Raw genomic sequence first — 72,089 nt, 5'->3', positions numbered from 1 at the left:
GTAATAAAAATTGGTGTGTCTATATACTACATCCATCTTGGTTACCATCATATGAATCGACACATAATAATTTATATCTGCAAGCAAATTTATAACCTAGTCCCTCCATTATGATGTTATGCACTACATCACATCACCTTCCTATGCCATGATCCTCTGGTTTTCAAAAGAACTCTAAATATATCACACATTGATTTTTTTTTTGAAATATATTTGAATAATTTCTGAAAATTGTATTTCAAGATATCCAAAACTAAATAGTATAATATGTAATATGTACACTGTGCTTAAAAAACTTTCAATTATAGGACAAAAACATCACAGATTCAAAATTAGAAGAATTTCGAAGTAGGTGGTCCGTTTTTTAAAGTTGACATAAATATCTTGACATCTTGTCAACATAAAGAATTAAGGACAGAAATCTAGAAACTAGTTCAAGTTCCAAACTATATTTGTCAGAAAAAAGAAGTCGGTAAAATGATACAGTATATAATTTGAAACCGTAAATTGATGGTCATATAAACAAATTGCAAGAAAGATTATCAAATCCATGTCATCTTAAACTTACCTCACAAAGTATAATCTGTAACAAACTAACATCACATTCACCAATCGAAAATTTGAAATTACATGACATACGAAAAACATTTCAGTGCTCATCGATACAATTAATATGTAATAAAGTCCCTAATCTCTATTAATTACAGTTTAAAAGTTAAATATCTACATTTTATCTGAAAATAAATCAAGAAAACACAAGTCTCTAAGTAGTAAGTACATAAGTATTGGAAATGTCAATTGGCACAGACCATCTAAGGAAAAGTTGAAAATTAGGAATAAACAAAACTTATTTATGCTTACTCTTGTCCCTACAAACACCTATCTGTCCATATATTATTTTAAGAAAGAAGATTATAATTTTATATTGTAATTGAAGGCAAGATTCGCCCAACAATAACAAATAACAATCCTTTTATCCATACTTGATTTGATAAAACTATAAAAGATGCATTTGTCCGTAAAAAAAACTATCTATCTAAACATTTTTTTACAAAATAATAATAATAATAATAGTTTATAATGATATAATTATGATAATTTGAGGCAAAGAATTTACCCAAAAATTGAAAATAATGATCTTTTTAACTAAAACTCTTTGCAAGTATAATCTAACGTTTAGTCGTTTTTAAATAGGTAGCAGATAAATTAAACAGCAATGTGGCTGTAGTTTAGTGGTAAGAATTCCACGTTGTGGCCGTGGAGACCTGGGCTCGAATCCCAGCAGCCACACTTTATTTTTTGATTAATTTCAGGTTTATTTTTTCTATTACAAATCATTTTATGACGTCTAAATGGTATTTTTAAACTCTTTTTAACTCATAGCCAATGTTTTGTTAGATATCTAATATTACTATTTTATTAGAAAATTATACATTGTTTATTTATAGTTTTATAAAAAAATTAAAATTCTTTCAAATCTGAGTCTTTATTTTTTATTTTTTTATTTATTTTATTTTTTATGATAATGTTTTCTTACTTGATGTAAAGTTTGATTGGTTTATAACATAAATTATTGGTAAAATCACTAACTAGGATTTAATATTTTCACATACTAAACGATCAAAACTGATCCAAAGGACTTTGATTTGTTTAACTTTTATTATCTATTATAAAAAAGTCATAAATTTGCAAATTGGTCCCTTAAGAGGAAAATGCACCTTTTGTGGGTACGTTGGGCGTACACTTATATACGTAGGGCGTACGTGGCTGATGCCCAAACCCTAATTTTTAGGGTTTGAGTCCTATTTTAACATCATTATCTCATTAAGACCCAATCATTCATCAACCTTCAACGCCATTTTCGTCCCTAGCAAACCCTAATTCCTCGTGTGAGCCCTTGTGTGTTTAAGAGTATATTTGTGGTGTTCTTGAAGGAAGGAGAAATAAAGGAAACCATCTTGGAAGCTTAAGGAACTTTGGATCTAGAGGTGTTTCACCCTCAAGCATCAGCTCATGTCTGGCTTGCTCAGAGCCCACAACATAAGTCTGGCTTGGCGTTCCCGCCATCAGCTTATGTTTGGCTTGCTCCCGAGCCCTCAGCATAAGTCTAGCTTGTGTTTCCGGCCCACAGCTTATGTCCAAATTATTCCTGGGTATGTTGGCTTTCCGCATAGAGCAGTATTGCATCAACCTAATCGCACTATGTCGACATATGCAATAGATAAACATATAACTAGCAAACAGATAATCATATAAATTTAGCAAATCACTACAACATATCAACATCCTATATACCAGGATACATAACCGAATGGGCCAACATTGATGCCTTCGACCCACAAGTACAGTGAGGAAACCCATCTCACAGTCTGAAAAATAGCCAAAAGGAACGTTGCTCCAAAAGTTAACTCTACAGGTCACCTATACAAAAAATACTGACCTAAACTCAAACTACATCTCAAAATACCCAAAATGCCCCTAAGTCAAACTTGGTTAAAGGTTAAAAGTCAAAAGTTAACAGTGTCAACTTAGATTGAGTATGCTCGGCGTACTCAGCCACTACACCTAGCATAGTGCACTCTCTTGGTCAGATTACAGGATCTCGACTAGGTATGCGCAACGTACCATCAGGTACGCCCAACGTACTCGACTGGTACCTTTTCTTTCTATTAAGTGCTTAATTTATTAAGACACCACGTCCAAAACTCATATCTAGTTCCAAATAATGTTCTAAGTCATAAAGTTTCCAACTTTATGACTTTCCAAGGCTATAAAAGGTTCTACAACTAAACCATAACTTAATACACAAACCAAAACCTCATATATCATACATGAAGAAAGGAAAAAGGACCAAGATCACATTTTTATGGTCCTATGCACCTAAAAACGTCTAGAATGAAAACCCTTATGGATTAGAGTAAGCCATACTCATGAACACCAAGCTTATGGGACCAAAATGAATACAAACACCAAGCTAACAAGATCTAACCAAATACTCATCAAGTTTCAGACTTTGTACCTCCAAATGATGCTTGAGGGTGAAATACTTCTGGATCCAAAGTGCTTAAGCTTCCAAGATGGTTTCATTTCCTTCTCCTTCCTTCAAGAACACCACAAATGCACTCTTAAACTCACAAGGTCTCACATAAGGAATTAGGGTTTGCTAGGGACAAAATAAGGATGGAGGTTGATGAATGAAGGGGTCTCAATGACATAATGATGCTTAAATATGGATCAAACCCTAAAAATTAGGGTTTGGGCATCAGATACGTACGCCTAGCGTACATAATTATAAGCCCAACGCACCCACAAAAGGCGTGTTTTCCTCTTAAGGAGCTAAGGGACTAATTTGCAAACAAATTTCATATTAAGAGTTAAGAACAGAAAATACTTGGATCAAGGGTGTTACACGAGGCGGTGTATGTAGAAATAGAATGTGAGTTTTAGAATATGTGTTTTCCATAATATGGATATTCTACTCTCAACCGGTTATACTACATACCTACTGATAAAACCGACAGACCAAAAGTAATCTTATGTATTTCAATAATCAAATCGGATTACAAGGAAGCTATATATATATATATATATATATATATATATATATATATACACACACACACACGCACACACACACACACACACACACACATATATATATATAGCCAAACGAAAAGGTTAAATAAACATAAATGGATAAAAATAAGGATAGATATTAGAACATAGATATGGGGAATGTTTTATTCCAATACCTCCCCCCCCCCCCCCAACTGAAGTTGGAGCATATGGTCTTTAGCGCCCAACTTGCCAAGTATGAATTAAATTTGTTGAGCCCCTAATCATTTCATGAGGAGGTCTGTTATTTGCATTTTGGTATCGATGTGGCGAGGTTGTATTTTTTTTGTGAGTCCACTCTTTCTCGAACAAAATAACAAATAATCTCCAAATGTTTTCATCGTTCATGAAAACTGGATCGTTGGCAATATGACGAGCAACTTGATTGTCACAAAATAATGGAGTTGGTTCAGTGACGAGCACATTTAATTCCTCTATGTAACACCTGTTTTCCAGAAAGTATTAGGTAAAGACTTAAAGGGATCAAAATAGGTTTTTCTACAAAAACCCTTGTGTCACGACGTGGTGCATGGATGCCCACGACATGACATGAGTCATATGAAATGAGTTTCTCCTGGTGAGCTCCACGACGTGGCATGAGGATGGCAAGGACGTGATAGCTGTTGCAGCCCAAGCCCATGATTTTAGGGTGTCTCCCATATTTAAGGACCTTTACTTTAGATTTAGGTCATCCTCTTCAGCCTCTACCCTTTTATCTCGAAACCCTAGCCCCCATTTCATGTTTATGAGCTTGTTTGGTTGATTGGAGGCCTTTTTCTTGGTTTTTAGTGAAACTTGACGAAGAAGGAAGTTCATTGTGGTGCAAGGAAGCAAGGAGCTAGCTTGGATCCATCCTTCTCTACAAATTTTTGAGATATTGGAGGTATAAAGTTCACATCTTTAACCTTGTTCTTGTTTCAATTTGAGCTCATTTTAGATGGTGTTGGTCCCTTCCATGAATGCTCTTGGAGTTTGAGGAACTCCAGTGCTTGATGTGGCTCTCAAATGGTTTGTAGGTTTTTTAAAATGAGAAAAGAGTCATGTTGTAACATCCATAAAATTCAAGCCAATTTAAAACTTTTTAAATCAATCAAAAACCAATAATTATTACAAATTTCTTTTCAAAATGGTTTCATGTCAGAGTATCTCAGAATTAAATCATAAAATGTACGGAGGTGCACGATCATGCCTTCGCCTTCCTGTGATCATAAGAAGTACCTGGAACATAATCAACAACTGTAAGCCCGAAGCTTAGTGAGTTCCCCCAAAATACCAACGTCATAAAATCATAGCCATATTATAACAAGTAAACAAACAACATGCATAATGAGCCATCAACCTGACTGGACTGCCTCGCAGGGCCATCGACACATCTGGATCGCCTCTCAGGGCCTTTAGCCTATATGAACCGCTTGTTGTACATTCAGCCTTACTAGTACGCCCTAGTCGGGTCTGCAGTCTATCTCATCCACCCTAGGTATGTTGGACTAGAGCATAAAGCATGATCGCCTCAATCCAACGCCCAATCAAACAATCATGTGAACATAAATATCATACGCTAGCATATATATAACAGTCAAACCAATCTAATGGATCACTAATCATAACATCATCCTATATACCATGATACCGACCTAACAAGTCACTAACATAACATCATCTTATATATCAGGATACCGACCTAACAGGTCATTAGCATAGCATCATCTTATATACCATGATGCTGACCTAACATGTCAGCAACATATTATATCACACCCCTGAACCAGACGGCGGAAACATCCGAGGGCTCATGTGACTAAATTTGAATATCATCACAATGAATATACATGAATCATAACATAAACATCACCATGCATCAATATATTACAACTGACATTGCTCACATCAAGTACATTGTTTTAACATTACAATCCATAACATGAAATGTTTGATAGTTTTCAAAAGTACAACACCCTAACATACTTGGTACTACTCCTCAGCTTACCTGCTACCTGAGAATACAAGCTATTTTGAAAACGGTCAACATCTAGAATGTTGGTGAGTTCATAAGCAGGTTTGATATGAAAATGTTTTGTGTAGTTTGTAAGAAAACAACCCAGAAAATACAATATTTTCTGAAAAGACCATTGTTTATATAAAAGTGTGAAGATCCGTAAATATGTGCATGATGATCTCAAAACGTGTATAGTTGAAAAACTTCGTATTAAAAGTACCAGTGAAAAATGTTGAACTTCCCCGGAAAACCCGATGTTTTCCAAAAAATAAAAATATCATATAACTGTTCGAATTGTTATCCCATCCTGTGAATGATTTTGATTTACCTTGATTACTTGATTAATATTGGATTTATTTATGTGAGTCGTTATGACCATGCATGATAATGACTAGTTCGTCTGTCTTGTCACTCTGATGAATGTCGAAATTGATCTTAAGATTTTGTCACCCTAGAATGGCCGAGTCTAACTGTAGCGAACAGCTGAGGTGTGGGGAAGTCACCCCCGTATAGATCTATACACAAACTCTCGCTCTCCCTCCATGAGACTTTGATTATAACTACAGACTACGACCGAAACACGTTGGTGCCACCCATTATTACTCACTAAATCCCAATTGAATTTGATTACTATTGATTATCGACCCATATTTGTTTACTTGGATTAATGATACGCCTAATAAACGAGGAGAAGAGGATTACAAGATCCTACTATTCTCGCGTATTATTTATGGTTATTGGTTATACGAAGGACATGCTAACCCATTTCACATTTGATTTACTTGGACCTTACTAGCAATGCTAATGGGTCACTAAGGCCCAATAGCATTTTAAAGCTATTGAGGGTCCCTTAAATATGAAATTGGGTCATAGAAGGCCCAATAACATTTATTATTATCCCTTGGGCCCAAAATTCATGTTAATGGGTCACAAAGACCCAACAAGCATGATTGAAACTTTCAAGCCCAAAGATTTGAATGTTTAATTGTTTTAGTTATAATTTAGTTGTCGGAATGTTTAATTGAACCATTATTAAATTTGTATCAGTACGAGATCGGTTGATCGTTTATAACGATATTTGGAAATTTATGTATATTCATCTTTTCATTTTTCATAAGTTGTGGTTTGGTAATTTTGACCCAAATATCTTAATAATAAAATAATTGACTCAGAATATTGGTTTGACCCTTTTCAGCCCTTCTTTAATAAAAATAACAATTTTAGTCCCTTAAATAAAAAAAAATATATTTTAGGCCCTAAAACCATTTTCTTGTCATTTTTTACCCATAGACTTTGTTTAAATGATGATTTTATCTAAAAATTTACTTTTACCAGTTTTAGCCCTTCCAGAAAAGTGTTTTTCGGTTAAAGTCCAAACTTTTTGCAACTTTTACAATTTTGGCCCAAAATCCAAAAAGTTTACATTTTTTATCCTTGTTTAGAAAATACATCATTTTAACCCCTAAAATAGTTTTATTTACCCTTTTTTTACCCCTTGTTTTGAGAAGTTTATCATTTCACCCCCTTGAAAGTTGAGATTTTCGCAAGTTATGGCTTATTGGGCCGAAAAGCCCAAATTTGGCTCATTTGCTACAATTTACACTTCTAGCCTTTAAAAGAGTATGATATTCATAAAAACACTTATTTTTACTGTTTTGACTCTTTTAACCCCTGAGAAAATCGTTAGTAGCAATTTTTCAACCCAACTTTTGTTTGTTTGACAATTTTAGCCCACAAATGGGTTTTATGTTGAAATATGTATATTTTAATCTTATATGGTAATTTTTCTTGACTTGTTTTAGTGTAATACATCTTAGATCAGTTTTATCTTCCTCTTAGAGTCATAGATCTCGAATTTCTATTCTTTTTGTTACACATTTACCACAAAAACACATGAAATCACACATAACATACACATACACATAGATCTACACATTTTACTTGTATTCTTCCCCATAAAACATATGAGAACCGAAAATAGAGGGGTATGAACTCACCTTGAGATTTGGATTTGGTTTTGATGAAGATTTGAGAGAAGATTTCGGCCCTAGCAACTTCTTGAGGAAGTTTTCGAACTTAGATGGCTCTAGGGAGTTAGATCATGAATTTGCATGAGTTAAGATGAGATGTTTGATGAAATATAGAAGTTAAGACATGGATTCAAGTAAAGACTTACCTAGAATGATGATTTTTGTGGAATAACCTCTTTGAAAAGCTCTTAATCTTGAAAACTTTGAAGGAGAAGTGAAGAGTGTTATTTGAGAGTGTTTGGAGAGAATTTGTGAGGTGTGTGTGTTTTTCCTTTGTGTTCTCAGCCGAAGAAGAAAATAGAGGGGAGAAGAGAGATATAAGGATGTAATGGATGCATGAAAACATGAGATAGTTGAATGGAAGACCAAAATATAATAAGGAGGTGGCTAACCCTCCTCATTTCATTAATTTCCATTTTTTTTTGTTTTCCCACTTTGGCCAAGAATTAGAGAAAAGAGAAGAGAGTTTTGGGCCTTTTTGCTTAAATCCATATTGTGGGTCCAATTTGATGATTTTTCGGCCCATTTGGCTCCCATGATGGTTTACGCTCCAATTTGTCAAAAATAATGGGCTTCATAGTCCATTAAAGCTAATTAGGTTAATTATGGCCCAATAAGGTCCATTAGGGTATTTTATTTCATTCTAGGCCCAATATGGCCCAAAAAGTTAAAATAAATGTAAGTGGGTCCAATTAGAGCCCTTTTAAGAGTTCTAAGCCCAAAATAGTGAAATTGGAAGCTTATTGGCCCATTAGGCCCAATAAGGAAATCCTAGTCCATAATGGACTTAAACCGGGATTTCTAGGGTTTCCAATTCTTTGTTGACTATTTGAAGTGCTTGCATAGAGCATTTGATGGACAATTTGTCGTTATTGAATAAGCATCATGCGTGCTTTCACATTTTTGGTTCACAAATGTTATCATTGTTGTTGTTACATGTTACAGAATTCCTAGTTGTGACATATTAACATGCAATAAACCTGGATACAAATCCGAAAAGGGCCAACATTGGTGCCTTCGACCCTGTTAGTATAGTGAGGAAAATTTACCTCACAATATCGATAGGAACTGAAATGTCAAACTACAACCACCAATGATCCACTTCCATAAATACCCAATTTACCAAAATACCCTCAAAAGTCAAGTGGTCAACCTCTGGTCAAAGTCAAAGTCAACGGTCAAGGTCAACAGTTCATGTTGATCCAACTCGTCGAGTGTAGCCTACTGACTTGTTACGTTCTTCAAGAACTCGAGAAATCGTGAATACCCTAGTTGACTCACCGAGTTTCCAGACAAATCGTTGAGTCCATGCGGTGTCCAAATGTCGTGAAAAACCCTAACTAACTCATCGAGTCATCTTGCTAACTCGTCGAGTCCATGCAGAAACCAAAACGGCCGATCTTCATCTGAATCGTCGAGTTGATCATGCAACTCATCAAGTTCCTTTAGTCCATTTCTCATTCATATATTTTAATGTTATCCCAAAGCTTCAAATTGTAGATCTAGCTTCCCAAGGCATAGTTACCAAGTAAAGTTGCAAACTTTAAGTGCATGCAAGGTCTTAAAGGCCAAAAACAAGCTAAAGAAGGAGTTTTAGGTAAGGAGAAGGCCATAACTTGCTAAAGACTATAACTTTATGACTATAACTTTATGACTATAACTTTATGACTATAAGGGGCTATAGGAGTCCAGATCTAAAGTTACAACTTCATATCATGCCCAAAACCAGAAATAACTCCACAACAAACTAGAAATAGCCCTAAACCTTTGCATGAAGAGATCTAAATAGAGAGAAGCCAAGGTAACGACTTGTTACCTTCTAGAAATAGCTCCAAGCTCCTTATACTTCAAGCTCTCTTCATAAATCCACCTTCCAAAAATGGAGAGTAGACGCGATTAGGGTTTTCTGAACTGAAGGGGGACAGTAAGGGATGCATAGGGAGGCTAATGACCTTTTAAATAGGGTGTAAAACCCTGGAAATTAAGTTTTCATTTTTTCTAGCTCTTACTCGTCGAGTTGGGGTCCTCCAACTCGTCGAGTAGAAGTCATAAATCACGCGGGCTAACCAGGTTCGACACGACGAGTTAGGGCCTCCAACTCACTGAGTTCCCTTAATAAAATGAATACAAAGTTTTGAAAATTATACCTAGGAGTCGGGATGTTACACATTTTTGGAGCTATATTGGGTACATGAGCAAGATAAGGTCATATTAAGGACTTAATGGACTTAGAGCTTACGATTTTATCTTATGTTGAGGTCATAATGGATAAATTTGGAAATTTTATCCATTAAGTCATTGAGAAGGATTAGATATAAAGTTTTTGAGCCTTGATCTGTGTAACACCCCAGATTCCCAGGTATTATTTTTATTCTTTTATTTTTGGGTGATTGTGAGGAGACTCAGCGAGTTGGAGTCTAAACTCGCCGAGTAGGATCGCGGTTTTGTGCGCGGGTTCGCGTCTGGACTCGGCGAGTCCACGCTGTTTAATGAAACCCTAATTTCCAGGGTTTGAGACCTATTTAAAGGGGCTTATGGCCGTCATTTGCGGCCACCAACCCCAGAGAGAAACCCTAAAGAGCTTTTGAGCGTTTTGGGAGAGAGAAGAGGCCATTGTTGACTTTTGAAGCTTGGTTTGGCAAGGCAAAGGAGATTCTAGCTGAGAGGAGGCAAGGGAGGTGGACACCCTTCGATTCTGGAGCTCAGAGCATCATTTTGGAGGTATATTTTGGCTCCCTTTTCTGTTGTTATGATGAACATGGGGGTTTAGGGTTTCTTAACCCCTTTGTTGGTTAGATTTGATGTCCATTTCGTCCCTATTTTTGATGAGGCTTGAGATGGGATCCATAGAGGTCCATAGAAGCTTTATTCCTTAAGCTTTATGAGGATTCATGGGAGTTTTGACCTAGAGTTATGAGATATGGGGCTAAAACATCATCTAGGAGCAAATAGTTGTTGTTTGAGCACCAAGGTTTGGACTTTACGTGATTATCATGCTTGGGGAGACCAGATCTATGATTGTATGGAATAGATCTGACCTCAGAAGTGAGTTTGAGTTTATGCATGGCATGGACTCGTCGAGTCTGAAGAACAGACTCGGCGAGTAGCATGAAGTTTTCCTGTAACCACTCAGCGAGTGGTCTTGTCGAGTTGAGGGTTCGACTCAGTGAGTCAAGGAGAGTCAGGGGGGACTGAGTCAAGCCGAAACTCACCGAGTTGTTCTTGAGACTCGGCGAGTTGATTCGTGGTGGCCCCGCGATTTATGCCAGCTGAAACTCATCGAGTCAGAGAAGTACTCGGCGTGTCAAGAGAGGATCCAAGGGAGTCAGTGGACACGTATAGACTCGCCGAGTCGCCCTAGTGCACTCATCGAGTCCGGTCAAAGTTGACCGTTGACCTTGTTGACCTTTAGGGTTGAGTAAAGTTGTATTTATGAGTGTATTACTTTGTGTGATTAGGCGGAGGCTAGATCACATTTATTCCGAGACAAATTTTTACTGAGATACGCGAGGTGAGTCTTCTCACTATACTTTACCTTGAGTTGGTAAATAGAGTTATGTGATACAGTGTTTTATATATATTGTTTGTTGCACTGCATTCTTCTATGTGATTTATGTTGTGCATGCTTGCAGAGTTAGAACCTGAGGGTTCACAGAGTTTTGGGTGCACGGACCCATAGAGTTATAGCCTCGATTGGCTAATATGTGTTATATGTGGTATTTTGGGGAACTCACTAAGCTTCGTGCTTACAGTGTTTTGTGTTATGTGTTTCAGGTTTCTCTCAGGATCACGGGACGGCACCGGCCTGATTGTACACACCAGCGAAAAAGTCATGTTTTGAGGATCCTGGTTTATTATGCAAGTGAAAATGGAGTTATGTTTTGTAATTTGATTATGAATGAGATTTTAAGAAAAGTGTTTTTAAGAAATGTATGTCAGTGGATTGAAGAATTCAAGCTCGAAGACAAAGAGAAGCGGGCTTTTTTTCCGTCCCAAAGGGAGTTGTTTCCGACCATCCTAAAGAGAATCAAGATATCCCAGGAACTTAAACCATTATATTTAAATGAAAAATTGTTTTGAAATTTACGGTGTTACAAATTGGTATCAGAGCCTTGGTTTGAGGGATTCGGATGCACCTTCGGGTAAATCTGGACTCAAACTGAGGAAGTATGAAAATTTTTCAAAGAAATAATTTTCTAAAGTGAATAAGAGTTCAAAGAGAAAGCAAGAAAGAGCAGTGTGTACAATCAGCCAGAGCCCAAACGGTGATTTCCCAAAATACCATTGCTTTTGTGTTATGAGATATTTATGACGCACATTATGAGATATTATTGCATGCTAGAGATAGGCTAGGTATTTCATATCTTAGGACTAGAGTGGCCTGATTTGTGATGCCTTAGCCTAGGAATTGCTGTTATATGCAATGTGCTTTTGAGTATGTGATGAGTGAGAATATTTAGTTGGAATCCTTTAGGGGGATTTGAGTAGAGGAGTAATCTAGGGGAGATACCTAGATGAGTACCGTGGTACTTAGCGAAAGAATAGTTATAACCTGCGAGGGGAAGAGTTGCAGAGTTCAGTGGTACTTTCGAGGATGAGCAGAGCAAGCGGAGTTATCACCCAGAGTGAGTCCTATGTATTCTTCGATGCTTGAATGCTGCTTGCTTCGTGCTTTGTGGAACTCTCGATGATGGGAGTCAGCTACCAAGAGAATATGATGATATTCAGGAGGTAGATGGCTGGCATCATTAGGAGCTCTTCAGCAGCTGATGCAGAGAAGCGTGGGAATCTAGGAAGAGCCTAGGGAGTAACCTTAGCCAGGTGAGTGAGCTGGTAGAGTAGAGAATTTCGTTGGGGAGCGAGCACGCACGACGGAATTGGTGAACGAGAAGGTCGAGCAGCTACTTAGGAGCTCCGGGATAGTCCGTGTGGAAAGTATGGGTAGATGTGGCAGGTAGTATGGGCCCGTACTACTGAAAGCAGAGGACCCATACTTGATACAGGGAGTATTCTGAAGGTTCTAATGAGCGGAATGAGGAGTGATGTTATGGTTCGAGTACCATACATCGGAGCAGATGGAGGAGTGATGTTATGGTTCGAGTACCATACATCGGAGCAGATGGAGGAGTGATGTTATGGTTCGAGTACCATACATCGGAGCAGATGGAGGAGTGATGTTATGGTTCGAGTAGCATACATCAGAGCAGATGGAGGAGTGATGTTATGGTTCGAGTACCATGCATCGGAGCGGATTGAGGAGTGATGTTATGGTTCGAGTACCATGCATCGGAGCGGATTGAGGAGTGATGTTATGGTTCCAGTACCATACATCGGAGCGGATTGAGGAGTGATGTTATGGTTCGAGTACCATACATCAGAGCGGATCGAGGAGTGAAGTTATGGTTCAAGTACCATACATTGGAGCGTATGGAGGAGTGATGTTATGGTTCGAGTACCATACGTCAGAGTAGATGGAGGAGTGATGCTATGGTTTGTGTACCATACACCGGAGCATATTGAGAAGCGATGTCATGGGATGAGTACCATGGTTCGTAGTGAATGATGTTCGTGGTTCTTCGGTTATCCGGTCATGATTGATGAGGTAGAGATCGGATGCTATGGGCTTTAGGCCAGTGGGCCATGATTGAGTTCGAAGAGACATCCCTTGAGAGGGAGGTCGAGATCCTTTCAGAGTATTTTGGTAAGGAGTCAGAGGGAAGGGAGAATTTCGGTCTGAGTTGACCAATCAGTCGATAGAGGAGATTTCACCTTCTATGACCTGGGTGGTTCTATTTATGTTCGTGTACGAAACATGAGAGGCATGATGTTTAAGTTTTGGGTTTAGGGGTAAACCCTGCAGGTTGTCTTTGAGGAATATTTTCCATCAGAGTATCAGGTAGCATGTGTGCCGCGAGGCAGTAATTTACCATGAGCAGATAGTCAGTTGGGACTGAGATAGTCGAGGACCACGTTACACCTATTTGAGTATAGTAGGACGTATTGTAGAGGTATCAGTGGGGAGTCCAGTCGAGTTTATCAATGCAGTGGTTTTTCTATCTATGTTGAGTATTGAATATGGGAGTGGGTCCCTGTTCTTGGGAAAATCCATGTGATGGAATGTCGGTTGATGAGTCGAGGTGGGGGAGTATGATGATTTCGTGGTCCAGTCTATGAGTCAATGATGTTATTGGACACTTGAGTTGTTTGGTTTTGGATTGGTACAAGACTTGGAACGACTAGAGGCAGTCGTGACGAGAAGTTCTTGAGGATTTCATATGAGGTTCAGAGTATATGAGATCGATTGATTTCCTTAAAGGGGATTATCGGGCGTTGCGTAGCACTTTCCAGGGGCAGGTGCATTATTGCTGGTGAAAAAAGTTTGTGAGATTGTTGATGTGTCAGATAGTGATGGTTCGAACCCTAAGTGGGGGAGAACCGGGTGGTTTATCGAGAGAACCAGAGATTTGTGCAAGAGCGGTTAGAGGTTGGATACAGAAACCTACGGCTTGAATTCATGAGATCAGGGTCATTGGTGATCAAGGAAAGGTGCAGGGCTAGATAATGCATGTGGTATATGTCTGAGAGAAGGATGGGTGTCTCCATGGCGGGTGGTCAATGGTCAGGAATCTAGTGGTGGTCAGAGTCGTTTCAAGTGGAAGACTCATAATGATGGTATGGGCAGTTGAGAACTTCTAGGTTGAAATATGGGTAGAAGATTATTGAGTAGCCAACTCCCGGGCTGGGATGTGTATTCTTGCTTGGATTTTGAGTAGTAGTGGAAAGGGTTTTCGTAGGATCATCAGTGTGTTCTAAAGAGTTAGCGCCTTCCTTGTATTCCAATTGAGTGTTTGGATGCACTGAAGTTGCGCATTGAGTGAAATAGGAAATTATTATGGGATTCAGAGGAAATGTATTTATGTATGTGTATGGTGCTGGGAGTGAGGGAATCAGTGGTAGAGGCAGGACATTGTGATGCTCTGTTATGGTGTTCCATGATTTCCACGTATAGCGTCCCGATTTCGGAGTTATTTAGAGTATTGGGTTTAAGACGACTAGTGATGTATCATTTATCTACAGTTCCAGTAGGAGCCCTTCATGTATTGTCATCAAGAGGGATTATTTAAGGAAGTGGATCTCCGTAGAGGTAGGTTCTGTGTTATGGCGGTTGCCGCTAGAGTCTGTAATGCATATCGGGGCAAGTGTGTGTGTATCTATCTATGATAGTCTTCGGTGCAGGAGTAGTGAACATAGTGTGGCGTTGTAATGAGAATGAGAGTATAGGGTGAAGCTACGGGGAGCTGTAGTATTCACCAGTCAGAGGGAGTTGTGATGCTACGAGGAGCCGTAGTACTCACAAATCAGAGAGAGAGAGAGAAAGAGTCGTGATGCTACGGGGAGCCGTAGTATTCACCAGTCAGAGGGTGTTGTGATGCTACGGGGAGCCGTAGGACTCACAAGTCAGAGAGAGAGAGAGAGTCGTGATGCTACGGGGAGCCGTAGTATTCGCCGGTCAGAGGGTGTTGTGATGCTACGGGGAGCCGTAGTATTCACAAGCTAGAGGGAGGAAGTCATGGTACTACGGGGAGCCGTAGTACTCACTAGTTAGTTGGCGTTGTGATACTACGGGAAGCCATATTATCACTAGTCAGAGGCTATCGTAATGTTGCGGGAAGCCATAGTACCCACTAGATGGCAAGAGAGTATGATGATGGAGTGTTCTCCGATAAGTGCATGATGCAGAAGAGTTTTAGGCTTGAGTAGCCCTAGTGTTGAGTTTATGGAGCCTAGTGGTTAAACCGGGGCGAGACTGGGGTCTCCGTCTCTGTCGGGAGGGTCAGCGAGGCACGCGGGAGAATATGCGCAGCAGACGCCGGAGGTTAGAGCTGAGTCGATCTTCGATTGGATTGTATTTTTTTATGAGGGAAAGAGAATTTCGTGAATTGCGTGTCACTGGGCCGTGATATTGGTCACGGGGAGGAAATTAGTGAGATATTTTGGATCATGTTATGTGTGACCTTTGGGGGTCCAGCTGTGGGGCCAAAAGCTGACCTGGTGTTTGGTATCGAAGATGAATATGAGAAATGAGCTAGAGTTTGCCATAGGTGATGTATGTGGACACTTCGGAGTGAGCGAACAATTCAGACGCTCGAGGATATGCTTCAGGCATGTGTATTAGATTTCGGGGGGGGGGGGGGGGGGATTGTGGCCCGTATTTGCCCTTGGTAGAGTTTTTCTACAACAACAACCATCATTAGTGCATCAGTATGCCATCCTTTGAGCTGTTGTAGGGAAGGAGGTATCGGACCCCATTTGCTGGGGAGAGGTAGGGCAACGTGTGATGGGAAGTAGAGAGATCGTGCTTCAGACGTCAGAGCAGATACAGCAGGTTAGACAAAGGTTGTTGACCACTCAGAGTCGCTAGAAGAGTTATGCGGACAGGCGCCTGTCCGAGCTCGAATTTTTGGTCGGTGACTTTGTACTCCTGAAGGTCTCTCCTTGGAAAGGAGTGATCCGATTCAGGAAGAGGGGCAAGTTGGGGCCCCGATATATCGATCCTTCTCGGGTGATCGTGAGGGTAGGCAGGGTAGCCTACCGGTTGGAGCTACCTGCAGAGCTAGGTCAGATCCATGACACTTTCCACGTGTTGCAATTGCGGAAGTGCGTAACCGACGAGTCAGCAGTAGTGTCACTAGAGGATATTCAGGTGGATGAGAGTCTAAATTATGTTGAAAGACCAGTGGCGATCAGAGATCGAAAGATTAGGGTCTTGAGGAATAAAGAGGTGACACTGGTGCAAGTCCAGTGGCAGCATCGGAAAGGGTCAGAGTTAACTTGGGAGCCGGAGCGTGATATGCGTGAGCAGCATCCGGAGTTATTTGCAGAGTGAGACTTCGAGGGAGAGTCTAATTCTAGTGGGGGGAATTGTAACACCCCGAATTCCTAGGTATTATTTTTATTCTTTTATTTTTGGGTGATTGTGAGGAGACTCGGCGAGTTGGAGTCTAAACTCGCCGAGTAGGATCGCGGTTTTGTGCGCGGGTTCGCGTCTGGACTCGGTGAGTCCACGTTTTTTAATGAAACCCTAATTTCCAGGGTTTGAGACCTATTTAAAGGGGCTTATGGCCGTCATTTGCGGCCACCAACCCCAGAGAGAAACCCTAAAGAGCTTTTCAGCGTTTTGGGAGAGAGAAGAGGCCATTGTTGACTTTTGAAGCTTGTTTTGGCAAGGCAAAGGAGATTCTAGCTGAGAGGAGGCAAGGGAGGTGGACACCCTTCGATTTTGGAGCTCAGAGCATCATTTTGGAGGTATATTTTGGCTCCCTTTTCTGTTGTTATGATGAACATGGGGGTTTAGGGTTTCTTGACCCCTTTGTTGGTTAGATTTGATGTCCATTTCGTCCCTATTTGTGATGAGGCTTGAGATAGGATCCATAGAGGTCCAGAGAAGCTTTATTCCTTAAGCTTTATGAGGATTCATGGGAGTTTTGACCTAGAGTTATGAGATATGGGGCTAAAACATCATCTAGGAGAAAATAGTTGTTGTTTGAGCACCAAGGTTTGGACTTTACGTGATTATCATGCTTGGGGAGACCAGATCTATGATTGTATGGAACAGATCTGACCTCAGAAGTGAGTTTGAGTTTATGCATGGCATGGAATCGCCGAGTCTGAAGAACCGAATCGGCGCGTACCATGAAGTTTTCCTGTAACCACTCAGCGAGTGGTCTTGTCAAGTTGAGGGGTCGACTCAGTGAGTCAGGGAGAGTCACGGGGGACTGAGTCAAGCCGGAACTCACCGAGTTGTTCTTGAGACTCGGCGAGTTGAGTCGTGGTGGCCCCGCGATTTATGCCAGGTGAAACTCGTCGAGTCAGAGAAGTACTCGGCGTATCAAGAGAGGATCCAAGGGAGTCAGTGGACACGTATAGACTCACCGAGTCACCCTAGTGCACTCGTCGAGTCCGGTCAAAGTTGACCGTTGACCTTTAGGGTTGAGTTCAGTTGTATTTATGAGTGTATTACTTTGTGTGATTAGGCGGAGGCTAGATCACATTTATTCCGAGACATATATTTACTGAGATACGCAAGGTGAGTCTTCTCACTATACTTTACCTTGAGTTGGTAAATAGAGTTATGTGATACAGTGTTTTATATATATTGTTTGTTGCACTGCATTCTTCTATGTGATTTATGTTGTGCATGCTTGCAAAGTTAGAACCTGAGGGTTCACAGAGTTTTGGGTGCACGGACCCACAAAGTTATAGCCTCGAGTGGCTAATATGTGTTATATGTGGTATTTTGGGGAACTCACTACGCTTCGTGCTTACAGTGTTATGTGTTATTGTTAGGTGCATTTCAGGTACCCATTTTGTAGCTTTATTTTATAAAAGTACATTGCATATAGGATTAAACTCATGCATTTTGCACGTTTTCAGGATTTTTCATGAGACAATTTCATTCAAATACTTTTGTGATATTTCAGGGACTTTTGGAGCAAGGATATTGTTGGAGGAGGTAAATAAAAGTTGCGGACAAAATTTCAGGACTTGCGGAGGACCGAGGAGCAATATATTAAAGAAACGAAGATTTTGGCTTTACAGACGTTTACACGGCCGTGTAAATGGAAGCCTTGCGTTTACGCGGGCCGTGTAAACGTAGATTTCTACGCAGTATATTTTTGTGTTTACGCGGGCCGTGTAAATGACAGTGTTAATTTACACGGGCCGTGTAAACGTAAATGTGGGTTTTAAATTAGTTTTTCACCATTCTTAAAGGGGGGAACCAATTTTTTACTGAGGGGTCGACTTTTGGAGTAGAGAAGGCGAATTTCTTGAGGATTTTGAAGTTGATTAACACTTGGGAACATTTGATTTCATTTTGTAAGAACTTTAATTTCATTTTCTAGATTTGTGATCTTGTTCTAGCCATGAGTGGCTAGAACCCTAAATTCTCCAACTTTGTGTCTTGACATTTGGATGTGATTTCAATCATATGACTTGATGTTTGCTTTCAATTTTCTATCTAGTGAATTTGATTTTGTCTCAATCGAATGTTTGATTCTAATTGTGATTCTTATTGGCCATTTGAATTAGGGTTAGATCATTCAAGTTATCTAATTGCAAAATCCGTAATTGTTTTGTAAATTGGACTAGGTAACAAGCACTAATCTGATTTCTATTGAATGAAATTAGTGTAAATCTATTCACACATTCTTATGCTTCCGAGCTTATGAGGAGTATTGAGTATTGTTGGGAACATTCATATAAAGGTTCATGCAATCTTCCAATCTAATTCTAAGAGCTTTTTTAGATTAGGTTAGTAAGGTTAGGATTAATCAAAGAGCTTGTTTTGGTTAATTATTGTGGTGAATGGAAAGTGTTAGAGCTTGTTAACACTTTCAAGTACCAATTTAGGTGGAATTGAGTAGATATCATTTCATCCTTGGAATCACATTGTTAAATTGTCTTGCATAGAGTTGGAGTTCTCACAAATCCTGAATTTATTTCATTTAATTGATCATTTAATTATTGCTTTATCCTCTTGTTTAAATCCTTGCATACCAACCCCCCATTTATGTGACCATTATTGTATCTTCCGCAAAAAGGTATAAACACTTGTCCCGTGTCTCTGTGGATCGACCCTACTTACCTTGTACTACATTATTAGTTCATAGTAGTAGTGTTTAAGGAGTCATTTGTACCCTTTATTTGTTGGGTTAGACACGCTTAACAAATTGGCGCCGCTGCCGGGGACACGGTGTTACTAATTGTTTATGCCAAGCATTTTGTGAGCAGGTGCTTTCAAAAAAAAAAGTCAGGTAGAAGATAAGTTTTCAATTGAAGGAAGTGGTGAGAAGGTTAATGTGTTGTAAAGGCCCACCTACTTAGAACAAAGCACATTCAGGGGCCAAGTCGAGCCAACGACTTAAAACAAGGGTAGCTAACTGGGAGGCAACCCGGGGTTTTTTTCCTTTCTGTTAAAACTTCTTAGTCTTTGGTAAATTTCAATTGTTTTTTTAATGTCCCAAATGGTTTTGAACTTATTTTTTATTCCTAGAAAATGAATCTCCGGCTCCAAAAATACTTCACGGATAGCTTGGGGAGGATGAAGAGGAGGTTCACACCACAATTGCGAGGCTCCATGAACGATTCGGTAAATTCTTTCCATATCTTTAATCGTTCATATTTTACTTAAAATTCAATTGGTGTGCATTTGTAACTGTTTTGAACTCATTCTCAACCCAACTACCATCCTCCACCATCCTACTCTCAATAGGCCGACTATACCTCTCTCCAAGCATCGAGGACGATGCTTATTTTAAGCTTGGGGAGGGGCATCCATCCATGCATAAATCCCATTGCATGTAGTTTTGTACATATTGCATTGCATTGCATTATTTTTCTTTGTCATTTTTTAGAAAAAATTTCAAAAACCAAAAAGATTTTCTTTCTACTCTATTTTTATTATACTTTTTGCATTTTGCATCTAAATTTTTGCATTTTCATTTAACTTGAAAAAAAAAGTAAAAGTAAAATTTTTTGATCCAATTCCAAGCAGCCAAATCTTCTCAAAACAGTTGAGATGGTAAGTGAGTTGTGTGCCTTGAGATTTTACTTGCTATTTTTATTAAAAAAAAAAATCTAAAAGCAAGTTAATCACACGAGCACATCTCCCGAAGCTACTTGTGCAAAGCAGAAAATGAGAAGATTGTCAACACTGAAGCATAACAGCAGGTATGAGTCGATTCTTTGGGACATATGACCGGTCTTATGAGTAGTAATGCTCAATTGAACTTAAAATGCCAAATTCAAAAGTTCATAAAAAGAATGCAAAATCTCAATGTACCGCCTTCCAGCGCTCTTAAAAGTCCTTTCTACTCATTCCCTTTTATATACCCTGCTTGAGGACATAGATTTCAACTATACTTACGGGTTTTTGCATGTTAACATTTAGTCCCCTGAAAAATGTCTTAGAAGTCCTCACAGTAATAGACCGTGAGATGTCCCACAATAGAAAAGTCAAGGACGGAAATATAAAGAAATTGCCCAAATAAATAAATTAATAATAGTGTTATGTGTTAACTTAGTTATTTGTATATGTGTTACATTTAAAAAAAAAAAAAAAAAAAAAAAAAAAAAAAAAAAAAAACTATTATTAAGTTAATCTGTGACCTTTGGGATTCGAACAAGTAAACTCTGAGGGGTGTTTTACACCTAATCGCCTAAAGCTAAATTGTTTGGGACTGATTGAGTTGAAAATTCGTTACACGGGTTCCATAGAAAGTCATGAACTTAATAATAGCAAATAAAGCTAATATGTGGCCTTTGAGGTTCGGGCAAGTAAACCCGAGGGATCTCTTTAAATCTAACACACTAAGGTCATTTGATTTGGATGTGTTGGTTGAAAGCCTGTTATACGGATTTCAAAGGAAACCATGAGCTTTATTTGTAAAAAAAATGTAATTAGAAAGTTTGTACATAGTTGTGTTTATAGTTTAATTAGATGTTGTGTTTAGGAAAAATACTTGGCTGTCAAAAGATTCCCTTGGACTTGGATTTGAATTTATGACATTGGACAGAATGTTAATTACTTCGACTGGTGTAAGTGGTTTGAAGTTTGTAACCAATCTGGATAAATATTAGGGAATTTTTAGAAAATATTTTTCAGAAAAAGATTGTTGTTAACCAACAAATAGCTGGAATCGGACATTGTTATATTTTATGAAGCAAAGATGGTTGAGCATGTTTTGTCACATATAATTTCACGAGAGTAATACCATAATTTGTTCCAAGAATTGACTTGATGATATCGAAAAGGAATAAGTGTTGTGATCTTTGATTCTGTTGAGTTGTACTAGGGAGTGGCTAAAGTCTTGTCTCTATTATTATATAATATTTTGAGATTAAAGCCAAGTTAATTCAAGGCATGACAGGTACATTCTCAACTATGGTACAAATCAGGGTAATTGGGTTGGATCTTTTCATGTTTGTTTTGATTTCATGCTTTAAGTTTCAAATAGTTTTAACTTTAATTTTCTTTTCTTCTATTCTATTTTATTTTCTCCAGTTTAAATCTTCTTGTTCTTTCTTGAGGACAAGAAAGGTTTAAGCTTGGGGAGATTTGTTAGGTGCATTTCATGTACCCATTTTGTAGCTTTATTTTATAAAAGTACATTGCATATAGGATTAAACTCATGCATTTTGCACGTTTTCGGGATTTTTCATGAGACAATTTCATTCAAATACTTTTGTGATATTTCAGGGACTTTTGGAGCAAGGATATTGTTGGAGGAGGTAAATAAAAGTTGCGGACAAAATTCCAGGACTTGCGGAGCACCGAGGAGCAATATATTAAAGAAACGAAGATTTGGGCTTTACAGACGTTTACACGGCCGTGTAAATGGAAGCCTTGCGTTTACGCGGGCCGTGTAAATGACAGTGTTAATTTACACGGGCCGTGTAAACGTAAATGTGGGTTTTAAAGCAGTTTTTCACCATTCTTAAAGGGGGGAACCAATTTTTTACTGAGGGGGTTGACTTTTGGAGTAGAGAAGGCGAATTTCTTGAGGATTTTGAAGTTGATTAACACTTGGGAACATTTGATTTCATTTTGTAAGAACTTTAATTTCATTTTCTAGATTTGTGATCTTGTTCTAGCAATGAGTGGCTAGAACCCTAAATTCTCCAACTTTGTGTCTTGACATTTGGATGTGATTTCAATCATATGACTTGATGTTTGCTTTCAATTTTCTATCTAGTGAATTTGATTTTGTCTCAATCGAATGTTTGATTCTAATTGTGATTCTTATTGGCCATTTGAATTAGGGTTAGATCATTCAAGTTATCTAATTGCAAAATCCGTAATTGTTTTGTAAATTGGACTAGGTAACAAGCACTAATCTGATTTCTATTGAATGAAATTAGTGTAAATCTATTCACACATTCTTATGCTTCCGAGCTTATGAGGAGTATTGAGTATTGTTGGGAACATTCATATAAAGCTTCATGCAATCTTCCAATCTAATTCTAAGAGCTTTTTTAGATTAGGTTAGTAAGGTTAGGATTAATCAAAGAGCTTGTTTTGGTTAATTATTGTGGTGAATGGAAAGTGTTAGAGCTTGTTAACACTTTCAAGTACCAATTTAGGTGGAATTGAGTAAATATCATTTCATCCTTGGAATCACATTGTTAAATTGTCTTGCATAGAGTTGGAGTTCTCACAAATCCTGAATTTATTTCATTTAATTGATCATTTAATTATTGCTTTATCCTCTTGTTTAAATCCTTGCATACCAACCCCCCATTTATGTGACCATTATTGTATCTTCCGCAAAAAGGTATAAACACTTGTCCCGTGTCTCTGTGGATCGACCCTACTTACCTTGTACTACATTATTAGTTCATAGTAGTAGTGTTTAAGGAGTCATTTGTACCCTTTATTTGTTGGGTTTGACACACCCTAACAGTTATGTGTTTCAAGTTTCTCTCAGGATCACGGGACGGCACCGACCTGATTGTACACACCAGCGAAAGAGTCATGTTTTGAGGATCCTGGTTTATTATGCAAGTGAAAATGAAGTTATGTTTTGTAATTTGATTATGAATGAGATTTTAAGAAAAGTTTTTTTAGAATTAAACCATTATATTTAAATGAAAAATTGTTTTGAAATTTAAGGTTTTACAATCTGTAAGATGACCGTTGACTTTATGGACCACTGATCCTTGACTTTTGACCAATTTGACCTAGGGTCAAACTTGGAGGATATAGGTCGCTAATTGAGGATGTATATGTCTCGATGATTAGATGGTTAAGGGGATTTATCAGTGTAAAGAGTTAAAGTGTTGTTGTGCTTCTCTGATATGCTATTCAGGTGTGTTTCTTTCTATTCCATGTATCCCATTGTACATCATTTGCATGGTAGGATAGAAGTACTGCTAGTGTACAAGTATGCTAGTTGGCTAAGGTAACTCCTTATATTCAAGTGCAGTTTAGGACACTTGGTGTATTGGTATGAATGATTGGTAGGGTCTTTCCTGTTGATCGTATAATAGTGTTAGGAGTTATGTTTGTTTTGGGTAATTGGGGTAGTGTAGTTATCAAGATTATGTATGACTGGCCAATGAAGGACTTAATTGAGAATTGGTCAATCACAGGGTAACCAGGGATGGCTAGTTTCTAACGTTATGGATATGCTAGTATTTGTTATGATTTTATGTTATATGGTAAGGGGTAATTATATATGGGGTTCTATATAGTTAAGTTGGATAACCTGAGAAATCTTAGTCTAATGCCTCGTAATGCCCGAGTTGTTAGGCATTCTCTTAATCAAACAATAATAATGATAATATTATGAGAAGGAGTTGTACAATGAGCGTACATAGCTTATGCATGACACACGTTGGTGAGGCGCGAATTGGGGGAGCCCCTGCGTATGCTGAGCGTACCCATGTGTACGTTGGGCGTAAGCTGTCCATATGCAAACCCTAAATTTTAGGGTTTTCCCCTTATATAAACACCTTAAGTTCATCCTAACCTTCATTCTCTTAGCCTCCATTATCCCTAAAGTGTTAAACTCGAACCCTAAGCCTCTTGCATGTATTTTGAGCTAATCTTGAGCATTTTCTGTGTTATTTTGTGATTTTAAGGAAGGAGTAAGAACTTGAAGAAGGCTTGTAGATCTATAAGTTTAGCGTCATTTCTTACTCATTTTAGGTATAAAGCTTTAACCTTGACCATTGCATGCTTAGATCTACTTTTGGGGTGTTTTATGTTGCATTTTGGCTCAATAGTTGAGGTTTCTTGAGTTTTAGAAGTTCCACTCCATATGAGTTGTCCTTTTAGGTTCTAGGAAGTGTTTGGAGACATAAAAATCGAGCCTTGATGGTTTAGCCTCAACCATGCAAGTGTTAGATGGCCACAAAGTGTGTTTATGAACTTAAATCATATCTTAATCCCCATCCATGCATGCAAAAGCATAAAGTTTATAACTTTATGCTTTAGGACATATTTTAGGGCTTGGATCTGTGTTCTGTATGTTAGTACTTAACTGATTAAGTCACAATGAAGCTTCTAAGGTGGCTGGCCAGTACGCTGGGCGTACCCCTGGTACGTTGTTTGTATTGGGTTAACTTCTCGTAACTGGTCAAGGCCAGCGTACGTTGGGCGTACGTGCCAAGTACACCGCGTGTAAGCATATACTGGGTCAAATGTAGTTTTTGGACCTTAGCACTTTGGGCTTGGATTAGTTGGTCCTTAAGCCTACCTGTGGATTAAGGCCTTTGGGCCTAGGCCTAGGATTTATGGTATTGGGACTTAAAGCTTAGTTGGATGGACTTTGACTTTTTAATTTGAAAGTTGGGCCTTGGAACGAAGATGACCAATAGGCCAAAGACTAGGTAACCTTTGCCTTATGTCATGAATCAGGGTTTGGGCCTTAGGGACAGCTTTAGATCCAATATCTAATTAGGAGATTTATTATGCTATAGGGAGAGGAGTTTCGAGTTATCCAAGGTGTATGATTTGATATTCTCAGTTGAGGTAAGTCTCCCTTCGTGAATGTTGTTTGTGTGATAATTATCATGGTTCACGTATTGCTTGATGATTATGTGATTCATGTGTGATATTATGTAGTAGTGGTAGGGAGCGAAATAGACCCCGTAACCGGTTTAAATAAACCGGAGGGTAGGTCGGAGACCCAATTATCCCTGGCAGGGTAGGTCGGACACCCAGATATGCCTGACATGGTAGGTCGAGCACCTAGATATGCTCGGCAGGGTAGGTCGGGCACCCAGATATGCCTGACAACATGTATGTGTTATATGTGGTATGGTGGGGAAATTCACTATGCTCTGTGCTTACTGTTTTAGTTTATGTTTCATGTACTTCCAGCTCAAAGGGGAAGGGGTCAACTTGATCACGACGCATCACACTATGATTTCCGCAGTATGGATTTTGGGACTTATTCTCTGATGATGTTTTTCCATGAATTGACTTGATTACACACTATAACTATTTTATGTTTCCGTGATCTTGGAATTAATGATGTGTTATGCTTATGATTTGGTAAACTTAAAAATGAAATTTTTGGGACGTATTTTTGGGGATGTTACATGCCTAATTGTGATGTTCATGTCTGATTGTTTGTTCTTGGGTAGTTCATCTATTCGAATGTCTATCTGATCCGTAACTACATATGACTTTATATATTCTATGGCAGAACCAAGATCTAGCCCCTGACATTTGTATGGAAGACCAGGATATGGCCCTTGGAAAGTATATGCAAGACTAGGATATGGCCCCTGGCAATTAGATGGAAGACCAGGATCTGGCCCTTAACAGTTGTATGTAAGACTAGAATTTGTCCCTCGGCATTGCAAGGACAAAAAACGATTTGGCCGATGGCAAGATTTAACTGTAAGACTATGATGTGCCCATAGCATTCACCATGGGTTGGAGCAGACCCACTATTTCATGTATGATTGTTACATATATTTATGTGGATTGGAGATTTGGATGGTTGGCGCTAGAGTCGAATACTTTGTGTGGATGCATTGTATATATAATAGAATATGTGGTATACTAGGGAACTCACTAAGCTTTATGCTTACAGTTGTGGATTAATCATTTTTCAGGTCATTCATGCGAAGAGCTCGGCGGGACTGTACACACGTACCAAAGATATTCGTTTCTACGGTTTTGTAAATTTAACTTTGATAATGTATGGTTTCAATCAAATAAGTGTTAAAAGTTTATTTAACATCTCAATTCAGGTAATTTATAATTTTAACCCTTAATATGGTAATGTTTGCAAAATTGCTCCTAAGGAGCCTTAAGTGAGAAACGTGCCTTTGCCTAGTACACTGGGTGTACTCTTTGTACTTTGGGCATACGTAGTTGAAGGCCAAACAATAAATTTTAGGGTTTGAACCCTGTTTAAGCATCATTAACTAACCAATAATCCCTCATCATCCTCTAACCCCATCTCGTATCTTGCAAACCATAATCCACCTTTGTGTGCATTTTGAGTCTTAGAGTGAGTTGTTGGTGTTCTTGAAGGAGGAAGAAGGAAGTGGATTCATGTAACACCCTGTTTTCAGTCAATTCTTATTTTAGGGCCATGGACTGGAAGTCGGTTGTGTAAAATTTTTAGGCCTTAAGGAGGTAAAGTTTAGTCCTTGTGGAAGGACGTAATGATGGTTAAAAGATTTAATCACAGGTGCGAACTTAGCCAGAAATCTCACCATAAAATCCTTCCAAATCATAGACTCAATTGCATCACCTTCCAAGTCATGCCTAACCTCCCTCCACCACTCTCGAGCTTTGTCCTTCAGAAGGCATGATGCAGTTTGAACCTTTGTCTCCTCAGGAAAAAGCCTATATCAGAAAGCATTCCCGATGTCTGCCAACCAACGCCTGCTCGCAACCAAGTCCTTCTTTCTGAAGAACTATGGAGCTCTACATGCCCTTAACTCATAAAAAGTTAAAGTGCGAGCTTCTATCATTGCCACCATCTTTGCACGAAAAGCGCCCATGCGCTCATGATACCTTGCTTGATCGTACCAAAGACCACAAGAGTCTGATCTAGAATGTTGCGGGTAATCTCTGATGAAATGAACTCCCGCATCTAATCATCCAAATGTACGACCCTAGAGACCGAACTCGAACCCTCACCGGCACCAGAACCACTACTAGACCCTCCTTGAGTGACTACCATACTGAAAATACACCATTCAAATCATCAGAACACACACAAATATATATATACATCGTGAAATCCTATACTCCACAAGCTTCCTGGTATCATCTTCCTTGACTCGAGTAGAGATCCTCTTCTTTCATTAGTACAGGCCGATACTACCTTCCACATCTATCCATATTGTCCTCAAGGATCGCCCCGAATCGTTCAAGTTACTCCCTTATCTATACACACAACCCTCAACAAGACAATGATCCCAACACTGAATCTTTTCCTAGGTTTTCCTAGGGTAACCCCCACACTACTCTCCACCATAAGTTGTAGAAGGAACTCCCCTAACACCCTCTAACTAACTCATGAATACAGTTACATATCACTGATACCAGATAATTCTTCGAATGAAAGGTCTCACACTGCAACGGTTGGAATCAGACAAGATCTACGCAATAGAGTTAAAACCTAACCTTCTAAAATTATTATGACAACCCGAATTTCTTTCTTGTACAAACCATTTAAATAAATCAAGTTCAGACTCATTTTGCTATCTTCTAGCATTGTTTAGAGTCAATTAGAGTGTTCTAAGCCTTGTATCTTCAAAGTTATGGTCTAGAAAGGAGTCCCACAAGTTCAACCCTTCAAAAATCGGCCAAACACTACAACTTAAGGAGTGTACAGCCGTACAACCCCTTCTGGCCGTACACTCTCAAGTATAAATGAGAGTGTTATCCTCCTTTCACCTCTTTTCACACCCTTAAAGCCGAAAATCAACTTCTCTCAAGTATCATCCGATTTGGCTTCTATATATTCAAGTTGTATGTGTTTCTTCCTTCTATTTGATGATTCATTACATTATCTAGTTAGGAACTACCATTTCATCCATGAAATTACTCATTTTGTTTAGATCTTCAAGTGTTCTTCAAGAACACCAAGAACACCAAGCATATCTTCTAGTTTTTGGACCTCAAACACCCATAAAGGTTTCCCTATTGTAAGTACCACTCCTTTTGCTTGTTTCTTACTGACTTTACTGCTTATAAAACGTCTAGAACATGATCAATAAGGAGTGTACAACCATACACACCCCATGTGGCCATACACCCCTTCACTTGGTGCTAAATGGCCTCAAAACTCATGTTCTAAGCCAACACTTGATCAAGAACACCTAGGGAATGAAAGATTGAACCTTGGAATATACTTTTGACCATTTTTACATGGTTATCAAGGGTTTACGGTCGTACACTCCTTGTATGGCCGTACACACCCTTTTTAGAGTCCAAAATAGCATTTAACTTTCAATAAGGTTGAGTATTGGTCAAGACACACTACCTAGATGCTTAAGATGACTTTAAATCACTCAATGGCATGTTTCACTATGAATGTACGATCGTACACTTACTTGGGCCATACACTCTAGCCGTACACACACATGAAACACAACCTTTTGGCCATAAACACTAATGTGTGGCCATACACCCATTATATGTAACACTTGGTACTTCTAGCACTTGAATCTAAGTGTTTTCTATGACCTAGGGTGTCATTACTTGCATAATTATTTGTTTAAACACTAATTGTACACATATATGTATCATTATATGATAAATAGGATTCGTGTGTGTGCTCAAGTCTTCACTTGGCACTTAGTATCCTATACCACTCATTCATCCAAACCACTCACTACAGTTGATTTCATACCCCTTAATCTACCTTTTAAATGATTTTAAATGCTTTTATGGGGGGGGGGGGGGAGATACAAGTTGAAACATTATAGTTATTATATCAATAACATGTGATTAATAACTATCAAATAAATGGATTTACTATACTTTTAACTGTTTTATCCAGCAAACTACTTCAAAATGTTTATCAAACTCTTTTACATACTAAACTCTTTATTAAACTTATACTTATATGCCAAACCTTTTCTTTTAACTCTTTAAAACTTATATATTGTCAAAACCATGTCTAATTCATATATAGCTATATAAGTAAGGTTGGAAGGACTTAGGACTGATAACTCACTTTATTTCCTGTTCCTTGTTTGGTTGTGGACTTAGAGTACCCTGTTGTTTGTCCGAGTGTCATTTGATCCTTAGTCATATACTATGTATATATGTATAGACATAAAATCTTTTATCTCACTTCAATACCTTTGGGTAGCAAAGGTGTACAACCATGTTCATTTATACAAACAACTCTACTAGTAAACTATAATAGGTATAGTTTAGGAAGTCATTACTAACTATTTCTAGTACAATGAAACATACAAAGAGTTAGCTCATACATGATTTGATACATACTATAAAGAGAAACAGATAGAGAATACTATAATGAGAAACAATACACACTATAAAGAGAAACAGATAGAGAATACTATAACAAGAAACAATACATACTATACACTATACAAGAGAACATACTATGATGAGAAACAATGAGAACATACTACATACCAGATAGAGAGAGCATACATTACACTAGTACATACATTACATATACAAGAATACTATAACATAAATGTGAGTCACTACTTCGGGGCATGGCATCACTGCTATGGCTCGTTTGTAACATGAGTCTCCTGGAAGGAGAACATGAATTTGTGTATAGATCTATACGGGACTGACCATCCTACACCTTGCTGCTAGCTACAGTGGGACCTACAGGTCTACGGGTGATGAATGTCATACCATTTCGACGTCTTCAAGCGTCGTGTTTTACTAAGTCGATCAAGTATGGTTACAATTATATCACACTATACCTTAATTAACAATTGGTTTAAGGTAGTTAGTATAGCAGTAGTAACTATAATACAACACTACAGTACTTTATTATTTTCCCATTGCATTCACATTGTGATCTTCTCACATAAACGGTAATGTAAAAACTATATTTTGTTAATGATAGTCACACTTGGGAAAAATACACACTTGTACAAGAAACAAACATACAGAACATTTGATGCCTTGGTAGAAGGCTACTTTTAGTAGAAAATATAGGATTTTCTAGGAGATACAAAGATTTACTACAAACATATACATTAGACACTTACAAACATTTTCATACAAACAATGACACTAAAATGCTTATGAACTCACCAGCTTTAAAGCTGATAAACTCTTTCAAAATAACTTGTATTATCAGGTCATCAGTAGACAGGTTACGATGCCAGGTTTTTGAGAAGATGGAGCACGTTCAAGACTCATCTCTTATTTTGATTCATATTTTAGTGTCTTATAACTATACATAACACACTTGTATTAAATTATATTATTAATGCAATGGATGATGTTGTTGCTTATTTACTATTATGCTTTGTTGTGATACTGTACATGACATCCTCCGCCCCGGAACATTTCCGTCGTTTAGGTTTGAGGTGTGACAATTATCTAGTCTCAATAATATGTGTAATGCTTAGTCCAGGTATTATTAATATTTTGGTCCCTTATATATTGAATTATTGCTTTTGGACCACATTTTTGCAAGTTTGAGTCAAGGAGGGACCATTTCTACCAATTTTGGATTCTAGGAGGCGGAGCCGAATGCAGGGCGTTCCCCTAGGGAACGCCTGCGTTCACGTGCAAAATCTAAACACCAAATTGTAACATCCATCTCTTGAGGTATTATTTAATTTAAAAAATTAATATAAGTTATTGGACTAATAATGGGACAAATGGACTTATGGAGTGGACCTTAACAGAATGGGCCAAATAGTTAGGCTACCCATAAGTTGTATGTTGGGCGTAGAGGTGCCTAGGATTCCGGGGGGGGGGGGGGGGGGGAGGGGGGATGCACGAATGCGCAACGTACATGAGCAGACACAAAACCCTAATTTCTGGGGTTTAAGCCATATAAATACCCTATTATGGCTCAAACCCTATCCTCCTTACCAGTCCCTCACCCTCAAGAAAACCCTAATACGCCCTCATACTCCATTATTGTGTGTGTTTGACCTTTTAAGCTCATTTTTGGTGAAGAAAATCTTGGAAGAAGAGAGGATGAGTTGAAGAAGAAGAACTTGAGTAGCTTGATGGATCTAGAACCATTTCATCTTTTGGAACTCAAAGGAGGTATAAAGCAACCATCTTTCCTCTTAGAAGCTTAGATCTAGGATTATGGAGCTTTGGACCTTTTTAGGTCCAAATGATGGATCTTTTTCATGCAACCCTAGTTTTTGATCTTAGGGTTGCCACCCTTGGAGCTTAAATCATTCCTTTAGCAATAAAGTTTCAACCTTTAAGGCATTTATGTAACCACGCATGAGATCTAGCCATTTCCACGGAATTTTATTGTTATTTTTCCAAGTTAGGTTCATTTGGTGGATTGCAAGCCACCAAGTGATTGACTTTATGCATCAAGGCATTGAAGAGGACTTGGATATGTGTTTTTAGTCTTTGGCGTAGAGTATTAAGCACTTAATGGGAAAAGAGACTTAATAGTGAAGTACGTTGGGTGTACATACAGGTACGCGGAGTGTACACACCATTTAGCCAGTACGCTTAACGTATGTAGGAGTACGCCCCCGCGTACTCAAAAGACATGGGCTTGGTGTTTTGGGCCTCGGTTTGGCCCACACTTTGGAATTTGGGTCTTTGGGCCTTAGTGGGCCATCAGAAGTCAGATAATTTAGGTTAAGAATATGTTTGGGCTTAAGGAAGGCCCATTTGAGAAGTTGGGCCCAATTTATAAAATTGGGCCATCAGTGGGCCTTTAATGGGCCCTTAGTGGACTTAGAAAGATTATATGGAATTGGGCCTTGTCATGGTCCAAATCAGAGCAGGGGTAAAATCGTCATTTTACCCTTAGAAGGATTCTCAGTTTATGACTAAGTGTTCATTTTGGTCATGATAGTTGAGGAGTCGTTGGAGCAGCTATCAGTTATTCCTCACCGCGAGATTTCACAGATAGCTTTGCGAGGTGAGTTTTTTGTACAGTAGGAACGGGTCGAAGGCATCAATGCCGACCCGTTTGTGTATTTAGAGTATGTCGGGCTTCGATCCGATGTCGGGGTTAGCCCGATGCCGAGGCGGTCCCTAAAAGAGTATATGTATGATTGATGTCTTTGTGATTCACGCATGTTATGTATTATGTATGCCGGGGTAAGCCCGATGTAGAATTAGATTATATGTACCGGAATTCGGTCTGATGTCGGGGCAAGCCCGAGGAAGTTTATTATGTTTATGTGTTATATGTTTATGTGTTATATGTTTATGTGATATCTACTTGTTGTTATGATATGCATTCCAGACATCAATCTGATGCCAGGCGGGGCTCGATGTCGGATTAGTCTGATGTCGGGCGGGGCCCGATGCAGTGGGCAAGGCCTAATATGTGTTAGTATGTGTTATTGTTGTTGGATTAATGTCTAAGTCTGTAACTATAATTGGTAAGACTTGACCCGACCCGGCATGGTCCATTTGGGTTGGATACCATCATGCACTTGGATAGACTATAATGAGAGAAATATGACACTTATGGTTATTAATATATTATAAGTTCTAGTATATTAATAATAAGAATAATAAGATTATTTAATTAGTATTGATCAAGAATTAATCTAGGATTAATTAAGTGATCAAAAGAAGACTAATTAAATATATGGGTTGATTGTGTAAATCATCCATACTTATATAGTGGGCTAATGCTCCATGGATAATCAAGTTGGGCTAAAACCCATAGGATGGTCCATGGATGCTCCATGGTGTATTTGAACCCATGGATCCAAGGAAATGGAAAGCCATGACAATTAAGGATTTACCCTAATTGTAACACTATATAAAGATCTTATTCTTGACAAAAATCGGCCACTAGAATCACATTAGAAAGTGAAGAAGAGGGCTAGCCGATTTCATGAAGTGTAGAACTCTCTCAAGTTATTCTAAGTGTTTTGATGATTGTGATTCCATTTGAGGCTTCCACACTATTGGGGCTAGGCACTCAAGCTTCATGAAGACTTTCTACATCAAAGAGGTATGTATTCTATCTTGTTACACTCATTGTTTTGTATGCTAGATTAGGATAATACATTAGATTTTCTTATTTGCATGTATAATAAAGAAAACATAGATCCAAGATATTTAGGGTTGCATGTACACTTAGGAGTGTTAGAATGCTCAAAACCCAACAGTGGTATCAGAGCCTAGGCTTGTTTTCTTGTTATACCTGCAAAACTGCTTAAAAATCGAAAGTGTTGCTGTTTGATCATCAGACTCGGCGAGTCCATCAAGGGACTCGGCGAGTCCATGCCTAAAAATTGATCAAAACGATCCAACTCGCCGAGTCGGTTCATGCACTCGATGAGTTGGACCCCCAGACAACATATTTTCGAGGTTTTTGGCTAGAAATGGACTAGGAACATTACCCTAAGTTGTTTTTGAACTTATAAACTTGTTTTTAATGTGGTAATGTTCATGCTAATCCATTTTTAAAGATAATTGTCAATAGATTCATGTTTTGTATTAGTTTGAGGTTTAGACTAATTACATGAAAAAGTTTGATTTGAATTATCTTGTTCTTATGAGTTGCTTAGATTAATAGAAAAGTTAATTGAAATAGTTGCTTTCAATCCATTTTAATCTAAGAGTTGAGTATAAAATGTGTTTGTGTAACTTGTCCTCAAGTTACATGAAGAGTCACATTAAAGACTCATAAAACTCATAAAAGTTGGTAATGGTTACAAAATGAAAACTCTTGTGTCATTGAATTTTTTTTTATGACTCCATAACTTGTCCTCAAGTTATGAAAGTTCAAGAGTCACTTCATTAAAGAGTAAAAGTGCAACCTTAATTAATTCCATAAGTTATAAAAATAAATAAAAGTTAATTCTCTTATTAGTTTAAAGTCTTCCATAAGTTATGGAACTTGAAGAGTTTTTTGGATTAAAACTACTTTAAACACATAAGTTATGGAATTAATTAGTTTTGAATAGTTTCAAAACTTGCCCTCAAGCTTTGGAATTTGAAAAGTTTTCTCTTATGAATACTTTAATTCCAAGTTAGGCCTTAGAATTCTAAAGAGTTAAAATTCAACACTTATACTATTTATAACGTTAATGGTTAATTATTATATATATATATATGTATAAGAACAAGTCGTTTTACCGTTAGTAGGCCTCATTCACGAAGCCGGTCTATAAGGTGGGTATAAGGTTTTTGCGTATAAAATGGCGACTTAACGGGTGCCCACTCTCACCCACCGCTTGCTTGACTGGTGGAGGGTTGTTAGCCGAACGGGTAGGACGATAACTTTAAATTCTCCCTTCATTAAAAGTATTAATGATAAATACTAAGTAACTAAAATCTTAATAATTCCCAATATTAGTTACTTTAGGAAAAATGTGAATTTGGTGCTAGCCCATGGAATTCACACTTTGTACCTTACCAAGTCGTTGGTGGAGTGTGTGTGGTTAACCAGCACACTAACTTGGACTAGTAAGGACCACGAAGGGTGACTTAATGTTTTTCATAGATCAATGGAGCGTGTGTGGTTAACCGGCACATTGATTAGGTGATAATATTAAGGGTACCAAGTGAATTCGTATGGTTATTCACACCTTGTTTTGTGATCCTCGGCATCCCAGTCACAAAATTTGAGAGGGCACACTCGAGATTGAAACATGCCATTGAAAAGTTCAATGAATCTCAAAAGATCTAGGAATTTCAAATCCAATTAAAACCTAATAAATCATTTCGTTTATCTTGGTGGAAATTGGTGAATCGTCATTCACCTACCTTCAAATATTTTATAGCTTGGATTACGGCATCCCTCTTCCAAATTATAAAATATTGTGTTGGGTCCTGGCCTTAATATTTCATATTGGGTGTCATATTAAGGACTTTAAATCAACTATCTTGAATATCTCCCAAAACATGTCTGGTTTAGACATTTATGATCTTCCCAAATCTCTTGAAGATGATGTTCGTCAACATCATGCTTCACTTCCTCTATCTCCTCCAATTATTCCCCCTCACCCACAAGTTCTTGAAAAGTTTAAAGTCACTCGAGCCCTATTGGCAAGTAAAGGTCTTGGTGTAGTCACATATTGACAAGCCGGGAGAGTTGGGTGTCAAAGTCTTGAGAAAGTTGGTGGTTCAATCACTTTCTAAGTCACATAGTGAGTTCTTTTGGAACACCTATGAAAAAGACTATGACAAGACCCTTAATGATTTTATCTATTTGTTAAGATCAACTTCCTCAAAACTTGATGGACATTGACAATAGTGACACAGGAAATCCAGAAAAGCATTCTCTTCCCAATGGAAAGGGACCGGCCATAGTCAACTTGGTTGACCAAATGGTAAAGAGAAAAACTAAGTCTGTGATAGTCCCGTGTACCATTATCAAAGGGTCCATATGTTTATATTGCCAAAGAAAGGGGCATTGGTTTCAAAGCTGCCATAATTTACCTAAGGATGTTAAAGTCGATAAGTTTGACTCTACTTCAGGTAAAGTCCACTATCTAACTCTGCTAAGTTTCTATTCTGAGATTCTTGATACATGATGTGACTGGGTCACATGGTGATGTTTTAAGAATCAAAGAAAAGGTAAAGAAACTTAAAGAAAGAATATGCTGAATTTGATCGCGTAGATGGATTTCTATCGCGTAGTTTGAAGATCGGATTCTTGAGCTACTTCTTAGGAGTTATAATATATTGCTTGTGAATAGATAACAACAAGGTTTTCATGTGGATTGTAAGGATAAGTTTTTCCGTAAAGTTTTAAAATAAAAGAAAAAAAAGGGTTTTAATTTTATTTATTTTAAAAAAATATCCTTACAATGGCATCTGTGGAAATTTGTTGCTTATATGTTTCCGGTAATAGCAATATTGGAAAGTGGATTTGATTCTTTCATTTGTGGTAGTGTCTGAATTTACCAAATGAAGAAAGCTTTTCATCACCCAAGTTTCAATTGGACAGAAACTTGGAATCATACAAGTTGTATTGTATGATGAATGAGAATTTTCATCTTTAAATTTAGACTAATTCTTTGATCACATGTACATGTGAGTCAATTGAAGGACTAAGGAATTAGGTACACTGGGTGTGCGCTGGTCAAGGTCCACCACAAAGATTGATTTGTCATGATTTACTAAAGTTTAGTAAATATGATTATACTTATAAGGTTAAGTATAATTTTGTAACATTGGAAAGGTTACAATGTATGACAAAACAAATGAGAAGAATCAAATTAGGCAGAAAGATAAAAGTTTCTCAAATCTGAAAAGATGGGAGAGTACTTTAGTATCAGTTTTATGATCATCTTAATGATTTAGAAACCATATCACAAATTCATACTCTAAGGACGTCTTAGTGCATTGTTATGGCTAAGAAGAGAGGTCATGAATTGTTGGATTGGTTAAGATCAAGGAGATGAGTCATACTTCGTTCCAAAACAATTCTTAGAGTCATACTCCAAGATTGTAACATTGAGTGACATAAAGTAAGGGTTAAAACACTTATCAAATGTAGTGTGAAATGTTTCTACTACATTTGAGATTGGTAAGTTGTGATGTCTTGGATGAGACAAAGACTAACTAAGACCAATTGTGTGAAGTGTTAGTCTTGATAAGAATCCGCACTATCCTTTGAATATTTGTTTTGTCAAGGAATGATTCTTGACTGGGGAAACTTATATGTCAAGGGGACAGTGGGAGCCTTAAAGATCCTGAAAGAGTTTCAATATTTAATCAAGAGTAAAACCTGTAATTTATCACTAGCACACGACTTAAGGTTTGCAACCTATCGTGTTGACATAATTCTTATTTCTGTAACTACTTTAAATAAGTTGGATTTTCATGTGAGTTATCAGAGTTCAACTTGGAAGCATTGGTGGGCCTTGTGCTACCAAGGTTACAAGAAAGTAAGATTGAATAAGTTTAATCCATGTAAGGCTGAATTTGTCACTAACCTTATCTTGTGATTATGGTTTTAACAAATTCGCATGGATAGGAACTCATAAACCATAAAATCTAAGTGTCATAAGGTTTCTCTCTGGTTCATGAAAATGATGGTGAGGAAACGCTTTCACTAAGTAGATTTTACGTAGATATCAAATGTGTTATTTGCATTCTCAAAAGTCGTTAGTGGAGTGCGTGTGGTTAACCGGCACACTAACATGGACTTGTGAGAAATGGCAAAGGTCTAAGAAATTGAGACTATGATTACGGCATCCCTTTTCATAGTTCTGAAAATTGTTTAGACACACATGTGAGCTATCTAAGAAAGGATGTATGAATCTAAATTTCAGAAGTCCAGCAGATTTCTGAAAATATGTCAGAGCTAGTGGGAGCATAAGTGTTATGCTGATAATCATCATGTTAGTGGGAGCATGATTATTATGATTAGTATTGCAAGCTAGCAATGTTAATTATAGAAAACAAAGTTTCAATTCGTGAAGTTGCAGGGGTTGAAAAGTTGTTTTGCTATAATTAAGGGAGAGGAAATTATACTTCATTTCAATTCTAAAGCTTAGATTGAGATTTTAATCATCTTTAGTCAAGTATATATATATGAATTTTGTGTTGGAATGGTTCAACTTGAAGAAATTCTATATATATTGCGTTTTCAAATTCGATTATGATTACGACATCCCTCTTCATAGTTAAATTTTGAAAAACATGGCAAATAAAACTATTGTAGCAAAAGACTGGTCCAGTATCATGCCTTTATGTCAAACATCATGAATCGTGTCCCATATGCTTCGGATATAGGATCGATTTCACGTGCTATAATATTCATCCTTTCTAAATTTTCCAAATGCTTAAGGCATTTAGAAGGGAAAAGTCTAGAACTGGATATGACTAAAGTGATTAAGCAATTGTCGAGGAAAATCTGAGGTTTGCCAAAGATTGGTTGCTCAGGGACATTTGGAAGTATAGTGTTAATTTTGGCAGGACCGTATTGACATTTCTGAAAAAAAGTAACTCTTGTTCAGAAGTGATAGTCAAAATGGGACTATGGAAATGTCTCCATAGGTGGAAGTTATTCAATCTATGTAAGATTAGAAAACCTTAATGCATTTGAATATGCGACTTCCGTTCCATAAAGGTTGACCTTCTTTGGAATACTCTGTAATGACTGGTGACAAGGTCTTGGTGACTTTGTGAATAATCATTACAAGAGGAACATTGCATAAAAGTTTAAAATCTAACAGATTTTTGGTAAATGATAGGAATCGGGGATTCTCACATTTACAATAAGGATTTGGGTTTGTGAAATGAGTATCATTGGAATCATGTTCAATTGATCTACATCACAATGTAAGGATCATAGAAAAACATAGTGTGCATACTTGGAGTATTGCATAACTATTGTTTAGAAAACAAAGTGTACATGCTAGGAGCATGGGACAACTATTGTTTTTATTCAAGTCTTAAGTTGATTATTTGAAACATTGAATAATGTGTAATCAATATGGTGATAAATAAAAGGTGGTTTTATTTATATTCAAAAGGGTTCTGAGACCATATTAGATTCAATTATTATTGTGTTTCACTTTGCATGTTTTGACTTCCAAAATAGCTAGGTTATTCTTTCTGAATGACTAAGTTATTTAAACACTCCACAGTCGTTCATATGTTGGAAGTAGGTATGAATCAAGACTGTCATGAATCGGGTTTGTAGATGGCTAAATGGGTTTAGTCATAGCAATGGTTGCTAAAACATTCATGAGTGCTCGTAAGTTATGAATATTGGATTAAACCCACGCTCACTTGTATCACTTCATGGAATTTATCTCGAGTGATCGTGAGACGGTAATATCATATAAATCTTCAAACCTAGAGATATGAGTTGTTACTTATGAGTTGGTTGTGCATTGATTGCACGTAAACGCATCAGTAACTTGATGTTATAAAACGTGCCTTTGTGTACAATTCAACAAGTAGTAGAACAAGCATATGAGTCGAAGTTTATCTGTTCCTTCTAGAAATAGAAGCGATATCTGGGCCCCTCGATGATTTTTTTGTGACCTATGTACCGGCCGGTCAGAACTGAATTGATGTGTTCGATTAAGTTCTTTGTCAAACAAATCGAAAATCGGGAAACAAACTGCTGGACAATAAGTACGACGTTGTTCCATGTATTTGTCTGGTTGATATCATGAGAACAGAGGATTATATGATCCCTTATCTAATGGACAAGTCATTGACAAGGTCAGATTTCATCTACAAGGTCAGAGTTCGACATAAGCTTTTGAGAGCTATGATTGCCAGTTGGTTCCTGAAGTCATACGCAATAATAGTTTTAGACTTATCCAAGATGGAGACTGTTGGATTAATGTCTAAGTCCATAACTACAATTGGTAAGACTTGACCCGACCCGGCATGGTCCATTTAGGTTGCATACCATCATGCACTTGGATAGACTATAATGAGAGAAATAAGACACTTATGGTTATTAATATATTATAAGTTCTAGTATATTAATAATAAGAATAATAAGATTATTTAATTAGTATTGATCAAGAATTAATCTAGGATTAATTAAGTGATCAAAAGAAGACTAATTAAATATATGGGTTGATTGTGTAAATCATCCATACTTATATAGTGGGCTAGTGCTCCATGGATAATCAAGTTGGGCTAAAACCCATAGGATGGTCCATGGATGCTCCATGGTGTATTTGAACCCATGGATCCAAGGAAATGGAAAGCCGTGACAATTAAGGATTTACCCTAATTGTAACACTATATAAAGATCTTATTCTTGACAAAAATCGGCCACTAGAATCACATTAGAAAGTGAAGAAGAGGGCTAGCCGATTTCATGAAGTGTAGAACTCTCTCAAGTTATTCTAAGTGTTTTGATGATTGTTATTCCATTTGAGGCTTCCACACTATTGGGGCTAGGCACTCAAGCTTCATGAAGACTTTCTACATCAAAGAGGTATGTATTCTATCTTGTTACACTCATTGTTTTGTATGCTAGATTAGGATAATACCTTGGATGTTCTTATTTGCATGTATAATAGAGAAAACATAGATCCAAGGTATTTAGGGTTGCATGTACACTTAGGAGTGTTAGAATGCTCAAAACCCAACAATTGTATGGTATGTGGTAGTTTGGGGGAGCTCACTAAGCTTCGTGCTTACAATTTTCAATTTTGGTTTCAGGTACATCCACTAGCAAGGGGAAAGGCTCGGGATGATCGCATGGCACACACCGTAGTTTCAGTTTGGGATTGTTTTAGACTCTGATATTTTCTCATTTGATTTTAATACAATATTTGACATGATGTTTTGAGATACATGGTTCTTGATCTTCTTTATGATGATGGATGATTTATGATTTTATTAATGATTTAAAAATGAAATTTTTGGACTATATTTTTGGGATGTTACAAGTTGGTATCAAAGCCTTGGTTTGAGGGATTCGGGCACACTTTCGGGTGTGTCTGAACTCAAACTAAGGACTTGGTATAGAGATTTTCAAAAGAAAAACCATTTTATAAAAGGATTTGAGAAAAGAAAAGATTTTAGAAAAAGCAAAAAGAACTTTTAAAAGAGAAAAATGTTGTGGTGCATGCATTCAGCCAAACTCAAGTAAGTACTCCCAAACTACCCATACAAGTTTATGTTATGATATGATTATCAGCTTTATGAGAACTACATGCTAGATTAGGACTAAGGATCTAGGAAGGATGCCTTATGTGCCTGTTATATGTGTATCAACTTTATGAACTGCATGCTAGTACAGATTAGACATTATGATAGCCTGATTAGTATGTGTTAATTATGTGTACTCAATGCTTGAATGATGATTACTCTGTGCTTTTAAGAGTTCTAGTTGTCTTTTACTAACTAGTAAACGAATATGTTAAGTTACATATTGCATGGAGTAAATAATTTCAGAAGGTTAGGTTTAGCCTTATTTCCCAGCTCTCGTTTGAGTCTAACCATTGTAAGGTAGAACCTCTCATTCGAAGAATTATCTAGTCTTAGTGATATGTAATAGTATTCGCGAGCTAGTTAGGGGAAGGTAGCATGGACTTCTTATGCAGTTGATGGTGGAGAGTGGTAAATTAAAGTGTATCAATAGCATCCAAGTACATCATAGTAATATAAAAACACATAACGAGGTGGTGTATGCACTACAATCATCCCAGGCTCTTCCCCTTCGAACTGGAAGTACCTGGAACATAAACTGGAAACCATAACTACAAAGCGTAGTGAGTTCCCTAAAATACCACATACCATACATATCAAACATATAGTGGGCCCCGCCCGACATCGAGCCATGCTCAGAACAGATTTGCCAGTCATCAGGCCCCAACTAGTATCGGGCCCCAACCGGTATACATATAAATATATAAACATATAATCATATAACACATGCAATAATAACAAAGATAAATAACACATAATAGTCATCAGGCCCTTCCCGGTAAACATATAAACGCATAACACACGAAAGAGTCATGCAGACAACTAGCATCCTAAACATAACAAACCATGGGCCGACATTGGTGCCTTTGACCCACTAAACACAGTGAGGAAACTCACCTCAAGCTGTAGAATCACTTATAAAAAATCTCGGTATGTTGGTCTGGAAAATCCCCGCACTAACATCATCAAATAAATATCCAATTAATAATTGGATCACGACCCGTAATCAAGAATTTAAGTTACTTGTCCAATATCAAGGGTAAAAGACCAGTTTACCCTTTTTTCTTACTTGGCCCAAAACCAATGCCCAACACATTGCTCAAAAGACCCAAATTCCTAAATGGAATCCTAAGGCCTAATGAGGCCCAACTTCCAAATTAGGCCCAAGATCATCATGAACCTAATACCAAGAAAACTCATAGTCTATCCATGGCCCAAAGTCAGAAGTCTAATGGCCAAACAAAGGCCCAAACCCTAAAAGCCCAAAATATGGCCCAAAACCAAGAAAGTCAACCTAAAGGTCAAACAGATGAGTATGTTGGGCGTACTTAGGCTTATGCTTGGCTTACTCCATCTAGGATTATTACACGCAACATACAAGTTGTGTACGCTCCGCGTACTCTGCGGGCAACTAAACCAATCCATGAAGTACTTATTTAGTTAAACTAACATGCCATATTCTCAAACCTGATTCTATAAGGTGACTTAACATGTAAAGTTGGCAAGTGTACCCCCATGCATGACTTATTATGAACTAAGACTCAAAAGGAACCATATTAAGAGCCCTAACACTTTCATGGATCAAAATAACCCATAAAGGCTGGATTTTTATGGATAATGGACCTCAAATGAGCAAAGATCTAGCATCCATAGCTTTTGGAGTAGACCATAACTTCATATATGACTTAAAAGACCCAAAAATGCATAAATAACACCCTAAGTTGGATCTAGCATATAGAATCATCAAGATGAGATCTTTTTACCTCAAATGGCTTGCTAGGGTGAAGATAACTCTGGATCTACATGCTCAAGCTACTCCCAAGCAACCTCCAAGTGTTCTTCTTCTTCTTCTTCACCATAAAACACCAAAAAACTTACTTTCAAGCTCAAATCTCACTAAATACACTTAGGGTTTAGATATTAGGGCATAGGATGATGGAGGCTAATCAATAGAATGTCCAAAGGTGTTATAAGTTGTTTAAATAAGGTGCAAACCCTAAAAATTAGGGTTTTCCCCTGCAACACGTAAGCCATGCGTACTCCTACATACGCCCAGCGTACGTAGGCGAACCACGATATGGAAATGAGCTAGCACACTAAGCGTACTCAGATTATTCCCCATGTACTAGCTTGGGATTAAAATGAGATGATTTTTGTATTAAGAGGCTAAAGGAAACATACCAAATTCTCGAGTATTACAGCCACTAAGCCAAATTGTTATATCTGATCCTAAATGATATCTTAACACGTAAGCTTGGCAACTTTACACCCTTTCATGACTTAATGGGACCCAATACTAAAAAAGAACCATAATAATAACCCTAACTCATGTATGGTCCAAGATAACTCATCAAGATTGCATTGTTATGAACAAGGGACCTCAAACATTCCTATATCTACCATTCCTAGCTTACGAAGTAGCTCATCCTCTTAAACATAGCTTAAAAGACCATAAAATGTGTCAAAACAAGCCCTAACTAGATCTATTAAAAAAACCATCAAGTTAAGAGAATTATACCTCTAGAAGCTTCCCAAGTTAGTGATGATTCAGGATCCACAAGATCTAGCTACACCAGTGCAACTTCCACAAGTTCCTTTTCCTTCAAAGTTCACTTCCAAGCTCAAAATACGAACAAGGCAATTAGGGTTTCGTTCTTAGGGTTTGAAGAGTGGAGGCTGGTCATTAGAAACTCCCAAAGCAACTTAAGGTGTTTAAATAGGGAAAAAACCCTAAAAATTAGGGTTTAACCCTGCTAACCGTACGCACCGCGTACCTCCATGTACGCCCAATGTACGTGGGTGCCTCTGCAATCATGTATCAAGCCAGTACACCCAACACACTCTTAGAGTACGCCCAACGTACTCGACTAGGGATTAATTTGCAAATATTTTTAAATGAAGGATTGAAAGGAATAATACCATAATGCAAATGTTACATGCGTGTACTTCCTTAAACCCTCGTATCTGGTTTATGTGTATTCCAAGTGTACATGTTGAGTACGCTGGGCGCACTCAGCTTGAGTCAACTTGGTTGAATTTTTGACCTTTGACCTTATCCTGGATTTTGACAAGTTTGACGTAGGGATATTTTGGGTATTTTGAGTTATAGTTAAGATTTGGTCACTGTTTGATATATAGGTGACCTGTTGAGTCAGCAGCATGAGTTGTGACATGTTAAACTATCTTTTCGAACTATACGATAAGTTTTCCTCACTGTACTTGTGGGTCGAAGGCACCAATACCATCCCATTGGATCATGGATCTGTAACACTTGGTTAGCTATTATTCAATTTTCAACATTCTTTAGGGTTTTGAACCGGAACTCGACGAGTTAGGAAGCTCCAACTCATCGTGTAGGAAAGTATTTAGATGCAAAGTTTAAGGATCCAACTCGACGAGTTGACGTCCAGAGATCAAACCCTAAATTTTAAGATTTTCACCCTATATAATCTCCTTAACCCTTAGAGGATGATCCGTTATCAGCCTCTTAGACACTAATATCGATACTGCGAACCCTAATCTCCATTTTCTTCCATATTGTGAGCTAGTTGGCACTTTGGAGCAAGAAGAGGAGAATTTAGTGAGAAATGGGCAATGATTTAGCAAGCATCTTCGATTTGGTACTGTGGTGAACTGTTGTGAGTATTCAAAACCCAATTTTTTATGTACATGCATAGCTAGATCTTGAATTTTTTCCCTTCTTCCCTCCGTATTCTTAGTTGTGCATGCATGAGATTCATAAAGCTTGCAACTTTATGAATCTCCAGGGCAAGAGAGCCTCATAGTGGGTTGGATCTAACTTTTGATAAAGTTTTTATGCCATGCATGGAAGTTAGGGCATATTTCTTCTTTTTGGCCATTTTGGTTTCAAGACATGCATTGGACATGCATGTCTATAAAGCTTGAATATTTGGGACGCCCTTGAGGTTAGAACTTCTTTTGAAAAGGGGTGGGTTCCAGATCTCTAAGGTCTTAGGCTTAATGGTTAAGTCTTTGGCTTTACAAGGCTTGGTTGAGAGTTTTTGGACATTGAGATGGTACCAAAGGATAAAGTTGGAAACTTTATCCTTTAGGGCACATTAGGAGTCCATATCTGACCATTAGAGTCCCTGAAATCAAAGGATAATTTGAGTGGTGCAACAGGGGGAAAACTCAATGAGTTGCCTTACCAACTCGGCGAGTTGGATTGGCTTTTCCCACCTTCTGGATACCGTGGGTACTTGACGAGTTATCCTGAAAACTCGGCGAGTTGACTAGGTACACTCAAAGAGTTAGGGTTAACATGGGTTGTTGAACTTGAATGTGACCATGGTTGACCAAGTTTTACTTTTAGAGTAATTTTGGTATTTCGGGATATTGAAAAGTTAGTTTTGTAATGGTTGTAGGTAGTTGAGTTGGAGCTACGAGTTGGGACTTATCTTATCAATTCATCATTTCTTGATAGGTGAGTCTCCTCACCAAACCAATGGGTCGAAGACACTAAGGCCGACCCATTATACATGATATGTGGATTGTTAGTTGATTATGTGATATGTCAGTAGGACATTTGTATGGAAGACCCCCAGGGGGGGGGGTTCTCGTTGTAGTAGATTAAGACCATGAGGGGGTTCCCATCGCATGGGTATAGGTCCTTGGAGGGTTTCCATGGCATCCTAGTATGTTTGCATGTTTAGCTCATATGATATTTCTCTGGTTAGTGAAGACCATGTGGGGGTTCCCATGGTAGTTAGTGAAGACCATGTAGGAGGTTCCCATGACATGTAGTTAAGACCACATTAGGGTTCCAATGGAACTCGGTATATGACCTTAGAGGGTTTCCATAGCATCCTGATATGTTTTGTATGCATGGCATATGTGGTATATGTAGCTGTTATAGCTTATATGGTTATGTGATTATGTGGATTGTGTGGGGTGTGCTCTGGGGAACTCACTAAGCATTAACTTATAACTTGTTGGTTGTTTCAGGTACTTTAAAGCCTAAGGGCATGGGACCGGTGTGATGGCATGGCATGCACTCTCCGACATTTTTGTTGGGACACTTTGATGTTTTTGGATAATTTATTTGATATTATGGAATTTTGAAAAACAAATGTGGTTGAAATATTATGTCTTGAAAATGATTTTTATTAATTTAAAATAAAAAATTTTATTAAAAATTTGGGTAGTTATAGGATCCTAGTATATAGGTTTGATATTATGTTGAGTATGTGTTAGAATGGTAGATATGTATGATTACATGTGTAATTGGTTATTGATTGTTACTTGTACATGTCGACATGTTATGATTTGTTGGGTTGAGGCGGTCCTGCTTTGTGCTACAGGCCAAGACACTAGGGCGGTCAGGGTAGACTAAAGGCCTACGAGGCAGTTTAGACAGACCGAAGGCTAGGAGAGCGGTCCAGATAGGATGTAGGCCCTGCAAGGCTGTCCAACCAGGCTGGAGGCTCATATATGCATGTTGTTATTTGTATTGGTTGTGTGTGGTACTTTATGGGAACTCTGTAACATCGAAAAAATTTACGACCAAAAAATTCATTTTTAATATAACAATTATAAAACCATTTGTCTGAAAACAACCATAGTATCAACTTATATCAAAACCAAAGTATCAATAGTCAAAACATGTTATGATAAAACAACATCAGAGTATAAATCCCAAAGATCTCCTGTGCGGAAAATGTAGTGTGATGCATTGCTTTCATGCCGGCTCCTTTTCCATTCGAAGAGGAAGTAACTGAAACCAAAATTGAAAACCGTAAGCACAAAGCTTAGTGAATTCCCCCACCATCCCACATACCATACAATAACATACTGCCTAGCATATCCGGGTGTTGGCCTACCCCTTCGGTCTCTTTCAATCAGTAACTGTCTAGCATATCAGGGTGTTGGCCTACCCCTTCGGTGTTTTTCAACTGGTAACTGCCTACCATATATGGGTGTTGGCCTATCCCTTCGGTCTCTTTCAACCGGTAACTGTCCAACATATATGGGTGCTGGCCTACCCCTTCGGTCTATTTCAACCGGTAACAGGAACTATTTTACCCCTACCACTACCAATTATCATCCTAGTACATACACATATAACTGATAAGTCACATACTGTCTAGCATATTTGGGTGATGGCCTACCCTTTCGGTCCTTACGACCGGTAACAGGGTCTATCCTACCCATCCTACCATTATCATATAATATCATATCATAATAGCACATAAATCATAACATATAGTGGCAAACTAGACAATTATTACAAAGACAATCATCTAAACTATTAGTGGGCCGATATTGGTGCCTTCGACCCACTTCTACCGGAAGGTAACTCACCTCAAATGCTGTGAAGTAGCTGAACTATCCTCGGTTTTGAAATCAACCACCACTCAAACTCCTACACATAAAATATTTCCTTTAATTACCCTTTCATACTCATAACCCCCTTAAGGGTCAACTTTAGTCAAAGTTAAAGTCAAAGTCAACACCCTGGTCAAAGTCAACATTTTAGGTTGACTCAACTCACCGAGTTGATCCATCAACTCGCCGAGTTCCATAAATCATAAAACCTAAAATCGCGACCCAACTCTTTGAGTTTTTCGCGAACTCGTTGGGTTTCTCTTATCAACAGAATCAGGACTTTCCAACCCCCACTCGTCGAGTCTTTCCTTTTTCATAATCGAGGCACTTCGACCTAACTCGTCGAGTTCCTTTCTGAACCCGTCGAGTTCTTCATTCTATTAAGCTTTCTTAATGGATTAAGTCACTAATATTCAGATCTAAGCTCCATACTTCATATATAGACTGGAAATGTCCTTAGAAGGGTAAAGTTTCCAACTTTATGTGTTGATACCCTCCCCTAAGATATTTAGCTCAAACCCTAACTCTAAAAGATCTAAATCTTGATCCAAAATCCATCAATACTTCAAGATAAGGTGTACAAACAGGGATCTGGACCTTAAAGACTATATGAACTTGCAAAGCCTTCACCTTTCTCTTCATGTATTGCCCCTTTGGAGCTTAAAAGGCCAAATGGTAGACTAAAGGTTGCATGGGGTTTTTATGGCCATAAAGTTTGCACCTTTATGCGATAAAAGCCCTTCAATACTCTAGATCTTGAAAGGGTATTCACTTGGGACGTCTATTTCCCAAGGATCAAGATATTTGGACCAAAAACCCAATAAAAGTGTTAAGAAAAAGATCTAATCAATCATTTGGCAAGTTTTAGACTTGCTTACCAAAAGTGACTAGGATGAGGAGAAGTTTCTAGATCTACAAACTTCCTTCTTGAGCCCTCAAGTTTCTTCTTCTTTCATAAGCTTCAAACACACAAAACTCTCTCAAGGATGGATCACAAACTCACACAATTCATAAGGGGTTCGAGATTTAGGGTTTGGGACTTGGAGGCTGTAAATGAGGCCAGACTATGAAGTTTAAGGTGTTTAAATAGGGTGCAAAACCCTGAAAATTAGGGTTTCATTCTGCTAGTCCTACTCGTCGATTTGAGGCTCTCAACTCGCTGAGTAAGTGGGTATACTTTATAACCCGCGTGCAATTCCATCCCTACTCGACGAGTTTGGGGCCTCCAACTCATAGAGTTTCTATATAAAAGTTAATAAAATTTTGAATTAAATACATACCAGGTACTGGGCATTACGAACTTGTTAAGCATTGACTTATAGTTTAAGTTTTATGTTTCAGCTATTTTAGATGACCGTGGGAAAGAAAATGTATGATCGTGCACATCCTCCTAGTTGTATGTTATTGGATTTTGGAGATACTTTGATTTGTGATTATTTCTTTTGAGAACAATGTTTTGTAAACAATTGTGGTTTTTGTTTGGGTTTTAAAAATGATAATTTAGCTTGATTTTTTTGGATATACACTTTAATTGGTTATTTTACTTTAAAAATGAAAAATCTCTTTGTTATTTTTAGGGCGTTACACTCAACAAACCCATAAGACTTCACTAACAATAAACGTCATAGCCTTGTATTCCGCCTCTGTTGGCTAAAGAGAGAAGATTCGTTGTTTCTTCATTTTACAGGAAATCGAAGCCCCTCCAAGTAGTAGTAAATATCTGATTCTTGATTTTATTATGAATGAACATCAACCCCAACCTGATTTGTAATAGTTTGTAAGAGCACAACCTTATTCTCATAGGAAAGGAACTCTTTGTCAAGGAGTGGCTTTAAGGTATCGTAAGACTCTATATGCAACGTTCATATGTGTTTGTCTCGAGTCAACAATGAACTGGCTCAAGACATTCTATGTGTAGGCAATGTTTGTTCTGGTGGTTGGCAAATAGAGTAATATGCCCACTATTAGATAATATCAGCTTGCATCCACCTTTGGTTTGCCTTCACTTTTGTCTAGTTTGAGATTTTGTTCAACAGGAAAAGAACTTGGTGTGCATCCTTGTAAGCCACAGTCTTCAAGAATGTAGATGGTATATTTTCTTTGACTTCGAATTAATCCTTCTTGGGTACGAGAAAGTTCAATCCTAAGAAAATACTTTAGAATTTTGAGATACTTTATGCTAAACCTTTTGTCAAGATACTTCTTCATTTCTTGTATTTTCTGTTTGTCATTCTCCACAATGATCACATCATCGACATGAATAATGGATGTAATAAAACTCTTTCCTTGACGTTGAATGAAAAGAGAGTGATCGAATTTGAACTTACTATAACTAAGCTCAAAGTAAGCATTGGTGAATTTTTTATACCAATTCCATGAGGCTTGCTTCAACCCATATAACAATTTCCTTAATCTACAAACTTTTGTCTCTCCTTATTTAGGAAAACCTTAACGAAATTTCATGTACACTTTCTCGTGAAGTCTCCAAGTAAAAAAGCATTGTTCACATCTAACTAATGGATGGTCCAATCTTTCTTAACTGCTACAAAAAAGAGGGTTCGCATAGTGACCAATTTGGCAACAAGAGTAATGGTTTCATGATAATCCACCCCTTCTATCTGAGTGAAATCTTTCGCAACGAAACGGACCTTGTATCCTTCAATTTCTCTATTTGGTTTGTACTTCACTTTGTATACCCATTTAGAATGTTTGCCTTTTGTCAAGTCTTCAAGTGTCAAGTGACATTTTCTTCAAGAACATGGATCTCTCTTTTTATTGTTTCTTTCCATATTTCTCTTTTATTGTCGGATGAAAATGTTTTGGCTCATCGATGGAATCGATCATCGCTAAAAATGTTTTGCGAGAATCTGAAACTTTGTTTATAAGAGACATAATTGGTTAAAGAATGTAATATCAATGAGTCTTGGTTTGGTGGAGCGTGTGTAGTATCTACAGAGGGAGGGAGTTGTACCACAAAATCGTGAAGACGATGTGGTTGTGTTCTGTTCCTTTTCAGACTGCTCCATTTTTGGGTTACAATCATTTCCTTATGCATGTGTTTCTCGAAGGGGGCATTCAGTAGAACTGTTTCATTTCAAACTTGCCACCTTAGTTTCAATATGTATGTAATAAGATAAGCACCTAAAACTGTTCATCAGATCGCTTAAAAATGATTTCATAAGGAGCTTTATTGGTGATCACCTTAGAAGGCAGACGATTAATGATGTATGTAGTTGTCAAAATAAATGTGTCCACCCCAAGAACCTGAAGAAAAAAAAAAAAAAAAAAAGATGCACTTAACATATCGATTTCAAAAAGTAAAAGATTAACCACAATTTGATCATAAACTATAACAACTCACGCTATGTAATTGACTCTCCGATAACCCAAAATTACACCTGCTTGAACACTTTTATCACAAATTTGAGCCCTAATCTTCTCAAATACCCATCATTTTGAGATGGTTGTTGTTGATTTCCTGAGAGTTGCAAAGCAGTGGGTACGTTTACGTGCAAAAGGTGATGGTCTAGTGATAAGTTCGGTTCCCGAGATGATGTATACAAACTCTGGGTTAAACATTGTTTTATAAAACGCCTAGTCGGTATGTAAAGTCCACATTACCAACTCTTCACTTGTTCACATGATTAATGTAATAAATGCCCAAGTTATACAAAACATGTATGTGGATTTTTTTTTTTTTTTTTATTTTTAAATTTAAGTGTTTTTATGACATTAGATATTTTGGGTCATAAGTTTTTTAATTTTAAAATAAAAAGGTATATGGAATAAAACCTTATTAAGTTCCCGTTGACAAAGACCGGTAAAGCTAAAGCAAATTCGTTTTTGAACTGTGGTGTCGATTTCTTATTGATAATTACAGCAGCACATTTTCTTCTCTACGGGTCATCGTATATTCTATGATCGCTTGATTTGTTTCACCGGGTTCCATTAACGAAACGAGTAATCATTGTATTTCGGAAGATGTTTTTTAATCGAACTCTCATTCGCCATTATCACAAACAGAGACCTCACAAGCCTACCAAGGCTCTCCTCCGAAAACGGATACCTTTTGTCACTGACCTCAAAGACATTCAAAGCCCAGATGAAGCTCTCGCTCTCTTCCACGATTACTGCGAAACTGGCGGTTTTAAGCACGACTACCCTTCTTATTCTTCCCTCATTTACAAACTTGCACGTAGAAGAAACTACGAAGCAGTCGAAACCCTTCTTCAACAACTCCAGCACTATAACGTTAAATGTAAAGAAGCTTTGTTCATCGGATTAATTCAGCATTACGGAAAGTCTGGTTTGCCTGACAAAGCTATCGAATTGTTTCGGAAAATGCCGTCGTTTGATTGCTACCGTTCATTACAGTCGTTAAATACAATTCTCAATACATTGCTCGAGAATGGAAGGTTTAATGATGCGGATGAGATGTTCAAGTCTTGCTCCAAAATGGGATTTCGACCAAATGCGGTGACATTTAATATCATGATCAAGGGGTGGCTCGCAAAGGGCGAGTGGGATGAAGCACGTAAGGTGTTCGATGAAATGCATGAGAGAGAGGTCGAACCTACAGTTGTAACATACAATTGTCAAATCGGATTTTGGAGTAAAAGGGGCAAGTTTTCCGAGGCTAAGACTTTGTTTGATGAAATGATTAGAAAAGGGAAAAAACCAAATGCTATATCATATGCCTTGTTAATGGAGTGTTTGTGTTCACAAGAAAAGTTCAAGGAAGCGAAAAAGATGATGTTTGATATGGAATACCAAGGCTGCAAAACACGGCTTGTGAATTATGGAATCTTGATGAACGATCTTGCTAAAAGGGGAAACTTTAATGAAGCTAATTCTTTACTTCTTGAAATGAAGAAAAGGCGAATCAAGCCAGATGTTGTAATGTACAACATATTGATCAATTACCTATGTAAGGAAAGTAAAGCTGGGGAAGCTTACAAGATCTTGGTTGAGATGCAGGTTGATGGTTTCAAGCCAAATGCAGCCACATATAGAATGATAGTTGATGGCTTTTGTAGAAATGGTGAATTTGACGAGGGGTTGAAGGTTTTAAACGCTATGATGATGAGTAATCATTGTGCGCGTGTGGAAACATTTTGTTGTTTGGTTGTTGGGTTGATTAAGAATGGGAAGATGGAAGATGGTTTGTTTGTTATGGAGGAGATGGTGAAAAGACAAATGTGCCCTGATTTGGGGTCTTGGGAAGCATTGGTTGCAAGCACTTGCGGTGAGGATAAAAATGGGCATGTAATTGTCACCGACTTGGTTTCATCAAGCTGATAACCCCGTTGCTTAATATGGGGCAAACTCAAAACTTAAAACTCAAAACAAATGTTATATGGTTAATAATTCAGTACACAAATTATGACATACTTATGTATCTAACCAAACAATCATTTATGATTTTGTTTGAATCTGTACAAATTCATAGTCTTTCCCATGGATTTCCAACACACTAAAATTGACGTGCCAATTTAGCCCAATTGTTCGACCCAAATTCTTCAATGCTTTGAGTTTTTATAGTAATTTTGAATTATTTGTGTAGATTAGGTAAATATAATCATTTGATACATTTTAGGTAGTGATTATCAATAGCTTTTATTTGACCTTCGAAACGAGACAAGCTTTTGTCAATTGAAATTCTAAATCGAAGATCTTGGGTTCAATAACTTTTATTTAACTCATAATTGATTAAGGTCGAAGGTGGCAAAAGGTCGGAGTGGTTTTACTTTCTATAATCGCACAAAGTTCAGGTCACCAACTCTAATGGCACCCACTCCATCACCATGTAATCAACTACACCATAAACCTTTACACCCTCAATCTCCTCTGTATATAAACAGACATCAACTTCACATATTCAAATCATCTCATTCCTCAATACCCACTTCAAAGTCAATCATACACACCTTGATCAGCTTCTGTAATTGACCATGGCAACGTCTACCTTCACTTGTCTTTCATTACTCTCCCTTCTCCTCCTAACCACCACCTTCTCTTTAACCACTGCAGCTCGAACCCTAACAGAAGACCCAGAGATCGCGATCCCTGTAGCTGCACCAGATGCAGACGATGTCACTCCCTTGGGCGCCATCCCACCTAACCCAGCTTCCACCACCACCGGAACTACCGGTGTGGTGCCGGTTGAAGGTTCCGACCACACACTCACCTTCTTTATGCACGACATTCTCGGCGGGTCAAACCCCTCAGCTAAAGCAGTCACCGGAGCCGTCACTAACCCCGCCTTGAATGGTCAGGTTCCCTTCGCTAAACCCAACGGAGCAAATCTCCCGGTCAACAATGGCGTCTCACAAGACGATGGAAACAGCGGAGTCATCAACAACAACAATCTCCCGTTTCTTACAGGCCTGGGTGGAACCACTTCAAATGTCTTCCAAAACAATAACAATAATAACAACAACAACAATAACAATGTTTTTGCTTCCATTGGTGGACAGCTCCCGCAAGGAAACGCGTTGCAACAGTTTATGTTCGGAACGTTGACTGTGATTGACGATGAGTTGACCGAAGGACACGAGCTTGGGTCTGGTTTGATCGGAAAGGCTCAAGGGTATTATGTATCGAGTTCCATAGATGGGAAGAGTCAGACGATGGCGTTTACTGTGATGTTTATGCACGGGAGTTATATTGATAGTTTGAGCTTTATGGGGGTTCACCGGAGTGCGGTGGCGGAGTCCCAGCTGGCGGTGATGGGTGGCACTGGGAAGTATGTGAATGCTAAAGGGCATGCGGTGGTGAAGACTTTTCAGGGGACAAACCAGCAGAATAATGATGGAATGGAGACGCTGCTTCAGTTTCATGTGTATCTTGCGTATTAGTTTGTATAAGTCTATGTGTGTTGGGTTTCTATTTCTATGATTTCCATATTTATGTGATGTTATGAAAATTTGTGTGTGAAATACAGAAGAATTGACAATTTTCACTTTTCCATATTGACCAAGATTGGAATAATTGATTCTTTATGATTTGGCGGAATTTGGTCTTGATTAACTCGCTGTCGACTCAAATGGCTCGACCATAAAACCCAAATCCAATTGAACACAAAACGAGGCCCAATCCAAGCTGAGATCGACTATCATGTTGTGTCCATCTTGTCTCTCGTCTTCACAAGTATGAAGCATTGATTTTCCTTGAAATAACACCGTATTATGATCAAATACACTAAATCTCCTGCTCAATTTGAAATATTTAGGTTGCATTTCGACTGTGTTTAGCACATCACAGCTAGCTGATAAGGTAGCTTATTTTTCGAACTTTTTTAAGTTAACAATAATGGTTCTTTCAGAAATTTATACTTAGAGTATACGTTAGATTGATTCCGTGTTTGGTTGTGGGTTTAGGGCAGAATCAATCATTCGACTATCTGTTCGATCTTGATTATATATAACTCATATACACTAAGTGATCATAGGAGGAACCAATATGGGTCACACCAATTACATAAATTCGACATTCGTATTACAAATTTTAAGCATAAGAAACTTATACATTTTGATCTTAAGGTACTAAGACTACAACACTTATACAAAAAAAATATTTGATTTTCTGGAAGAACACATTAATGTTTTCAAGGAACAAAGAACATACTTTTTCATACAAAATGCTTATGAACTCACCAACTTAAATGTTGATATTTTTCAAACCACTTGTATTCTCAGGAAATTAGTAGACAGGTACTTACACAGGTTTCAAGAAGACAGAGCATAGTAGCGTCACGTCTTAGTTTTTGCTTTAGTTTTGGTTTCAAACAAACAATGATTTAAACACAATGTAAATTATATATTTTCAATATGATGGTTGTGTTGCTTTAATTACTATTATTCAATTGTTATGATATTGTACATGACGTTATCCGCCCAAAAATGTTTCCGTCGTTCCGGTTTGGGGGTGTGACATTGGTCTCCAAGCCCCTCCTTCTTGAACGCACACTAAAATGCCACAAAATCACTCCAAAGCTCAAGAACACTCAAATGAGGGGTGAATTAGGATTTTAAATGGACGAATGAATAGTGGAGGCTGATGAAAGTGAGTGTACAAAGGCTATAATGATGTTTAAATAGGGTTCATGTCCTAAAAATTAGAGTTTGGTCTTGGCTGATGTACTCCCCGCATACACCACATACGCCAAACATACGTGGTTATGTTCCCCGTCAACAACCATGCATATATGCTAAGCGTACCAAATGTACGCCCAACGTACGAGGGACCATTTTTGCAAAGATTATCAACTTAAAGGACCAAACAAGAACATACCTGGAATCGAATGTTACAACCAACCTACCATCACCAGCATCACTACCACTGTCGCCATCATCACCACCATTGCCGCCACCATCACAACCATTGCCACAATTACCGCCGTTACCACCACCACTATCGTCATCATTGACACCATTGTCCGCCACCCCCCACACTACCACTACTATCGTTTTCTAAAAATGAAACCGATAGAAATATACACATGTTTTCTAAGTTTTTAAAATTGAAAATGAAAAATGAATAAGTTTTAACTAAACGCGTTTTCTAAATTTTCCAATGAAAACTGGAAACGAAAAACGAAAACTGAAAAGGGAAAATGAAAAATGGAAAATAAAAACTGTTTTTCCGTAACTAAACGCAACCTTACACATTCAGTTTTCGTTTTATTTTCTTATTTTTCAAAGAGTTTATTAACGTATATACAACTAGTATTTGGGCCCACGCTTTGCGGCGGGTTTTTATGTGTTGTTGTTGCGTATTCGGGGTGTGTCTAAAAAAGTGAGGGTGAAAAATACATTTTACAAAGTATAGAAGGAAAAATCGAACACGAAAGTTTAAAAAATGTGTGTCAAAATGATATTTTTTATACAAACTTGAAGGTGGAGGGGATACATTTGTACTTTTAGCTATAGTATGATTGTCTCACAAAAAAAAATTGTATTATGTATATTGACAAAGTGATGAAAATAATATTTTATAAAGTTAAAACTAAAGTAGTTGAAAGTGATATTTCCAAAGTACGGAATAAAAAATCATTTTACAAAATAAAAAGAGTTGTAAATAACGGATTATACAAAGTTAAAGGATTAAAGTTGTACTTTATGCGTTGATATGCCTAAACATTCTTCATTACCAATTGATGGAAAATAAACATAAAATATTTGAAAATAAAGGGGTGAAAGTGACATTTTAAAAAGTTTAAGGTGAAGGGGGGGGGGGGGGGGGGGGGGGGGGGAATGGTATTTACAAAGTTGAAGATGGAGGGGCTGAAAATTATATTTTAAGAAGTAAAGGGAGATAAAATATCATTCTACAAAATAAAGAGTTGCAATCGATATATTATACAAAGTAGAGGTTGCAAACGCCAAATAATAAAAAGTTGAAGCATTAAACTTAAACTTCCTGTAGTTTGCACTTGTACATCATGCATTTAAATGTATACTTAAAGTATCTCACGAAAGAAGGATTGCTTTTTGTACATATTTATAATACCATAAATAGTGGTAATTTCTTAATTAGTTTCTTCACGTTTTGTAATTTTAAGGTATGCTCGACAAAATTAGTTGGTTGTCGGGAAAATGACTCTTAAGGGTAATTAACTTTTGTGTGTGTACTCATTTGGTCTCTTTCCTTTTTTTGTATTCAATATACCATCGAACTTGTTGTTTGTGTTCACCGTAACCCTTTTGACCGGATTTTGACCTGTGATAGCCGGTCAAAGGGTTATGGCGAACACAAACAACAAGTTCGATGGTATATTGAGTACAAAAAAAAAAAAGTAAAGGGACCAAATGAGAACAAATGCAAAAGTTGGTTACCCTCCTGATTTATTTTTCCTTTACTCATTTACAGCAAATCTCACGTCATCTCCTGGTGATATTAATGACTATGAGATTCATTCTTGCTTCTCTTCAAAACATAACTCACGAAAGGACATTATTCATGCATATACAACTTTGTAATGTACTTGAATATTTATTAGGGGAATCTTGACTAAGCATAATATTGTACATATTGATGCTACTTTTGTAGACACATCACCATAATATTGTACATATTGATGTTGTATCTTATCCCATGAGTTCGATCTTAAAACTAATTAAACTCAAAAATCACAGTACTTGTGACTCCACTCGTTTGTAGACTTGTTTAGAATCCATGATATCATAAATCATTTGATTGGAAATGTAAATGTAGTCATGAAATGCGTCTGCTTAGTCAAGATTCCCCTAATAAATATTCAAGTGCATTACAAAGTTGTACATGTATGAATAATGTCTTTTCGTAGGTTATGTTTTGAAGAGAAGCAAGAATGAATCTCATAAAGTCATTAATATCAGTACGAGATAACGTAAGACTTGCTGTAAATGAGTAAAGGGAAAATGAATCAGGAGGGTAACCAACTGTTGCATTTGTTCTCATTTGGTCCCTTTACTTTTTTTTTGTACTCAATATACCATCGAACTTGTTGTTTGTGTTCACCATAACCCTTTGACCGGCTATCACAGGTCAAAAGTCGGTCAAAAGGGTTATGATGAACACAAACAACAAGTTCGATGGTATATTGAATACAAAAAAAAAAAAAAAAAAAAAAAAATGAAAGGGACCAAATGAGTACAAACGCAAAAGTTAACTACCCTCAAGAGTCATTTTCCCTTGGTTGTCGGTAGTGTTTTGTTAAACGCTACGTGAGGTAGCTTTTGGTTTTAGAAATTAGAACATTTTGTTTAAACTAAATGCTAAATAATTATGGTGTAAAATGAAACTTTTTGTTCAAAACGAAGCGTTTTTTTAAAGCTCCCAAATATTTTGTGTGGAAGGTGTAACGCCCGCAGATCCGGGCTAGTCAATTTAGAGGTAATAGGGGTCAAAAATGACTTTTCGACAAAAGATTATTTAGAATAAATAGTCTTAACCAAGTTGTAGAATATGTCACAAGGTTTTTGTACATATAAAGAACACCGAAATCCGAGTTATAACGAAGAAGATATGGTCCGCCGAAGTTTTACGGCAAAACCGGCACGGCACCGGAAGATGTAAATAGTGAATTTATGATAGAAGACTTTTTAGCCTTAGCAATCTAAACAAAATTCGTAGAATATGTTAAACTAAGAACATCGATAAAAAGAACGCCCAAATCTGACTTCGTATGAAGAAGTTATGATTTTTCTAAGATTCGGCTTAGCAGTGCACGACCCGAAACTCGAATTTTAGTTCGAGCGGTTTTTGGCTTATGTGACCTAAATGAGAGTTGAATATCTCATTAATAGGAACTCAACGGTAAAAAGACAGACGAAAACGGAGTCCGTATGAAGGAGTTATGAACTCTTCGCGGTCATTTAACAGTCTAAACTCCTCATACTGTTAAATTTGAGATCGGTCAAGAATTAGCCGACGGAGTCTAAATGAAAGTTGTAGATCTTGATTTTACCTACGCGTGGATATAAAGAACGTCGAAAACGGAGCTCGTATGCTAAAGTTATGATTTTTCTAAGTTTGAGGGCTGATACGCGATAGGGGGTGATGTGGCACCACCAGAATTGGACACGTGGCACCACCAGAAGGCCACCACATGGACCAACTCGGCGAGTAGGTCCCCCCTACTCGGCGAGTCCATCGGATTCCACCCCTATAAATAGAGGTGTCGGGTTCCCTCATTTCCTCACCCCTCACCCGTCTTCTTTCTCTCTCTAAACTCTCTCTCTAAGCTCCCTAACCCCCCCTAAAAGCCTAGGTAAACCCCCTAGCACCCGAAGGAAGCCCCGAGGATCCCGGAGTCCCGAGAAAAGTGCCTTTCGGCTCGGGAAACGCTGCTCCAGCGAAGCCCGGTTTTGCGAAAAACCCGCTGTAAGTGAGCTACGCCTACGCTAGTTTTAATATAGCTTCTAATTAATTATAGTAACATTATTAGGACCTTAAAATAATTGTTTGGGCTATTATTATGAGTTATATTGAGTGTTATTTAACGCTTATATAATAATAATAATAGCTATACTATTAATTAGTCGCGGTTATCGTTAGACTAAACCCTAGTGGTGTTGATACTAGGTTTTATCGAAGGAAATTGTTTTGAGAGTATCGAAGCGCTGTCCAAGTGTTGAGTCACCACCTACTCAGGTGAGTGCATAGTTACTTTCAGCTTACACATAGATATGAAGTATTTTATATATATTACGTGCTGTGTGTGTATATTATCTGTATACTTGCTATCTATGCTGGATGAACGTTTTATACATGTTTTCAATGATTTAAACTGTATATGTATTTTATATCTACAAAATGTGTTGGGTAAAACATGGGTAGATGTATTAGTTGTTGTGTGATAAAATGAAATAATGAGATGCCTCGTTATAGCTGTTCTTGATGATCTAGTCATCTAGCGGAGTATAGATGACGACCACGGACTATTCTAGACAGTCCAGTGGAACACTAGCAGGCTCGCAACCTGTAGGTGTTTATTCGAACTGTGTGTTTATTCGAACTGTGTGTTCATTCGAACTGTGTGAACTGTGTGCTCACCAGATATACTCCATCCCAATGATAGTCCTTTGACTGGGTCCCTTGTGTTAGATGTTTTAGGGACGTAATGTGAGGATAACGGGAATGGGTAATTGGGTTGATTGTTTGATGTTTAAAAATAATAATTATATTATTGTGGGTTGAAAACCCTATGTACTCACCAGGTTTCCCAACCTGACCCACTCAGTTTATTTATATCACAGGTGTTGATACGAAATCACTTTACACTGAGAGATTTAAAGAGATGTAGATCACTAGTGTAAATAAATGTAAGTTTTGTTTATGCTTATGTTTCTGTATTAACAATGACACCCCAAACATTTTGAAATGAATAAAATACGTTCCTTCAAAAATGTTTTAACAACGTATTTATCATGTTTTTCTGGGAACAAATTCCGCAACATTTTTATTAAAAGAAGAACTCTGATTTTTATAAAGTATAAACAAAACCGATCTTTTCTGACCGTGATTTTGGGGATGTCACAGAAGGCACCCTTAATGTATCTCATATTACAATGCAATCTTTTAAGTGTTTATATTTTCTCTTTTACATTCTCTCCATAATGACTATTTTGGAGAAACATTCACTAACTTTACATATATATTATCGTATTGTATATTCATGTACACATCTTTATTGGTTGAGTCCATATATAATCGACGAATTCTTTTTTTTTTTTTATATTTTCAATATACCTCTTAGCAGTTGGTTCATAATCAAATTTGATACAAAAATCATAACATGGTATCATAGCACTATATATTTCTTATTTATAATCTCATAATTAGTGTTTGTTTCTAGCAATTTCAATAGGATACATTTCAAATCACATCATGAAGTCGTATCGGTCATAATTTTGATTCCATCAAATTGCTCTTTAAATTGGTTCAACCTACCCATTATACTTCTAGTAATCAATTTATTTACATATATTATCAAAATTTTGGATTACTCTATGGTACATGCCCGTCTTTTTCTTTCCTTTACTTGGCGTGATCTATTGCAACTTCGAAACATCGAGCAAGTCTGAAATGGGTGTTTTGGAGTGTTGTTCGAAATGCGGAAATAATATATATTGTGGACCACAATGACATGTATAATCATATAAGTGGTGACCCGTTAAAAAATGGATCCGGAATGCACCCATTTTGAGCTATGTGGTATTTTTCAAAATTTCTATAACCTTGGTTCTTTTCTTTAAGAAGCAAAAAAAAATTAGTTAGATTGCTCAATTTTCTTATAGTTTTTACTATTTGGTCCATGTAATTAGAGTAGTTATCAATTTTGGTTGAGGGTAAAATGTTCATATTCACGATGGTAACAATTAAATAGTTAAATTTAAAGAAAGGACCAAGGTAAAATAATTAAAAGGACTATACGTGTCAAAAACTCAAAAAATAGACTAAAACACATGAACCAAAAATTGTAATTTACTCAATTTAATACTTTTCCATAAATAAATTAGAAAGACAAAACTGCAAAAATGGTCATGTGGTATGTATTTTTTTGGGGTTTTAGTTTAAACCATTATTTTTTTGGATTGGTAGTCCTTTTGGTCATGTTTGTACGTAGATTTGATCCATCGTAAAATTGAAATGACTATAATGCACTTCTGATATATTTTAAATTTTTTTTTTCTATTTAATCTAAATGAAAAAGAAAATAAATAATTAATTTGGGCCCACCTCTCTCACACTCTCTCTTTCTCTCTTTCTCTCTCTTTCTCTCTCTCTCTCTCTCTCTCTCTCTCTCTCTCTCTCTCTCTCCACCTACTCCTTCTCTATTTTTCTTTCCTCCGTTCATAGTACCTTCAACCCAAAATCAAAAAGGAAAATACGATTGTTGTTGAAACACCGAAGGACCTCCGATTGCCGCCTAACCCTGTGTCGTCACCATCTTTTCCACTGTCGTCGTTGGCGTTATTGCAGTCCATGGTAGATTGGTAGGCACGATGATGGCTCTGTGTTCTTCTTTCTCTAGAGGTCTCTCTCTTTCTCATTCGTTCATACCCTGTTTCTCCCTCTCGATTCTCTTCTAGCTCTCTCGGATTAAGCTTTCTTGTTGATTAAACTCACTTCTACAGATGTAATAATAACACAAAGATCAATTTACAAGAGATGAAACAAAGGAAGCTGATGGATCGTGCATTAAAAACCCTGGATTCCATTACTCTGACGAATGAAGAATACAGTGGGTTTGGGGGGTTGAGGACGATAACAGAGAAGAGAGAAGAAGTGGGTTATCTGGTTCGAGAGATCAACAAAAGTCATGTGATCCTTAACCTAAAATACATTTTACCTTGGCCTTAAATCTCTATAGTAATGAAGAGCTGGAGAAGGGGATTCGAGGAGAAAGAAAAAACTGAGAAATAGAGGATTTGATAGGTAGATTTGAAAGAGAAAACTCAAAGATTTCCAGTCACCATCTCCGGTGACCGAAGGTATCGAGCAAACACTCGAGAGATACAGAGACCAACGTTATGGAGAAGACCGAGAAAAAAGGAGAAGAAATCGAAGGGAAGGAAATTGACATCGTCATTTTGGGTCGTTGATCAGAGCTCTCATCGGAATCTATGGAAAAGAGAAAGAGAGAGAGAGAGAGAGAGAGAGAGAGAGAGGTGGGGTGGATAAGTGGGTCCATTTTTATATTTAATAATAATATTATTATTAAAAAGTGAAAGAAAAATGAAAAATAAAATCATTAAGGGTATAATAGTCTTTTTAGTTTGGGCAGGGACCAAAACTGCAAACAAACTAGCTCAAAAGGACTACCAATAAAAAAAGTCGGGGTTTGGATTAAAACCTTAAAAAATTTCATACCACAGGGACCATTTTTGCAATTTTGTCAATTAGAAATCATACGAACTCGACTTAATTAACTCGCTGTTAACTCAAGGTGGTCCAACTCACCGTAAAATCCAACTCGATTCGAACACAAAACGAAGCCTAAACCAACTGGAGATCGGCTTTCATGCTGTGAGGAGATCTGTGGAAGCTGGGAAGGTGATCATGGAGAATGCGTTCAAGCTTCTCCTTTCATGTCCCTCTGGTCTCTCTTCTTCACAGGTAAAACTTCGATTTTCCTTTAAAAACATCGCATTATGTTCAAATACAGTAACTTTCCCGATGGATTTTCTTTAAAGAAGTCATTTTAAGTTATTCTTTGATAACAATTTGTGATATCTTTACTTTTTAATTAGGTGTCGGTGAAATTCGACGAATCGTACGATAGAGTTCCTCATCCGGACATTAACTTAGATAGCTCCATTTCTGAGGTGTTCATACTAATGTTTCTCTTCTTATTGCTTTGCTTCATTGCATCATATATTCCCTGTTAGTTTTCTTTCTCCTAGTTAATTTTGCTTTCAATTGAATTTTGGTGCTCCAGGTAGACACAAACATTGTGCAAGAAACAAACCCTAACACAGATGATATAATCCGTTGTTCTTCAACTCATATCCGTAGTATTGCAATAATGGTCGAATAATACTGTATAGTGTACTGTAATTAGGGAAGAGTTAATAAGGATTATGGAATCTGGTTGTTACATTTCAATCATGTATTAGGCCAGTGGCATACTCAAATCTTCCTGTTGAGGGTAGTGTAATCAAAATTAAATGTCTTGAATTAGTATACATCAAGATCATAAGCCCTTTGTTAGTGGTGTATAAGATTTGCATAAATGACAATTACTGTTGATTCAAAGGACAACATCTTTTATATCAAGCTAATATTCTTCCTCTTTCATTTCTCTCTCTCTATTTTTTTCTCCAGATATGGGATCAAAAGGTTCAACAAAGCACATCACTGTTCAATGGGAAAAAATTTAGGGTTTGTAGATTTATCTTTTAATCAACCTTCTAAGTTGTAACACGTTCAGAATTGAATATCTTCATGTTACATTCAGTGAAAGTATCATACACATTGTACTTACTCTTTAATGGTTGTTGCAACTTAGTATGGAGGACACAGTGGCCTTGAACCTCATGTATGCCTTCACCTTGGTCTAACAGATTATAGGTTCTCTCTTCTTCTCTCTCCAATCTCCATATGTATACCTTTTTTTTGGATAATCTGTACCTAGAAACAATATGTTACTATTTCAGGACTTTTATGGGGACAAACTTAAATCCTTCATGGGAAAGATTTCTTGTGGCATCTGAAGGTAAAAACATCATACATTTTCACACCTGCTGTTTCAACTTTCAAGAATCATTATCCAATCAAACCCTTTACTTTTCATGTTACATAAACTTTTTGTAGATGATTGTAAGCAGTGTCAACACACTTCTAGTCCATTAGGCAATGGTGCAATTGTAGAGACATCTGATAATATGATACTTGTGCTCCAAAGAAGTAATAATGTTGGAGAATTTCCAGGATACTTGGTCTTTCCAGGTGGGCATCCCGAGGTACATCAAATCAACAATCTTTTTCTTTTTACTTTTTTTTTTTTTCAAAATAATAAAACATAAATTTGTCGAATTATATATTTTTATGATTGATAGCCAGAAGAAGTTGGAATTACATCCCATAAGTGTGAAAACTCAGAGTTGAGAAACAGTAAAATTTCACAAGAGATGTTTGACAGCATTATCCGTGAAGTTGTTGAAGAAATAGGAGTACCTGCTTCAACGTTGGTAAGAATATAATATTTCTCTTTATTGCAATCAGGTCTCCCAAGTTTTGTTCATTTGATTTTCTCACCTTAAACTAATACCAAATTAATTCTCTTAGTTTGGTTATTTGATTTTATACAGAACGACCCTTTATTCATTGGGATATCGCGTAGGGTATTGAATGTAAGACCCACTGCTTTTTTCTTCATCAAGTGCAATCTTGAATCAACAAAAGTTCAACAACTTTATTCTAGTGCACAAGATGGCTTTGAGTCAACAAAACTTTATATTATACAACCTGTGAGTTCTCATTTCATCCTTTCAAATATCAGACTGTGACTGTGACTGTAACTGATGTTGAATGAGTATAAATATCAGGGTAAGTTGGAGAGCATGGCATCTAAAATGCCGGGGTGCCACAGAGGAGGATTTGCACTTTACAAGTTGATGTTAGAATGTGGGAAGAACATCAAGTGAATGTGTAGAAGGTATCAAGGCGCATGTTAGTATATATTTGTTTGATATGGCAATAGCTTTTTGAGGAGGAATAACTGATTTGAAAAGTGATTGGAACTTGAGCTTGGTATTCCTTTTAAAAAATGGGCAAATTGAATGTAAACTAAAATGAATATATCTGTATTCGTTTTCTTTTATTAATTAATTCAGCAATTTTTGTATGAAGAATATTTGGAAAGATTTTCTTTTATTACAACATATGTGAATTATGTGGTACGATAAACAATAAATTTATGAAGGTGCTTGATTGAGAGGGTATTACTAATTAGGATGATTGAAGGGAATGAATATGATTTTATAATGAGAAATTAGTTGGTGTGATTAGTTACATGATTACCTAAAATATAAACTGAAATATTAATGATTGTAACCTCTGTGCAGTTGTTAATTTCCAAGTTTATAATTGTGGTATCTCTTATTTAAAGTTGTAAGATTTTCACAAATCAAAAACATCTTCGAAAAATTCGGTCGCAACTCCTATAGTATATACACACTTTTCTACACATTTAAAACGGTACTTATTTTTATATATTTCTTTGTATTTTATTCTATAAGAATACAATTTCGTAAGAATACACATTATAAATCAAATAAGTATTGTATTCTACAAGAATACAATATCCTACATAAATACACATTTAACAATATCCTATAGTATACAAAAATGAAATTCGAAATCAAATCAATAAGGTTTGAAGTAATTGTGAAACGTCTAATACTAGGTTCTAACAAATATAAATATATGGTTTTTGTAGCAGATTTAAAATGTGTTTCAGATTTGTTTTCACGTTCTCGATTTCTTGTTATCATTTAAAACTTTCCCTCCCCCTTCCCCTTCTCATTCTCACTCTCTCTCTCTCTCTCTCTCTCTCTCTATATATATATATATATATATATATATATATATATATATATATATATATATATATATATATATATATATATATATATGGGCGGTTCTAGTACAAGACACACAGTGGCCCGAGCAACCTCTGACTTTTCCGGACGCAATGTAAAAATTTTTGAAATTTTTTTTTCTCTTATTGTGCAACCCCTAACTTTCTCATGCATCCCCTACTATGAAATTTTGCATCCGCCTATATATATATATATATATATATATATATATATATATATATATATATATATATATATTATATATATATGGTAAAGTGAATATATCTAACAACCTTATATAAGCTTAGGTACCTAACATTATCAAACTACGTCATTTTGCATTAAATTTTCATTGCAATCATCCAAGGTTCTTAAACTTCATCCCTAAACTTGATTTACTTCAAAAAAAATTTGGAAATTCATCATTATATTTCTCCTATATCCTTTCATTTGTAGCTGTAGGATATGAAGCTCATTAAGTGGTATTCGATATAAAGACGTGATGTAAAAGAAAAATATTTGTGTAAATCCAAAGATTTTGGAAGTAATCAAGTTATGGGGTTGAAGTTTAAGAACTTTAGGTAACTATAATGTAAATATGATATAAACCAATATAGTATTATGGAATTAGGTACCTAAGTTTATATAAGGTTGTTAGGTATATTCACTTAACCATATATATATATATATATATATATATATATATATATATATATATATATATATATATATATATATATATATATATATATATATATATATATATATTCTTGTTCTCTTTATCTTTTGAATAAAAAAGAAAAGGACTTTTGGGTGTGATTCGGATTCTAATTTTATGAAATATACAAGTCTACAAAACCTTTGTTGCATACATGTGCGATTGACGTCCCTTTCTCTCTCTACCATTTCCTTTTTTTCTTTTTCTCTCCACCTCCATTGTCCAAACACAAAAAGATACATGCACAAAGGGAGATAGTTCTCGTTCTTTTGTCATCTAATGCCATTTACAGATTGTTGTGATCTCAAAAAGCCATTTTCAATTCATGGACTATTTGGTTCCAAATGAAGGAGCGCAAAAGGTCCACCTTTCTTCATACCCAGGTTACTGTTTTCCCTCTTCCTCTGTTTTTCCTCTAATTTTCAAAAACCCATTTCATTTTCATGGAAATGCCTCCCTGTTTTACAGTTTTTATGGTGATCTATTATCGTTGTTTCAAATACCCTCCGTTTGTTAAAATGACGCTTAGAAAATAGGCATTCTCTTCGTTTGTTTTTATTTTTCTAATGATGATTTATAATGATTGTTGTTCGACCAGGGCATAAATTTGAGGTCCAGGAAATTGCAAACCAACAATAATGGAGTTTCGGAAGTTTATTTAAAAGAATATTTGCATTCGGTGATTAAATAATTGAATTTGTTCTTCAGGGGTGTTGAGTTTTACACGAAGAAAGATTTTCCAGGTTTGAAAATGCTATTTCTGATCTGGGTTTTTGAGGGGAAGAAGAAAAGAATTTCCGTTATTCATTATTAGGATTACAAAAGCTTCCCTCGCACCAAAAAGGGGATCATTATCAGGTTTTATACAAATTCTCCGATGAAGGCACCACCAGAAACATGGATGCCACCGGCCACCACCACCCCAACCACCGCTTCCCGGAAAAAGATGTCTAAACAGGTGACGGGGAAACGAGATGATACCCCTTTGCATACAGCTGCAAGGGCAGGGAACATCAACGCAGTAATGGAGATTTTAGGTGATTGTTATGGTGAAGAAGAATTGATCTCATTGCTTTCCAAGCAGAATCACGCCGGTGAAACGGCGCTGTATGTGGCGGCAGAATACAGTTATGTTGATTTGGTTAGGCTCTTGATCGATCAATATGATATGGCAACAGCCAGCATTAAAGCCAATAATGGATTCGATACTCTTCATATTGCTGCTAAACAAGGAGATTTAGGTATGCAAATCTCTATGTTTTCTAGTAAATTCCACATCATCCTAAACTTTTGTCTTTTATAACTATTTCCATTCTTTCAATTTACAGAGACTTTAAAGGTTTTAATGGAGGTCCACCCAGAACTATCAATGACGGTTGATATATCAAACACCACAGCCTTACACACGGCGGCGATGCAAGGCAACATTGAGGTGGTTAACTATCTATTGGAGATAGAAAGTAGTTTGGCATCGATAGCAAGAAGTAATGGGAAAACTGCTTTACATTCGGCTTCAAGAAACGGGCATGTTCTAGTGGTGAAGGCTCTTTTGGAGAAGGTACCCGGGATATCTTCAAGGAATGATAAGAAGGGACAAACCGCCCTTCACATGGCGGCAAAAGGCCAAAATCATGAGGTGGTTGAGGAGTTGATCAAGGCGGATCCGTCGTTGATAAATATGGTTGATGCAAAGGGGAATACTGCTTTGCATATTGCAACTCGTAAAGGCCGAGTTCAGGTACAATAATGCAACAAGGAATGTTAGATGCAGCTCACTGAGCTGCATCTTGCGTCTGAAATGCACATTCCATACGTCATATCTATGTTACGTGGATGTGACGTATGAAATGTACATTTCACACATCATATGTATGTTATGTGCATTTGGCGTATGGAATGCACATTCAATACGCCGTTAAGTGCATCCAACGTCTTGAAAAATATATTCCGTATGCCATAGGCACAAAAAATAGTGCATTTATAGATGTCAATTAGTAAAAAATTGTCGTTCTCATGTATAATCATTGTGTTTATGCAGATTGTTAAGATGCTACTAGCTCGTACCGAAATCAACACAAGAGTCGTGAATAGGTCGAACGAGACTGCATTTGACACAGCCCATAAAATGGGCCATCCCGACATAGGATGCATCTTAGAAGAACACGGTGTCCCGAGTGCCCGTGTCCTAAAACCCTCAACAACTCCGGCACGAGAGCTAAAACAAACCGTAAGCGACATAAAACACGAGGTCCACGATCAACTCGAACACACTCTCCAAACTCGGCGAAGGGTCCAAGGCATCGCGAAACACCTCAACAAAATGCACGCTGAGGGCCTTAACAACGCGATAAACTCCACCACCGTAGTGGCCGTGTTAATCGCCACGGTTGCATTCGCCGCTATTTTTACAGTCCCGGGACAATATGTTGATGATCCAAGCAATATACCCGAGGGTTTTTTGCTAGGTGAGGCACATATTGCCCCACAACCCGCGTTTATAATCTTCTTTGTTTTCGACTCTGTGGCTCTATTTATCTCATTAGCAGTTGTTGTGGTTCAAACCTCGGTGGTGGTTATTGAAAGCAAAGCGAAGAAGCAAATGATGGCTGTTATCAACAAGCTAATGTGGTTGGCTTGTGTGCTTGTATCGGTGGCGTTTTTGGCCCTTGCGTTTATTGTTGTCGGGAAGCATGAGAAATGGCTAGCGATTTGTGTGACCATTATAGGAACGTGTATAATGGTCACGACTTTGGGGTTGATGTGTTATTGGGTGATTATGCATCGAATCGAAACTTCAAATATGAGAAATATGAGAAGGAAATCAATGTCGGGTACAGAAAGTAGGTCAGGGTCGAGGTCTAGGACATGGTCGATTTCTGTACTTTCAGATACGGATCCTATGAATACCGAGTTCAAGAACATGTATGCAATCTAAAAAAAATACATTTTGAGAAAGATCTTTTTGGTTCAATCAGGCATGACTGGTAATTTAATGGTTTTAGAATGTGTAACTATGCCTTCAAAAAGGCTCGAAATACCGTCAAAAAGACTCCAAACATATTTTAGTTTTGGGGCGCAATAGCTTTATCAAATTACCTATATTAAAAAAGGAAATATTCGAATTTTATGAGATAATTAGATCTATTATTTTTAAAAATCTGACTTTTAAATTAATTCAAATTTAATTCTAATAATTTTTAATAATAACCGATTTTATTTTTATCAAAATGACAAAGTCAAGCATAAGCTAGTAAAAGATACTTTTGATTTTATTCTCGGAGAATAAGGTTATATATATATATATATATATATATATATATATATATATATATATATATATATATATATATATATATATATATATATATATACTAGCCGTTACCCGCGCACAGCGGCGGGGACAAATAACTTCTTTCAACGATATTTTTTTAAAAAAAAATGTTATGTTCCAAAAGAAAGTTCATGTCGTGGGTGAGAGGAAGGGCGGTAGTCGTGATAGTGGTTGATTGAAGGCGAAAGGAGGCAGAGCGGCTGTGGTGGTGGTGGTTATACTGTCTTGGTTACTGGTTAGGGTTTTTCGAGAGAGTGTGCGTATATTTCTTACTTTGAAGGGATTACGAAGATAGATATTATGAGATTGTTTGTTACCAATGTGAGAGAAGAGATCCTCTATAAATTGTTGACATTGACCGCTTCAAATGGTTGAAGTGTTGAGATTGACGGGTTCAATTTGCAAATGAATTCTTCTATTAATTTGATACGAGATTTTTAAGGGATAAAGGATATGGTTAAAGTTTTAATATTATTATATTATAAATGGGTTGTACTTCAAGCTTAATAGTTTGGACGTCTTAAAAAAATAATATTATTATATTCAATCTATTTATAGAAATAGTTAGATTTCTTTTATAAGTAGTAAAGATATATATATATATATATATATATATATATATATATAATTAACATGTTTAAAGAATTGTACAACATATTATCAAGAATAACATTTTCTAAATAATATGAATTTTATTCTTTAAGAATCACTACTTACATTAACTCGTAATTAATAAGACTATAAACAATTACTACATTTATTCTCAAAAAAAAAACAAAGACTAATAATGGTTTAAGAATTACATTTATTTTTAAAGATTAAAACTAAGAATGATTAAAAAGAAAAAAAAACATCAAAATCTAACAAAAATATTAATTCATTATGAAGAGGGAGTGATATCTTAGAGGTACCAGTGATATCTTTATTGCTAATTAAGACTTGTATCTTAGGTTTTTTTTTTTTTTTTTTTTTTTTTTTTTTTTTTTTTTTTAATTTGAATGGGTTGAGTGAGTTGAGTAGGTTGGAAGGGAATGACTCCCTCCTCCCTAACAAATACATGGACTGATGTTAGTGTAAGTCAGAGATCCACAATTTTAGCCGTTTTTTATAAACGACCCAATATTACAGAATCGGTTTTTTATAACTAGTTAGGCTAAAATGAACCAATAGTTTAATATAGATTTTTTAATTGAAATCGGTGTTTTTCTAGCATTTTCCAAAAAGAACGAATTAAACCAGTTTTAAACTGAAAAATAATCGATTATATATATATATATATATATATATATATATATATATATATATATATATATATATATATATATATATATATATCAGTGTTGCAGAAATCGGTTTTGGCGGCCGATTAATCACGGTTATTAATTATGATGGAAAGTTAACATATGGAATCATTGTTCAAGCCCTGTTTCATTGATGATTCCGGGACGTAATCATCCTAAGGGGGAGATAATTGTAACGCCCGTAGATTAGGGCTAGTCAATTTAAGGACAATAAGCATCAAAAATGACTTTTTGATGGAAGATTATTTTGAAGGAATAATCTTAACTAATTTGTAGTATATGTTGCAAGGATTCTGTACATATAAAGAACACTGAAATTCGAGTTATAACGAATAAGTTATGACATGTCGAAGTTTCGTGACAGAACCGGTACGACACAACGCGGCGTAAATAGTGAATTTACGATAGAGTGAGATTTGGCATTAGCGATCTAAACGAAAGTTGTAGAATACGTTAAACCGAGAGCGTGCATAAAAAGAACGTCAAAATCTTACTTCGTATGAGGAAGTTATCATTTTTCTAAGTTTCAGCTTAACAGTATGCAGCACGAAACTCGAATTTGAGATCGAGTGATTTTTGGTCGAAGCAATCCAAACGGGAATCAAAGATCTCGTTATTAGTAGTGCAATGATAAAAAGACAGACGAAAACGAACGTCGGATGAAGAATTTATGAATTTATAACGGAGTTTTCCTATCCCGGCCTACCAAAAATAAATAATAAAAATAAATTCAAAATTAGCCGATGGAGTCTAAACGAAAGTTGTAGAGCATAGTCTCATCTACGCGTGGATGTAAAGAACGTCGAAAACGAAGTTCGTATGAGAAAGATATGAAATTTTGAAGTTTATTAAATAATTAGAATATTTAATTTAAATATAAAATCCAATA

At 37.0% G+C, this 72,089-nt stretch overlaps 4 protein-coding genes and 1 non-coding gene across 5 annotated transcripts; all 5 read left to right on the top strand.

Annotated features, from left to right (window-relative positions):
* The first annotated feature begins 1,218 nt into the window (after nt 1-1,218).
* Nucleotides 1,219-1,290, top strand: TRNAH-GUG (transfer RNA histidin (anticodon GUG)). The gene has a single exon. It is a non-coding gene; the product is annotated as a tRNA-His (tRNA).
* Nucleotides 1,291-51,102: 49,812 nt separating this feature from the next.
* On the top strand, nt 51,103-52,734 carry LOC145011431 (Tetratricopeptide repeat (TPR)-like superfamily protein). Its single transcript, XM_078970151.1, has one exon. The coding sequence runs from the start codon at nt 51,263-51,265 to the stop codon at nt 52,577-52,579; it is 1,317 nt and encodes a 438-aa protein (XP_078826277.1). The 5' UTR covers nt 51,103-51,262; the 3' UTR covers nt 52,580-52,734.
* A 413-nt stretch (nt 52,735-53,147) lies between these two features.
* On the top strand, nt 53,148-54,248 carry LOC145008308 (dirigent protein 10-like). Its single transcript, XM_078966922.1, has one exon. It carries the CDS (start codon nt 53,233-53,235, stop codon nt 54,136-54,138), a length of 906 nt encoding a protein of 301 aa, XP_078823048.1. The 5' UTR covers nt 53,148-53,232; the 3' UTR covers nt 54,139-54,248.
* An 8,465-nt stretch (nt 54,249-62,713) lies between these two features.
* Nucleotides 62,714-65,202, top strand: NUDT9 (nudix hydrolase homolog 9). Its single transcript, XM_078966618.1, has 9 exons — nt 62,714-62,884; nt 63,019-63,093; nt 63,593-63,649; nt 63,777-63,838; nt 63,925-63,983; nt 64,082-64,230; nt 64,327-64,458; nt 64,579-64,737; nt 64,816-65,202. The coding sequence occupies exons 1-9, from the start codon at nt 62,828-62,830 to the stop codon at nt 64,912-64,914; spliced, it is 849 nt and encodes a 282-aa protein (XP_078822744.1). The 5' UTR covers nt 62,714-62,827; the 3' UTR covers nt 64,915-65,202.
* Nucleotides 65,203-66,727: 1,525 nt separating this feature from the next.
* On the top strand, nt 66,728-69,523 carry LOC145012496 (ankyrin repeat-containing protein At5g02620-like). The gene is made up of 4 exons (XM_078971297.1): nt 66,728-66,951; nt 67,167-67,809; nt 67,897-68,306; nt 68,607-69,523. The coding sequence occupies exons 2-4, from the start codon at nt 67,446-67,448 to the stop codon at nt 69,501-69,503; spliced, it is 1,671 nt and encodes a 556-aa protein (XP_078827423.1). The 5' UTR covers nt 66,728-66,951; nt 67,167-67,445; the 3' UTR covers nt 69,504-69,523.
* The last annotated feature ends 2,566 nt before the right edge of the window (nt 69,524-72,089 follow it).

Source organism: Lactuca saligna, chromosome 8 (genome assembly GCF_052625555.1).
Source record: "Lactuca saligna cultivar CGN05327 chromosome 8, ASM5262555v1, whole genome shotgun sequence".
Taxonomy (NCBI): Eukaryota; Viridiplantae; Streptophyta; class Magnoliopsida; order Asterales; family Asteraceae; genus Lactuca; species Lactuca saligna.
The sequence above is the reverse complement of the archived record's forward strand: the minus strand, read 5'-3'. Positions and strand labels throughout refer to the sequence as shown.

Excerpts from the sequence above, each read along its gene's own strand:
- LOC145008308 (XM_078966922.1), top strand. The coding sequence starts at position 53,233 with ATGGCAACGTCTACCTTCACTTGTCTTTCATTACTCTCCCTTCTCCTC.
- LOC145011431 (XM_078970151.1), top strand. The coding sequence starts at position 51,263 with ATGTTTTTTAATCGAACTCTCATTCGCCATTATCACAAACAGAGACCT.
- NUDT9 (XM_078966618.1), top strand. The coding sequence starts at position 62,828 with ATGGAGAATGCGTTCAAGCTTCTCCTTTCATGTCCCTCTGGTCTCTCT. Across the intron at positions 63,650-63,776 it reads TCAATGGGAAAAAATTTAGG|TATGGAGGACACAGTGGCCT; the intron begins GTTTGTAGATTT and ends GTTGCAACTTAG. Across the intron at positions 64,738-64,815 it reads AACTTTATATTATACAACCT|GGTAAGTTGGAGAGCATGGC; the intron begins GTGAGTTCTCAT and ends TATAAATATCAG.
- LOC145012496 (XM_078971297.1), top strand. The coding sequence starts at position 67,446 with ATGAAGGCACCACCAGAAACATGGATGCCACCGGCCACCACCACCCCA. Across the intron at positions 67,810-67,896 it reads TGCTAAACAAGGAGATTTAG|AGACTTTAAAGGTTTTAATG; the intron begins GTATGCAAATCT and ends TTCAATTTACAG. Across the intron at positions 68,307-68,606 it reads CTCGTAAAGGCCGAGTTCAG|ATTGTTAAGATGCTACTAGC; the intron begins GTACAATAATGC and ends GTGTTTATGCAG.